The following is a 72,089-nucleotide window of genomic DNA, read 5'->3' as shown; positions in this document are numbered from 1 at the left end:
ACCTAGAAAACACAGAACTTCGTTGCTATTCAGCCCAAAATCCGAAGTTCTTCCACTCTCAACCTGACGAAACCACAAACCCACTCGAATCTAATTAATCCAAGTCAGCTTAACTTGCAACTTGGTTAATAGACTACCATAATCGAACAGACTAAGTCGAGCGAACATCGCTCCCAAATCAGTCATCGGTCTATGACTTAGAGCATCGACCACCACATTGACCTTACTAAGATGATTCTCTATCGTGCAGTCATTATCTTTGAGCAGCTTAATCCATCGCCGCTGTCTAAGATTCAACTTATTCTAAGTAAGGAGGTACTTGAGACTCTTGTGATTACTGTAAATGATACACCTCTCGCCATAAAGATAATGCCTCTAGATTTTCAATGCAAAGACCACAGTAGCCAACTCGAGATCATGCGTCGGATAGTTCCCTTTATGTGTCTTAAGCTGACCAGATTCAAGTTGTATTAGAACAAAAGCCTAAGTCAGAACAGACTTAAGCTTCTCGAAGCTTGATTACTACGTATCAGTCCAGACAAACGGAACACTCTTATGCAAAATCTTGGTCAAAGTAGTTGCAATAATAGAAAACCCCTCGAAAAACTGCCAATAATATTCTGCCAAACCCAAAAAACTACGGATCTTAAATACGTTCTTAAGCTGGTTCCAACCAAGTACAACCTCAATCTTTTTTAGATCAATATGGATCCCCTCAGTAGAAACCACATGCCCCAGAAAAGTCACCTTACGCAACCAAAACTCACACTTGTTCAACTAAGCGGAAAACTGTTTCTCACGTAAAATCTGAAGCACTACTCTAAAATGCTCATCATCTTCATCCTTAGTCTTAGAGTATACCAGAATATCATCGATAAAAACCAAGACGAGTTGACCTTAATAAGGCTAAAAGACTCGGTTCATCAATCCATGAATGCCGCCGGAGCACTGGTCAGACCAAAAGGCATTACTACAAACTCGTAATGTCCATAATGAGTCCTAAATGCAGTCTTATGAACATCAGCATCCTTAACCCTCAACAAGTGATACCCAAAACGAAGATCTATTTTAGAGAACTCTGAAGCCCCCCGGAACTAATCAAACAAGTCATCGATCCTCGGAAGTGATACTTATTCGTCACAGTCAACTTATTCAACTGCCGATAATCGATGCACATTCTTATGGACCAATCCTTTTTCTTAAAAAATAGAACTGGTGCCCCCCATAGAGACAAAATGGGACCGATGAAACCACGATCCAAAAGTTCTTGAAGTTGAGCTTTAAGCTCAATAAGTTCCTTCGGTGCCATACAGTATGGAGCAATAGACACCGGAGTTGTACCCGGAATGAGCTCAATTCCAAAATCAACCTCTCGATTCAGAGGTAAACTCGGTAACTACTTAGGGAAGATATCTGGAAAATTCCTCACCATTCTGATATCTCCAATAGAAGAGTCCCTAGAATTAAAAACAATGACGTAAGCCAAGTACGCCTCACACATTTTTCGAACCAGTTTTTCAGCCATAAGAGCGAATATCACATTGGACAAATAATCTCGATGCTTACCAACCCCAACCACCTCCGTAATGCATTTTACTAAGTAAATATGCATTTTACTGATCCTTATTTACTAAGAGTTTCTTAGCATTCGTGTGAGGTAATAGGGACATGTTAGGTTTGAAACAATTTAATCACACAAATCTAACAACTATGCAGATAACAGAGCTTGGTTAGAGTTGTTATCCAACCTGCAATTTAATCGGGTTAGGATCTAAATTGAGCATGCACATTTCAATTATGTGCCCACTAGTCGTCGTTTGGTTAGGATTGCTCAGCTAATTTAGATGCATTTCAATCATGTATGAACAAAATATAGACTTGACTTTAATTGAAAACATGATCGATTGAGGCACAAACATTATAAGCATGACTAAAATAAATATTATTTAATCAAAGCAATCATTCTAGATTAAATAAGATTATGCTAACATTGTTGTAACAAGAACAAAGAACAAATAGCAAACATTTTCAGATTAAATCAAAGAAAAGAAAGGTTAAACCCAAATCAAAGTGGTTGTCACTCAAAACTTTGACCGATGAGGCTCATTCGTTCCTTTGCTTTGCTCCTTTGTTAATGGCTCTCCAAGGTGGCTGACCAAGGGCTCTTTAAAAGGTTTAATTGCTAAAATCTCTTTGAAGAAATGATGCTAGGCGTGGGGAATGGAAAATTGTAAAGAAAATTGAGTGAAAAAAGAGAATGATGAGGGATGAGGGATGATTAGGAATGGTGAAATGAAGTCTTATTTATAGGTGAAGAGAGGAGAGTAGTTTGCTAAAAATAGATAGGTTTAGTCTCTTTAAGCTTCTTCAATGAGTGGCCGGCCATGATTAGTGGATTTTGAGTTGAATTTTTCTTGATTTTTAAGTAATTTAAATGCCACAACAACTTAGGACTAAGACTCGGTCAAATGTAAATCTTCGGGAAAATCTCTAGTTTCTTCAACATTGCAAGGACCTTGTGTAATTAAACCAAAAGTGGTTTATGTGGACAGCCATGTGTAGCTGAAATTGGGTTGACTTGGTCTTCAATTTGGACGGTTTTTGTAATCCAACAAAGCTATCAGACCTGTCTAAAATAAATCAATAAATTAAAGGACCAAAGAATAAAATAATTAATTAATTAAAACCCAAATTATTAATGAAATATTTTAAAATGAATTATTAAATATAATTTTATATTTTATTATTTAATTTAATCATGCATGGCCCATTTTATGTCTTAAAAATATAATATGTTCAAATAAATATAAAATAAGCCATTTTATGCGTGAAAACTATATAATAAAGCATAAAATCACATTTTAATAATTTTTATGTCCTAATTTCATATTTTCACATATTTCATTAAGTTATTAAACAATTACTTAGTTTTAACAACGAATTTAAGTAAAAAGGTGATAAATTGCATAGGAAAAATCCTATATATTTTTTAGTTTATAGTGCTCTCCAAAAAAATTCCAAATTTTCAGATACAGTGTTAGCTACATAAGATTGAGTGGAACCTATGTCTATCAAAGCAGTATAAAGCACATCAAATATAAGGAATGTACCAGTGATGACAGTAGGAGCATTTCTATCCTCTCGGCATCGTGTAGCATAAATTAGTGCAGACTACCTTACCTCAGCTAGAACAGTACCTCTACTCGATGTCCTCTGCCTACAACCCATACCATTACCACCCCTAGCTTGACCACGGCCTCTAAGTGGTTGCTGAACTACCCTCTAAGGCTGTGCATAACCTGGTCCCAAAGCTTGCATCTGATCAGCCCTCTGTGGACATTCTCAAATTCGATACTCTAAAGACCCACACCTTAGACAAGCCCTTATCCTCTTCCAACACTCGCCCGTGTGGCGCCTACCATAATCTCCACACAGCTGAATCCTGGTAGGAGCAACAGGGGCTCCCACTCTAACCGACCCATCAGGTCTGGCCTTTTTCTTAGGCCTCTGAACAAAACTATAGGGCTCTAAATCCCTCTTATTCTTGTCTCTCTCTTAGTCCCTATTTTGGCACTCCACGCGCTTAACATCCTCAGCGATCTTCACCTTCTCAACTAGAACTTCAAACTCTCGCTCCCTCAATGGAGCAATCAAAACCTTCAAGTTATCCCTAAAACCGTCCTTAAAGTGGACACACCTATCATACTCAGACGCCACCATGCCTTGAGCGTAACGGCTCAGCATCAGAAACTCAGCCTCATACTCGTCCACTAACCTATCGCCTTGCATGAGATTCATGAACTCACGCCTACATGCATCTACATAGCTCGCCCCCACGTACTTACTCTGAAAGGTGGTCTTAAAGAAATCCCAATTCAGATGATCAGGCTGAGTACCCTCTTCAACCGTCAACCACTGCTGGTAAGCCTCGTCACAAAGCAAAAAGACTACATACTTCAGTTTTTGCTCAGGAGTACAGTCTAGATCACTCATGATCCTCTTGGTGGCCTCCAACCCATACACGGCCACATTAGGGGCGATTCCAGTGACACTTCTAAACAACTCAGAACCATTGGACCGGAGTCATTCAGTTATTGACCCTCGGCCCCCAGCTCCTGAATGGGGTCTAGCGACCCTCTCCAAGATCATCAACATGGCTTGGGACAGTGCATCGTCTCATCCGAGCGACTCTGAGACCCAGCCTCAGTAGTAGACGAAACTGGTGTCTCACTCGTATTTAGGTTTGGTATATTGTCCAGAGAGAAAGACTCAGCTCGAACCTGCTACAGCCTCTACCACGGCCTCGAATACCACTTCCGCGAGTTCCACGAGCGCTCATTGTATATTTTTAGTTTTCTTTACATCAAAAAATTTATGCATCAGTTTCAGTATTTATTAGCAGATGTTTTATGCATAAATTATCAAAAGTTCAGAATTGTTTTCAGAGATTTCAGTCTCTAGCTAACTCAGTACAAGTTCAAAAGATACTAACTATAGAGTTTCAAAGTAGTCCTAACAAAGTTTCAAAAATACTTACAAGATCGGCGCTGGAGACTCGGTATACCACATACTTTCTCAATTGTTTAAATTATTTAAGAACCAATTCTTTTTGAAAAACAATTTTGAAGCCCAAAATTAACAGCCAAGTTCTGTAACATGACCTTGATATCACTAAATGTAACACCCCAAACCCGACCTAGATGCTATGACCTAATCTGAAGATGTCACAAAGAATGGGTTTTGAAAATGAAGTTGTTACGTTGAATCATCTCAGTCTATTATCTCAAAATATTTTATAACCATAATCAAAAACGTTAATTAATTGTTGAACTTATTTTTTAGTGGAAGTCCAACAAAACCAACATATTTTAAAAATCTGATTCGTGTCTTTAGGAAAACATCATTTTGCATAAAAACCTTCTATTTTATAAGATAATCAATCATGCAAATATTAACAAACCAATAATCAACAGTTTAAAAATCATAAAATATAGAGAATCCCAAAAATTACAAACTTTCAGAAAAAAACCAAAACCGTAAATAACACCATAAATTAACAACTTTAAGTAGTTTACGAACGAGTGGTCACCACTGAGTCTCCGTCACACCGATCCGCCTAAGTTGTTGGATTACCAGTGCAGAACAAACAACAGAGGTGAGTTTTCGTAAACTCAGTGTGTAACCCAACAAAATTAAGGATGCAACAGTCTCAAATAACAGATTCAGATTTAGACATGCAACATCCTACCCCTATCTTCTACACACCAACTCCGACTATCCCATCATACTATGTGGGGTTAAAAACACCCATCCATCCCTACACACCGCATTGTGCCATTAAGATACATATCAAAATATAAGCAGCCAAGCTGCCAGAATATAGATGATTAACGCCGAACATAATACTTCCTCCTCAAATTCAAATCCCACCCCAAATCACGTACAGAAAACCATTTACAAATTTATCAGATTAAAAATGCTCAACATGCTTTTATACAAATTACAGATATACATATAGCAGTACAGTCAGGCGTACATCAGTATCCTACCTAGATCAGTCTATCAAAATATCATAGCATTCAAAATAGAGTTTAAATAGCCCTTACCCACCCTACAGTAGGCCCACAGTTGATCGGAGCAACCTCTGCGACCCTAGGGAAATTTTTAGAATTATGGGCCCACATGCCCGTGTGGCCCACACGCCCAGATTTGGCCTTGCCCGTGTGACCCACACGGCCACACTCAAGCCACCACATGGCCGTGTGCAGCACACATCCATGCTTTCATTGACCATACGGTCGTGTCTCGCACATGGCCATCCATACAAGCGGCCACACACCTATGTGGCGTGGACAGTGCAGTTTTTTGGCTTTTGCCAAAACTCGATTTTTCGCGTTTTAGGAACATACCTTTTAGCGACTCATGAGCATTTAGAAACCTAAAAACAGAGTATCTCACACCTTTTAGTAACCAAACCACACATTTCTTCTGTTTTGCACAAATACGCAAAACCGACTTACTGCTTACAAAATGTCCATGATCTCGAATCAAGCCGTTGGAGTGCGATTCTTCGCACCACCACCTTCTCCTAATCATGGAATTCATTACTCAGCCGTCAAAGACTTGCATTACTAGACCCCAACCAAAGTAAAAGGCTGAACAAGATCACTTACTAGTCGAAGCAGGGATCAAGAACGCAATAGCGATGATTAACCGAGAAAATCCAACAGGAAACAGAAGACCACGAAGAATCAAAGAATCGAAGAAGAAGAAAGAAAAACAAGGAAGAGAAAAGGGGAAGAAGAAATGTCAAAAACGCAGAGAGAATTTTGGGAATAAAATAAAATAAAATAAAATAAAACAAATGAAATATTCCTCAACTTCCCACTAACACCTCAATCCTAAACACCTTAGAATTTAATTTCCACCAAAACTCTTCCACATAACCGAGCATAAATACTACCCACGCTTGTGTGGGGATTCAAACACAGAACCTTCAACACACCTGCTCCCTTACCACTCGAACCAGCAGGCTCATTCTGATATGAATTTGCAGGTAATTAATATAAGGCCATTGAACAAGGGTAAAGCTTGATTCCAAAAATATCAAAATTAGCAAAAGTGGGACTTGAACCCAATACCTCACACACACACCCAGAACACTTAACCACTGAAACAAATATACATTTGTGCCAAAAACTCAAAAAAATAGAATTAAGAAAGTCAGGGCGTTACAATTCTACCCCCTAATCGAAATTTCGACCTCGAAATACTTGATCAGAACAGATGAGGATACTGCTGACACATCGAGTCCTCAAATTCCCACGTGGCCTCCTTAGTACCATGATTCCATCAAGGAATATTCACTAGAGAAATGGATTTCGTCCTCAGAACCTTAACATCTCGATCCAAAATCTGAATAGGCTCCTCTTCAAAAGTCAAGTTCGGCATAACCTCGATTTCCTCAACCGAGACAACATGAGATGGATCCGACCGATACTGCTTCAACATCAAAACATGAAAGGCATCATGGATACGGTCTAACTCCGGAGCTAACTCCAACTAATAAGCGATGAATCTCACACATTTCAGAATCCAATACGACCCAATAAACCTAGGGCTCAACTTGCCCTTACGACCGATTCTCAGAACTTTCTTCCATGGAGAAACCTTAAGAAACACAAAGTCCCCCACAGAGTACTTGATATCCTGCCTCTTCAGATTTGTATAAGATTTTTGTCTATTAGATGCCGCCTTCAGACAATCCTGAATCAGTCTAACCTTATCTTCGGTCTCAAAAACCAACTTAGGACCCAAAACTCGACGCTCACCCAACTCAGTCCAACATAACAGAGTACGACACTTACGACCATACAAAGCCTCGTAAGGTGCCATATGGATTCTAGACTAGAAACTATTATTGTAGGCGAACTCAACTAGCGGCAGATAGTCCTCCTAACTACTTCAGAAATTAATAACATAACTCTAAAGCATATCCTCTATTATTTGTATCACCCTCTCAGAATGACCATCGATCTATGGATGATATGCAGTACTGAAGTCCAATCCTGAACCCAGAGCCTCGTGTCTGTTCTTTCAGAACCGAGAAGTGAAATGCAGATCTTTATTAGAAATAATCGAAATAGGAACCTCATGCAGTCTTACAATCTCAGAAATGTATGGCTTCGCTAATTTCTGTAGAGAATAGTCTATCTGAATGAAATAAAGTGAGCAGATAGTCAATCGATCCATGATGACCCAAATAGAATCTTTCTTAATGGGTCTCAAGGGCAACCCATTAACAAAGTCCATCGTCACTCGCTCCTAATTCCATGAATGGATCTTAACAGGTTGTAACAAACCCGAATACAACTGGTGCTTAGCCTTAACCTGTTGACACGTCAGACATCGAGCAACAAAATTCATGACCTCACGCTGTAAACCCGGCCACCAGTACAATTCAAGAAGATCACGGTACATCTTATTACCATCGGGATGTATAACATAAGGGCTGCTTGCCTCCTTCAGTATTGAATACCTCAAATCAGCATCATTCGGCATACAGATCTGACCTAGGAAACACAGAACTTCATTGCTATTCAACCCAAAATCCAAAATTCGGCCATTCTCAACCTGACGAAACCACAAACCTAGAGACTCATCCCCTAATTACTTAACTCGAATCTAATCAATCCAAGTCAGCTTAACTTGAAAATTGGTTAACAAACTCCCATAATCGAACAGACTAAATCGAGCGAACATCGCTCTCAAATCAGTGATCGCTCTACGACTTAGAGCATCGACCACCAAATTGGCCTTACTAGGATGATACTCTATCGTGCAGTCACTATCTTTAAGCAGGTTAATCCATCACCGCTGTCTAAGATTCAACTTCTTCTAGGTAAGGAGGTACTTGAGACTCTTGTGATCACTGTAAATGAAACACCTCTCACCATACAGATAATGCCTTCAGATTTTCAACGCAAAGGCCACAGCAGCCAACTTGAGATCATGCGTCAGATAATTCTCTTCATGTGTCTTAAGCTTACTAGATTCAAGTTGAATCAGAACAGGAGCCTAAGTCAAAATAGACTTGAGCTTCTCAAAGCTCGATTACTACGCATCAGTCTAGAAAAACGAAACACTCTTATGCAAAAGCTTAGTCAATGGAGTTGCAATCAGAGAAAACCCCTCGACAAACCGCCAATAATTTCTTGCCAAACTTAGAAAACTACGGATCTCAGATACGTTCTTAAGTTGGTTCCAACCAAGTACAGCCTCAATCTTCTTCGGATCAACATGGATCCCCTCAACAGAAACCGCATGCCCCAGAAAAGTAAGCTCACACAACCGAAACTCACATTTGCTCAATTTAGCGGAAAATTGTTTCTCACATAAAATCTGAAACACTACTCTAAAATGCGCATCTTCTTCATCCTTAGTCTTAGAGTATACCAGAATATCGTCGACAAAAACCACGACGAGTTAACCTTGATAAGGCTGAAAGACTCAGTTCATCAATCCATGAATGCCGCCAGAGCACTCGTCAGACCAAAAGGCATTACTACGAACTCGTAATGTCCATAACGAGTCCTAAATGCAGTCTTATGAACATCAGCATCCTTAACCCTAAACTAATGAAACCCAAAACGAAGATCTATTTTAGAGAACACTGAAGCCCCTCGAAGCTAATCAAACAAGTCATCGATCCTCGGAAGTGTATACTTATTCTTCACAATCAACTTATTCAACTACTGATAATCAATGCACATTATCATGGACCAATCATTCTTCTTAACAAATAGAACAGGTGCCTCCTATGGAGACACTCTGGTACGGATGAAACCACTATCCAAAAGTTCTTGAAGTTGAGCTTTAAGCTTAAAAGCTCATTCGGTGCCATACAGTATGGAGCAATAAACACCAGAGTTGTACCCAGAAGGAGCTCAATTCCAAACTCAACCTCTTGATTCAGAGGCAAACCCGGTAACTCCTCAGGGAAGATATCTGGAAAATTCCTCACCATTCTGATATCTCCAATAGAAGAGTCCCTAGAATTAGAAACATTGAGAGAAAAAAGAGAATGATGAGGGATAAAGGATGATTAGGAATGGTGAAATGAAGTCTTATTTATAGGTGAAGAGAGGAGAGTAGTTTGCTAAAAAGAGAGGTTTAGTCTCTTTAAGCTTCTTCAATGAGTGGCCAGCCATGATTAGTGGATTTTGAGTTGAATTTTTCTTGATTTTTAAGTAATTTAAATACCATAACAACTCAGGACTGAGACTCAGTTAAATGTAAATCTTCGGGCAAATCTCTAATTTCTTCAACATTGCAAGGACCTTGTGTAATTAAACCAAAAAGTAGTTTATGTGGACAGCCATGTGTGGCTGAAATTGAGTTGACTTGGTCTTCAATTTGGACTGTTTTTGTAACCAACAAAGCTATCAGACCTGTCTAAAATAAATCAATAAATTAAAGGACCAAATAATAAAATAATTAATTAATTAAAAATCAAATTATTAATGAAATATTTTAAAATGAATTATTAAATATAATTTTATATTTTATTATTTAATTTAATTATGCATGGCCCATTTTATGTCTTAAAAATATAATATGTTCAAATAAATATAAAATAATCCATTTTATGCATGAAAACTATATCATAAATCATAAAATCACATTTTAATAATTTTTATGTCCTAATTTCATATTTTCACATATTTCATTAATTTATTAAACAATTACTTAGTTTTAACAACAAATTTGAGTAAAAAAGTGATAAATTGAATAGGACAAACCCCATATATTTTTCAGTTTACAGTGCTCTCTATAAAAGTTCCCAAATTTTCAGATACAATGATAGCCACATAAGAGTGAGTGGAACCTATGTCTATCAAAGCATTATAAAGCACATCAAATATAAGTAATGTACCAGTGATGACAGTAGGAGCATTTCTATCCTCTCGGCATCGTGCATCATAAACTAGTGCAGACTGCATTGCGTCAGTCTGAACAACACCTCTACTTGATGTCCTCTGTACACAACCCATACCATTACCATCCCTAGCCTGACCACGGCCTCTAGGTGGATGCTGAACTACCCTCTGAGGCTATGTAGAACCTGGTCCCGAAGCTTGCATCTGATCAGCCTTCTGTGGACACTCTCGAATCCGATACTCTAAAGACCCACACCTTAGACAAGTGGTACGTGATATTCGCGACAGGTTTTAAATATTTATAATTAATCGTTCTTGAAAATAACTATTATCACGATGAAGGCAAGTGTACCTATCGAACAGTAGTATAGTTCTGCAAGACCGGATTGTCGAACCCAAAGGAACCACGAGTACTAGTATTTAGTTTATTTTTATTATCTAGCTTAAAAATTAAGAGGTTTGGTTATCTAAACTAATTACTAAACTAAGAATTCACAGAAGGAAAATTTGGGAAAATACTTTTAGGAAAATTTGATTGATTAAGACAATGCCTAAGAAAAAATCCACCTAGACTTCACTTATTATTTGACTCTGAATCAGACGATTTATTCATTTGACTTGATCCATAGAAAACCCTAAGTTATATTATTATCTCTCTCGAGACTAATAACGTCTAACCCTAGGTTGAATAATTGAAATCTCTTTCTAATTAACACCCTAGAATTGCATTAACTTGATCTATGGATTCCCTTATTAGGTTTCACCCTAATCTGGCAAAATCTTGTCACCATATCTCTAGGCGTGCAATCAACTCGTCTTAATTATGACAAATTTACTCTTAGACAGGGTCTATTCCTCCTTTGAATAAGAGCATTAACTCGAATCAATATCCTGGAATATTAAAACAAGAATTAAGAACACATAATTTAGAACAAATCAAATATTTATTATACAATTCAAATAATAATAACAAGATCCGTCTTAGGTTTCATTCCTCTTAGGTATTGAGGGGGTTTAGTTCATGATTATAGAAGAAAACATCTCAAAAGCATAAAGATAACAAAACATAAGAAAACCCAAAACTCCTTAAGGAACTTAAAGGGAGATCTTCAGTCTTGATGATGAATTCGGCTTCTGAGATGGATCAATCGGCTTTCCTTGAGTAATTTCTTGCTTCCTAATCTACGTCCCTCTTCCTAAGTGCCTCATCAGGTGTTTAAATAGGCTTTAGAATGCCTAAGAGCCCTCAAAATTGGCCTTTTTTTCTGAATAGGGTTATACTTGGGCTCGTCAAGGACACGCCCGTATGCGATTACTCCAGCCCGTGGTCAAAGCTGTTGAACAGGCACAGGCGTGTAGTCTACCCGTGTAAGTCGTGCTTTGATCCTGCCAAAGGGACACGGCCATGTGAGGAAGTCCAGGCCGTGTTGATTTCCCACGTGGGCCAATTTTCTCTATTTTCGGCCTATTTCTCGCTCTTTTTACTCTCATATGCTCACCTAAGTATAAAACATGAAATTAAAGGATTAGGAGCATCGAATTCACCAAATCTAAGGATAAACCATCCATTAATGTGCTAAGCATGGGATAAAAATATGTATAAATTACGGTTTATCAAATACGCCCACACTTAAGCATTTGCTTGTCCTTAAGCAAAATCCTCAACTTATAATCAAAATAAATTCTTCTCAATTTATAATCCCTATCAATAATATCTCAAAATAATCTATAAGTATTCATACATTGAAAATTCAACTAAAAGTACATCTAAGTTTCAAATATTCCAAGTTCAGTATTTTATCACGAAAACATAAGTGTCTCCCCTCATCTAAGTGATTACCTTTGATCAAAATATCACAGAGTTTAACATCCTCACTAAAGATTCACTCAAATCACTCAAGGTGTTTAAGGATATCAATTGAAGCACTCATTAGTCAATATGAAAAGTTATTACCATAGGCTTGCTTGAAAATCAAATCTCCACCACTATATATTGAGCTGAAACATCAATCAAAAAGGTCTTTTAGAGGGTTGTAATGTGGCTTTGGTTAGGGGGTGCGGTCACAAGCTGAAAGAAAATGTTAGAATTGAGATTGAATTGAAAAATTACTTAGCTAGAAAAATGACTAGTCATCTGTTGAATACAAGTGCTCTTCTTCTCGAATATGAAATTAACACTCAAGCTCAAAAATGATGAATTACTACTAATATGTATGTAAGTATTGTTTTTTTTATTTAAGAACAAGTCAAATACCTAGAGAAAAAAAACATAACTAAGTAATTTGTTCAAATTAAATCTCGACAAAAATAGGGATCAAATTAGGGGATTTCAACAATAATGGGTTATGGTTTAATATTGAGGGTAAATCAATTAATGGCTTGTTAGGCTCAAAAGGGGTTCACTAAGGGTTAATTATAGAGGTAGGCTTTTGTAGAGTGAGTGGGTTAAACCTAAGTGCCTTTATCGTCTTGACATATTAACTCAATTGGTGTGATCTTGACATGCATAATCAAGCAAGTTCTAGAATAACAAATCAATACTGACGCACTTATAATAAAAGTAAGCATGAAAGAAATAAAATATGCTCTAAAGGCTCAAGATCTCACCAAAATTATGGCTTTGTGATGTTTAAGCTTGTGAATTTCAACTCAAGATAATACCTAAACTTAGGGAAACAACCTAAAAGTTTTTAATTCTTCAAAAATCAACTTATCATGCTTGATTCCCTAATGTCTTAAAGTTTAAACAATCAATGCATAAATGCCTATGTTTTAATTCAAGACATATCAATAAAAATCATAAATTAATTAAAATTGATTCTAATAGTGATATGAGTGATTTACGTGAGAATAAGACACAATTCAGGGATTGCTAATGATGATATAAAAGCCCCCCATACTTAAGATGTGCATTACCCTCAATGTACAAAGATAGATATATTGAAACATAAAGATATATAATCATAAGTTAGGGAGAGAAGTGAAACTTCCTTAATGATGAATGAACTCTTTGAATTAGAGTTATGAAGAATAATCAGCCAAAGCAATGATGAGGGTGGAGGAGGATACTCCGGTGGTGGTAGAGGTTCATTAGTCCATAAGTCCTGCACCAAAAGAATGTTATATCTGGTACTTGCAATGGTTGTAGTCGAGTAGGACATGGCGGTTGTAGAGAACCTTTCCCAGTGGAGTTTTTGGTTCCTATGCGATGGTGAGCTTTAGAGCTCTTTATAACTATGACAGAATCAGGAACTTTTTTGGGAATATAATGAAGTATAATTACTCGTAATGAAATAGCAAAAACTATAAATTATTCAATAAAAATTATAAAAACTAAAATGAAAATAATATTAAAGGAAAATAAAATAAAAAGTACTTAATTAAGACAAATAAAGATAAAAGTAAAATTAAAAATAAATTTTTTTTAAACATTGTAATTGCTGGATGGTTCGCGAGGTGATGATGGCGATGAGATGTGGAAGTGCTGAAAAATCTAATGTAGAGTCGCATCAATGTGATCAAACCGCTGAAAACATTGTTGCTCAAATTGTGTAAGGCGCTCAGAGATGTCAGCATATGAAGCCGTCGTATGAACCGGATGATGGATGAGTGGTGGTTAAGATGGTGGGTCCTCATGACTTGGAGAGACATCATCAGTAATGTCTCTAGGTCCTCCTTCTCAGTGGACTGGACGAGACGGTACTGAAGAGGGTATCTGCCTCATCATTTCTTGATCATCCTCATACTTAGCATGCTCGAGATGCCCTGTGGGGACATCTGGCCGATGAGAGTGAGGGAGGATGATTGTGCTGCTGTGTTGAGAAGCCCAAAGTGCCGAGCCAATCGAGTTACATAGGGCCCGATAGAGATGACCCCTCTCCTGTGTCGCTCCGTCTGATGGTGGATGGCGAGGGCGATGAAGTAGGCAAGGTCGAGGACGTGCCCATTCTCCATACTCCATAAGAAATAGGTGTCATGGGTGGTGATGATGCTGGTGCTTTCTCGTCGTTCCGTCAGAGTGTGGGCCAAGATGGCGTGTAGGTATCTCAAAGATGGAGGGAGAGAAGATGCCTTGGAGCGGCTAGGATCGTAGATGGCTGAGGCAGGGACGAGGTCTCTCTAGCACTTTGAGGGAGAGTAGTGGATGTGGCGGTAGAGGGTGTCGAGTTCATTTTCGTCTATGAACTCCTCTGTGGACAGCCCTAGTGCAATCCCAAACTCGGGTGCATTGAACTGGCGCACTAGACCACCAAGGCGGAACTAGACTGTTCTAGGATCGTCAAAGTTGATCATTACGGTCTGAATATGGAACGTCGAGTAGAGTTTCAATGTGAACTCGAGATACATCGACTCAACGATCTCAAAGAAGAGCCCCCACGGGTCAGTTGTCATGAGGGCTTACACTGCGTCAACCAATTGAATCTGTTCAAGTGCGGCCCAGTCAATGCAGCCGCCCACACCTAGGGGTTGGTCTCGTAATATCTGATATAATTCCTCTTGGGGTCCCAAGGGAACCTGGAGAAACGGGTGCCTAATCTCTAAGGCAGGGCCCGAGGATGACCCTGCTCCTTTCCTCTTCTTCGAGGCGGGAATAGCGGTCTTCTTACCACGTGAGGATGACATTATACCTGCATTGAAAGTCGAAGTTCAACCAATACATCCCAAAGATAGCATAGAAAAAAAACTAATTAGGAATATTTCATGAGACTCGCGTACTAAATGAAGAGAACAAAACTAAAACAACTAAAGCAATTATATCAAGTTATTAAAATAGGACTATGAGAATAATACGACGGGAAAATCTAATGCATGAATGTATGTGGGTAAACATAAAATCCATGGAAACAAAAAAAAAGGATGAATGTAGTATGAAAAATGGAAATATTCTTTAATGACAAGCATGAGTATTATTATTCTACTATGAATGTTCACTTAAAATAGTCAAATGGATTAGAGAAAACATGAAATAGGCAAAATATTTAAAGAAAATAGAGAGAAAAGAGTAAACAAATGCAAAAGGAAGAAGCTTGAGTCGTCAGAAATAGTGTTGTAGGTGGCGCACGGGCGTGGCAGGTAGGGCGTGTGGAGTTGCAGCGGCTAGGGTTAGGGATTTTTAGGGAGGGAGATGATGAATAGTGAAGGGTTTATATAGATTTTGAGGTACAAGGCCTTGGGGCACACTCGTGTGCCTTAATTTTTGTCCGTGTGTTTCGTGATTTTTTAATTTGGGCACGTCTGACATTCGGCCCACGCCCGTGTTCTTTGGGCGTGTGGATGACACGGCCGTATCTTACTTCGTTCGCTTCTCCCACGCCCGTGTATGATAGCCCACGTCCCTGTTCTTTTTGACAGTGTCGACCATGGGTGAATAACACGGGTGTGTCGCATACTTATGTTAAATTCTCAGTTTCAACAACGGTTTCAAGGCACGGGTGTGTCTCACACCCGTATTGTTTTGGCAGTTTCACCCACGTCCATGTCGCACGACCGTGGTAACTTATCGCTCCCGTGTTGGGAAAAAAATTTTACCCTGTTTTCATACGGCCGTATCGCACGGCCATGTCCCTCTTGTGGTTTGAGCATGGCCTATGGTACACCCGTGTGCCTGGCTGTGTGGATGGGAAAACCCTGTGTTTCAAGACTCAGTTAGTAGGTTAGATGTGAAAAACTAGAATTCAAATAAATTATTACTGTTAGTACTCAGGTTGCCTCCCGAGAAACACTTGTTTATAGTCTAAGCTTGACTTACCTTTCTGGTGCATGGTCATGGTGGTGCGAGGAGTTTACACTCCTCATCCCTGCTATCAATTTTATCAAAATAAGGTTTAAGATGAGTATTGTTTACCTTAAAAGTTTTGAATTTGGAATGAATTACCTCGACTATACCATATAGGAAAATATTGAGTACCGTAAGAGGGATTACTCCGTTAGGTTCAGAAATAGCAATGCGAGGGTCTGCTGTATCTAGTAGTACTTTGTCTCCAACCTTAAGATGATTTGGCACGTCAGTGAACTGGTCCTAGTTCGGTTTCAATTTCTCGGGTGTTCTCGATTTCTGTGTCCACCATTCATCTAGCTCCTCGATTTGTAGCATTCGTTCTTCATAGATAAGTCTTTTGATGTCTCGTGTAGGTTCTTCAAACTTATTTCCTACAAAGTAGGTTGCACCACATGGTCAGTTTTAGTGGAATGATTTATACAACCACCTTCAATTTTCGATGTGTTACTCAAATTACGAGCTTGAAGGGTGATTGTTTCATTTCCCACACGAAGTGTGAGTTCACCTGTACCAACATAAATAATGGTTCTAGCAATCGCTAAAAAGGGTCGTCCTAAAATCAAAGGTGCGTTACTATCATCTTCCATGTCTAGAACAACAAAGTCTACTGGGTATATAAATTTATCGATCTTAACAAGAACATCTTCAATGGTACCTCTAGGAAATCTAATGGTTTTATCAGCCAATTGAATGCTCATCCTAGTTTGTTTGAGTTTCAAAAGACCTAGTTGTTTAAACATTTTATAAGGCATAGCATTAATGCTTGCCTCTAAGTTAGCCAATGCATTATGAACATCTAAACTACCAATTAAACAAGGAATCGTAAAATTCCCTGGATCTTTCAATTTTTTGGGTAGCTTATTCTGTAATATGGCTGAGCAAACTACATTCAACTCCACATGCGACGCCTCATCCAACTTTTGTTTATTTGCTAGAAGCTCCCTTAAAAATTTGACTGCGTTTGGCATCTGCGAGAGAGCTTCGATAAAAAGTAAGTTAATATGTAATTTCTTTAATAGTTTAAGGAATTTACCGAATTATTCATTTGTACGGTCTTTTCTTGTCGTATTGGGGTATGGCACCCTTGGTTTTTACTCTTTACTTACCGTTTTCTGGTCATTGTGGTCCACCTCACCCCTACCTTTACTTACCATAGTTTCTTGCCTCAATTCGGGTTCAGGTGCAACTAACCCTTCCTTTTCATGAGTGGTAATCACATTGAGTTGTTCCCTTAGGCTAGATTTCGTGTTACTCGAAAAACTACCTTGTGGTTGTTCAGAAATCAGTTTGGCGAGTTTGCCTATCTGAGTTTCGAGCCATTGGATTAACGCTTGTTGAATCTTAAGGGCTGTCTCAGTATTCTAGAAACGAGTTTCTAACACTGAGATGAATTTTGTTAGCATCTCCTCAAGGTTCAGCTTTTTCTCTTGTTGGTAGGGTGGTTGTTGGAAGCCTGGAGGCAATGGTATTTGATTCCCTTGGCATCCCCATGAGAAATTTGGGTGGTTCCTCCAACCTGCTTTGTAAGTATTACTATAAGGATTATTTTGAGATCGAGGATTATTACCCATGTAATTTAACTGCTCGTTCTCCATGTTTTGGCTATTGGGTGGGTATTCTAATTTGCTTGATCCACCTCCAATTGCTTCGCATTACATTACTGGGTGAACCTGTGAAGAATTAAGAAGACCATCAATTTTTTTATTCAAAAGTTCTACCTGATTAGAGAGCATGGTGACCGAATCGACATTATAAATGCCGGCCACTTTTGTTGGCTTTGTCCTTATGACTTGCCACTGATAATTATTCAGTGACATCTCTTCTATAAATTTATAAGCATCTTCAGGTGTTTTATTATTGATGGTTCCACCAGCGGCTGCGTCGATCATCTGTCGAGTCAAAGGATTCAGGCCATTATGAAACGTTCGAACCTGTAGGCAAAGCGGTAACCCATGGTAAGGGCACCTTCTCAAAAGGTCCTTGTATCTCTCCCATGTATCGTAGAGTGTTTATAAATCCATCTGCACAAAAGAAGAGATATCATTACGTAATTTGGTTATTTTAACCGACGGAAAATATTTTAATAAAAACTTTTCTGTCATTTGTTCCCAAGTAGTGATTAACTCTCGTGGTAACAAATTCAACCATTGTTTAGCCTTATTCCTCAATGAAAAGGGAAACAATCGAAGGTGAATGGAGTCATCAGAAACGCCATTGATTTTAAAAGTGTCGCAAAATTTTAAGAAATTTGTCAAGTGAGCGTTAGGATCTTCGTCCTGCAAACCATCAAACTGAACAAATTGCTGTATCATTTGAATTGTGTTAAGTTTCAGTTCAAAATTATTTGCAGCAACAGCAGACCTAACTATACTTGATTTAGTTCCTGTTAAAGAAGGTTTAGCATAATCATACATAGTGCGTGGAGCAGGATTTTGATTTACTGGATCAGCAACAATCGCAGGAGGTAGCGAATTTTCTTGGTTTTTAGCCATCTCCTCGGTTGTGGTTGAAGTATAGTCCTCTTGCTCTTCCTCTGTGTATCGTAAGCTTCATCTTATTTCTCTTCGGCTTCTACGAACTGTGCAGTCGATCTCACCATCAAAAAGTAGTGGTCCTGATAGGTTTCTTCTGGTCATAAACTAGAAAAACCTGTTAGAAGAAAATAAATGAAAAATTAGAAAAGAAAATAAAAATTTAAATTGCAATAAAAGTAAAATGGCCAAAGTAATAAAAATAGAGTGTTCCTAATATCCTAGTTTCCTGACAACGGCACCAAGAACTTGATTCGTGATATTCGCGACAGGTTTTAAATATTTATAATTAATCGTTCTTGAAACTAACTATTATCACGATGAAGGCAAGTGTACCTATCGAACAGTAGTATAGTTCTGCAAGACCAGATTGTCGAACCCAAAGGAACCACGAGTACTAGTATTTAGTTTCTTTTTATTATCTAGCTTAAAAATTAAGAGGTTTGGTTATCTAAACTAATTACTAAACTAAGAATTCACAGAAGGAAAATTTGGGAAAATACTTTTAGGAAAATTTGATTGATTAAGACAATGCCTAAGGAAAAATCCACCTAGACTTCACTTGTTATTTGACTCTGAATCAGGCGATTTATTCATTTGACTTGATCCATAGAAATCCCTAAGTTATATTATTATCTCTCTCGAGACTAATAAAGTCTAACCCTAGGTTGAATAATTGAAATCTCTTTCTAATTAACACCCTAGAATTGCATTAACTTGATCTATGGGTTCCCTTATTAGGTTTCACCCTAATCTGGCAAAATCTTATCACCCTATCTCTAGGCGTGCAATCAACTTGGCTTAATTATGGCAAATTTACTCTTAGACAGGGTCTATTCCTCCTTTGAATAAGAGCGTTAACTCGAATCAATATCCTGGAATATTAAAACAAGAATTAAAAACACCTAATTAAGAACAAGTCAAATATTTATCATACAATTCAGATAATAATAACAAGATTCATCTTAGGTTTCATTCCTCTTAGGTATTTAGGGGGTTTAGTTCATGATTATAGAAGAAAACATCTCAAAAGCATAAAGATAACAAAACGTAAGAAAACCCAAAACTCCTGAAGGAACTTGAAGGGAGATCTTCAGTCTTGATGATAAATCCGGCTTCTGAGATGGATCAATCGGCTTTCCTTGAGTAATTCCTTGCTTCCTACTCTGCTTCCCTCTTCTTAAGTGCTTCTTCAGGTGTTTAAATAGGCTTTAGAATGCCTAAGAGCCCTTAAAATTAGCCTTTTTCCGAATAGGGTTGTAATTGGGCTCGACAAGGACACGCCCGTGTGCGATTACTCAAACTCGTGGACAAAGCTGTTGAACAGGCACAGGCGCGTAGTCTACTCGTATAAGTCGTGCTTCAATCCTGCCAAAGGGACACGGTCGTGTGACACGCCCGTGTGAGGAAGCCCAGGCCATGTTGATTTCCCACGTGGGCCTATTTTCTCCGTTTTCGGCCTGTTTCTTACTCTTTTTACTCTCCTATGCTCACCTAAATATAAAACATGAAATTAAAGGATTAGGAGCATCGAATTCATCAAATCTAAGGAGAAACCATCCATTAATGCGCTAAGCATAGGATAAAAATATGTATAAATTACGGTTTATAAACAAGCCCCTATCTTCCTCCAACACTCGCCCTTGTGGCGCCTACCACAATCTCCACACAGCTGAATCCTGGTAGGAGCAGCAGGGGCTCCCACTCTAACCGGCTATCAGGTCTGGCCTTTTTCTTAGGCCCCTAAATAGAACTAGAGGGCTCTGAATCCCTCTTATTCTTGTCTCTCTCTTATTCCCTATTCTGGTGCTCCACATGCTTAACATCCTCAGCGGTCTTCATCTTCTCAACCAGAACTGCAAACTCTCACTCCATCTATGGAGCAATCAAAACCCTCAAGTTATCCCTCAAACTGTCCTTAAAGCGGACGCACCTATCATTCTCAGACGCCACCATGACTTCAGTGTAGCGGCTCAGCTTTAGAAACTCAGCCTCATACTCAGCCACAAACCTATCGCCCTGTATGAGATTCATAAACTCACGCCTACATGCATCTACATAGCTCACCCCCATGTACTTACTCTGAAAGGTGGTCTTAAAGAAATCCCAATTCAGACAATCAGGCTGAGTACCCTCTTCAATTGTCAACCACTACTGGTAGTCCTCATCACGAAGCAAAGAGACTACACACTTCATTTTTTGCTCAGGAGTACAGTCTAGATCATTCATGATTCTCTTGGTGGCCTCCAACCAATACACGGCCTCATTAGGGGCAATTCCAGTGACACTTCTAAACAACTCAGAACCATTGGACCGGAGTCATTCAGTTACCGACCCTCGACCCCCAACTCCTGAATGGGGTCCAGCGACCCTCTCCAAGATCCTCAACATGGCTTGGGACAGTGCATCGTCTCAGTCGAGCGACTCTGAGACCCAGCCTCAGTAGCAGACAAACTGGTGTCTCACTCGTATTTAGGTTTGGTATATTGTCCAGAGAGGAAGACTCAGTTCGAACCCCCTACAGCCTCTACCATGACCTCGAATACCACTTTTCGAGTTCCACGAGCACTCATTGTATATTTTTAGTTTTCTTTACATCAAAAAATTTATGCATAAATTTCAGTATTTATTAGCAGATGTTTTATGCATAAATTATCAAAAGTTCAAAATTATTTTCAGAGATTTCAGTCTCTAGCTAACTCAGTACAAGTTCAAAAGATACTAACTATAGAGTTTCAGAGCAGTCCTAACTAAGTTTCAAAAATACTTAAAAGATCGGCACCGGAGACTCGGTATACCACATACTTTCTCAATTGTTCAAATTATTTAAGAACCAATTCTTTTTGAAAAATAATTTTAAAGCCCAAAATTAACAGCCAAGTTCTGTAACATGACCTTGATACCACTAAATGTAACACCCCAAACCCGTCCTAGATGCTATGACCGAATTCGAAGATGTCACAAAGAATGGGTTTTGAAAACGAAGTTGTTACGTTGAATCATCTCAGTCTATTATCTTAAAATATTTTATAACCATAATCGAAAACGTTAATTAATTGCCGAACTTATTTTTCTGTGGAAGTCCAACAAAACCAACATATTTTAGAAATCCGATTCGTATTATTAAGAAAACATCATTTTGGGTAAAAATCATCGATTTCATAAGATAATTTAATCAAGCATGCAAATATCAACAAAACAATAATCAACAGTTTAAAAATCATAAAATCTAGAGAGTCCCAAAAATTACAAACTTTAAGAATAAAACCAAAACCGTAAATAAAACCATAAATTAACAACTTTAAGTAGTTTACAAACGAGTTGTCACCGTTGAGTCTCTGAGAACATATCAATCCGTCTAATTTTGTGGATTACCTGTATAGAAAAACAACAGAGGTGAGTTTTTGTAAACTCATTTTGTAACCCAACAGAATTAAGCATGCAAACAGACAGAGTCATGTACACAGCCAAATACAAATTCAAATTCAGACCACAGTCTCAGATAACATATTTAGATTCAGACATGCAACATCCTACCACTATCCTCTACACACCAATTCCGACCATCCCATCACACCATGTGGGGGTTAAAAACACCCACCCATTCCTACACACCACATTGTGCCATTAAGACATATATCAGAATATAAGTAACTAAGCTGCCAGAATATGGGCGATTAGCGCCGAACAAAATACTTCCTCCTCAAATTCAAATCCTACCCCAAATTAGATACAGAAAACCAGTTACAGATTTATCAGATTAAACATGCTCAACATGCTTTTTTACAAATTACAGATATACATATAGCAGTACAGTCAGGCATACATTAGTATCCTACCTAGATCAGTCTATCAAAATATCATAGCATTTAAAATAGGGTTTAAATAGCCCTTACCGAGCCTACAGTAGGCCCACAGTCGGTCGTAGCGACCTATACGACCCCAGGGAAAATTTCAGATTTATAGGCCCATATGCCCCACACGTCCAGATTTGGCCTTGCCCGTGTAACCCAAACAGCCTGGCCCAAAATCCATACGCCTGTGCAACATGCCCGTGTAGGCCCACACAGCCACACTCAGGCCACCACACGACCGTGTGCAGTGCACGGCCATGCCTTGTCGACCATACGGCTGTGTCTCACACTCGACCATCCACACAAGCGACTACACCCCCGTGTGGTGTCGACTGCAACACCCCAAACCCGGCCTAGATGTTATGGCTGGATCTGGAAAAGTCATATGAGAGTGTTTTATAAAATGTAATAACCTTCAAATCATTCTTTTTATTAACTTTTACTCAATTTGGGAAACCAAATTCTAAATGATTTGACTCAAACATCTCTTTTACGCGGAGCTTTGGAAACCCAAATAATTTGTTTTAGGTAAAATCATTTATATTTAGGAAAACCTTAGTTTTTAGGAAAATCGTGTTTTGATGAGTTACAGTTTAAATAATCACAAAACCGTATAGTGTCCCGAATTGAAACCAAACAGTCCAAGTCCAAAATTACATCAAAAACCCCAAATAAGTAATAAAAAACCGGATGTAATCGAAAAAAATAGTCTAAAAATTTACGTATGGCCATCCTCGAGTCCTCTGCTTCACCGATCCGTCAAGTCTAGGGATTACCTACACAGATTAAATTGAAAAAAAAAGGGTGAGTTTTCACAACTCAGTGGGTAATCCCCACAGAAATCATGCATACAAGCATATATCAGTTCATAGTTATAATCAGTTTGGGCCGGAGCCCCTTACAGAATTCAATGTAGGCATTAACTCACTCAGATGAAAAATTAGATATATATATATTAGGGCCTCCGCCCATCTCAGATACAGTATGCAAAACAGAACAAATTAAACTGAGACCTATCCACCAACCTCTACACACAAACTCCGTCCAACCCTACACACCATGTGGGGATAAAATCGACCCACCCATCCTTACACAACATGTTGTACCGAATGAGGCACATAGTTAGATAATTGTAGCTGTACTGTGATAAACCGTAAATTATACATATTTTTACCCCATGTTTAATGCATTTTACGGATGATTTCCCATTAGAATTGGTGAATTCGATGCTCCTAATGCTTTAATTTCATGTTTTATACTTAGGAGAGCATATGAGAGAAAAAGGAACGAGAAACGGGCCAAAAATAGAGAAAATGGGCCAAGGTACGAATCAACACGGCATGGACCTCCTCACACGGGCAGACCACACGGCCGTGTCAATTTGGCAGGCTCGAGCATGGCCTGAAGTAATCGAACACGGGCGTGTGCCACGGGCGTGTCCATGTTGAGCCCAAGTTAAGTCCAGTTCGGAAAAGGATAATTTTGAGGGGGCATTCCAAAGCCTATAAATACACCCTAGAGAAGGAAGAAAAGGGAGACGGAGAATAATGAGTAAGGAATTACTCCAAGAAAGCCGATTGATCCATCTCAGAAGCTGGATTCATCATCAAGACTGAAGATCTCTCCTCAATTTCCCTTGAGGAGTTTTAGGTTTTCTTTATGTTTTGTACTATTTATTCTTCTAAGATGTTTTCTTATTTAGTTATGAACTAAAACCCCTAAATACCTAAGGGGAATGAAACCTAAGACGAATCTTGTTATTATTTTCTGAATCGTATGATAAATATTTAACTTGTTCTTAATTATGTGTTCTTAATTCTTGTTTTAATATCCCAGGATACTGATTTAGAACAAGCTCTTATTCAGAGGAGGAATAGACCCTGTCTAAGAGTACATTTGTCATAATTAAGGGGAGTTGATTGCGAGAGTAGACATATGGTGACAAGATTTTGCAGGATTAGGGTAAAACCTAATAAGGGGATCCATAGATCAAGTTAATGAAACCCTAGAGTGTTAATTAGAGAAAAGTCTTGGTTATTCAATCTAGGGATTAGATGTTATTAGTCTTAAATAGGGATAATAACATAACTTAGGGATCACTACGGAACAAGTTGAATGAATAAATCGTCCGATTCGGAGCCAGACTAACAAGTAAAGTCTAGGTGGATTTTTCTTTAGGTATTATCTTAAGTCAATCGATTTTTCCCAAAAGCAATTCCCTAATTCTTTTCTCTGTGCGTTCTTAATTTAGATAATTAGTTAATTAAAACAAAATTTCTTTATTCTTAGGCTAGATAATAAAAAGACAGTTATTACTAGTACTTTAGGTTCCTTTGGGTTTGACAATCCGGTCTTGCTAAAACTATACTACTGTTTGATAGGTACACTTTCCTACATCGCAATAATAGTTAGTTTAAGAAGGAGTAATTATAAATATTTAAAACCTATCACGAAACCACGCGATCAAGTTTTTGGCGTCGCTGCCGGGGAACTAAGATATTAGGAACGCTCAATTTTTAATACTTTAACCATTTATTTTTCTTGCAATTTAATTTATTATTATTATTATTATTTATTTATTAACCTACTCTTTCTTTCTCTTGGCAGGTTTTTATAGTTTATGACTAGAAGAAACCTGTCGGGACCATTACTCTTTGACGAAGAAATCGATCGTACAGTTCGTAGAAACCAAAGAGAAATAAGGCGTAGCTTAAGATACATGGAGAATGAGCAAGAAGACGATACTCAACCCCTAACCAAAAAGATGGCTGAAAACCAAGGCAATCAGCTACCTCCTGCAATTGCGGTTAATCAAAATCCTGCTAACGCACTATGTATGATTATGCTAAACCTTCTTTAATAGGAACTAAATCAAGCATAGTTAGACCTGTTGTAGTTGCAAATACTTTTGAATTAAAACCTAACACTATTCAAATGATACAACAATTTGTTCAGTTTGACGGTTTGCAGGATGAGGATCCTAACGCTCATTTAGCCAACTTTTTAGAACTATGTGATACATTTAAAATTAAGGGCGTTTCTGATGATGCCATACGTCTTCGGTTGTTTCCTTTTTCATTGAGGGACAAAGCTAAACAGTGGTTAAACTCATTACCACGAGGGTCAATTACTACTTGGGAACAAATGACCGAATAATTTTTACTAAAATATTTTTCGTCGGCTAAAACGACTAAATTACGTAATGATATCTCTTCTTTTGTGCAGATGAATTTAGAAACACTCTACAATGCATGGGAGAGATAAAAGGACCTTTTGAGAAGGTGCCCTCACCATGGGTTACTCCTTTGGCTCCAAGTACAAATATTTCACAATGGTCTGAATCCTTCGACTCGGCAAATGGTTGACACAGTGGCGGGCAGAACCATCAACAATAAAACACCGGAAGATGCCTATGAGTTTATAGAGGAGATGTCACTGAATAACTATCAGTGGCAAGTCATGAGGACAAAGCCAACCAAAACAGCCGGTGTTTATAACGTCGATTCGGTCACCATGCTGTCAAATCAGGTAGAACTCTTGAATAAAAAAATTGATGGTTTTCTTAGTTCTTCACAGGTTTACCCAGTAATGCAGTGCGAAGCAAGTAGCGGTGGAACAAACCATTCGGAATACCAACCTTATGGCCACAGCATGGATAACGAGCAACTATATGGGTAATAATTCTCGACCTCAAAACAATCTATATAGTAACACTTATAATGCAGGTTGGTGGAACCACCCCAATTTCTCGTGGGGAGGTCAAGGAAATCAAAGACTACAACATCCTCCGGGCTACCAACAACCACCCTACCAACAGGAAAAGAAGACAAACCTTGAAGAGATGCTCTCAAAGTTTATATTAGTGTTAGAAACCCGTTTTTAGAACACCGAGACAGTACTAAAAAATCAACAAGCATCAATCCAAAGCCTCAAAACTCAGATAGGCCAGCTTTCCAAACTAATCTCCGATCGACCACAAGGTAGTTTTCCAAGTAATACCGAACCTAACCCAAGGGAACAACTCAACGAAATTAATATTCAAGATGAAAAAGGAGTCGTTGAGCCTGAACCAAAACCGAGGCAAAAAACTATAGTAAGCAAATGTCAAGGTGAGGTAGATCAAAATACAAACAAACCAGTGACTGTCGAATATAAACCTCGTGTGCCATACCCCAACGCGACAAGGAAAGACCGCTCAGATGAACAATTTGGTAAATTCCTTAAACTCTTAAAAAAATTACATATTAACTTACCGTTTATTGAAGCTCTATCGCAGATGCCAAACGCAATGAAATTTTTGAAGGAGCTTTTAGAAAATAAGCGGAAGTTGGACGAGGAGTCGCATGTGGAGCTGAACACAGTTTGCTCGGCCATTCTCCAAAATAAACTACCCAACAAACTAAAAGACCTAGGGAGCTTTACTATTCCTTACTTAATTGGTAGTTTAGATGTAAATCAAGCATTAGCTGATCTAGGGGCTAGCATTACCGTCATGCCTTACAAAATGTTTAAGCAACTAGGTCTCGGGAAACCCAAACAGACTAGGATGAGCATTCAATTAACAGATAAAACTATAAGATTCCCTAGAGGTATTCTTGAAGATGTGCTAGTTAAAATCGATAAATTTATATTTCCAGTTGACTTTATTGATCTAGACATAGAAGAGGATAGCAACACTCCCTTAATTCTAGGAAGGCCCTTTTTAGCAGCTGCTAAAACAATCATTGATGGTGGCATAGGTGAACTCACACTCCGGGTGGGAGACGAAACAATCACCCTTCAAGCTTGTAATTCTGGCAACACATCAGGAATTGAAGGTGGTCATTTGAACTATTCTACTAAACCTAACAATATGGTGCAACCTATTTTGCAGAAAATGAGTTTGAAGGAAGCACGTGAGTCATTCTCAAGCACTAGTAGAGGACCTGTTCATGAAGATCGAAGTTTACAAATTGAGGAACTTGATGAATGGCGGACGCACAATCCAAGAACACTCGACAAACCGAAACTACGCCAGAACAAACCCAATACCTCTCCAAATCAACTTAAGGTTGGTGATAAGGTCTTATTAGATGCCGCAGATCCCCACATTGTCACAACCACACCGAATGAAGAAATCCCTCTTACGGTACTCAGTATTTTTCCATTCGATACGGTGAAGGTGAGTCATCCCAAGTTCGGCACTTTTAAGGTATTAAAACCTTATTTTGATGAGATTGATAGCAGGAATGAGGAGTATAAACTCCTCAAACTACCATGACCATTCACTGGAGAGGTAAGTCGAGCTTAGACTATAAATAAGCGTTTCTCGGGAGGCAACCCGAGCATTAACAATATTAATTTCTTTAAATTTTGGTATTTAACTCCTAACTTATTAATAGAAATCTTGAATACAGGTGTTTCCACAGAGACATGACCAAGCACACGGGCGTGCTGAAGGCTGTGTGAAAACATGGCAAAAGATTTCCTGAACACGGGCTACAATTAAACACCACGGCCGTGCGATATGGCCATGGTCGAGCCTGCCAAAACAATACGAGCGTGCGACACGCTCGTGTCTAGTACCTGTGGACAACACTATCGCAATACCACGACATGTGTGGAGCTACACAACCGTAGGAGAAGCGAACCACATCACACACGGTCATGTAACATGATCACATAGCCACACGGCCTATGCACAAGGGCGTGCCAGAAGGCCGTGTGACAACATCCTAATTCACGACAAACATGGCCGAGCCACGGCACACACGGGCGTGTGCCCTGGCAGTGCCATTTGAAGAATTAAAATAATCCTTTTTATTTTCCTACCATTAAGTTTTTAAGATTCATTTCTTTCCCTTTTAAACACAACTTATCTTTGTGACTACTATCAGATTATTACCTTCACTCTCTTTTTATCATTCAGAATCATGCTTGACATCCAGATTTAGTTCCAATACTCGATCTCACCAATCCAAGAATAACATCCATTCTTGATACAGGAAGTTCCACTTCTTCCCCTCTCTTATTCTTATACTTTAATATATCTTTGTACATTGAGGGCAATGTACATCTTAAGTGTGGGGGGGGGGAGGAGAGAGCATTCATGTCATTATCAGAAAAATCCCTGAATGATTACCTTGTTCTCTTGAAAAGCTCTCATATCATATTTAGGATAAATTTTAATTGATTTATGATTTTGATTGATATATCTTGAATTAATACATAGGGATTAATGCATTGATTGTATAAACTTTAAGACATTAGAGAATCAAGCATGATAAGTTGATTTTTAAGAATTTAAAATTATAGGTTGTTTCCCCAAGTCTAAGTGTTACTTTGAATTGGAATTCACGAGTCTAAACATCAAAAAGCCATGATTTTTGTGAGATTTTTGAGCCTTTTGAGCATCTATTAATCCTTTCATGCTCACTTTTATTATTGCTTTAAGTGCGTCAGTATTGAACTGTTATTCTAGAACTTGCTTGATTATACATGTCGAGACCACACCATTTGATTTGATATATCAAAATGATTAAGGCATTTAGGATTAACCCACTCATGCCATGAAAAGCCTACCTCCACGATTAACCCTTAGTAAACCCATTTGAGCATAACAAGCCATTCATTGTATTAGCCTCAATATTAACCCTTAACCCATTATTGTTGAAATCCCCTAAATTAATTTGATTCCTATTTTTGTTGAGATTTGAGTTGAAAAAATTACTTAGCTATGTCTTGTTTGTAATAAGTTAGTCTATGATTATTTAACTTATTCTTAAAAAAAAAAACCTATGTATACATATCTGTAATTTCATATTCTGATAAGAAGCTCTGTTGTACGTAAATGAAAATTAACTCTTTTTCTAGTTAGGCAATTTTTCAATTAAATTTCGATTCTAACCCTTTCTTTTAGCTTATGACCACACCCCCTAACCAAGCCTCACTACAACCCTCTAAAGGCCTTTTGATTGATGTATCATCTTAAATTATAGTGGTGGAGATTTGATTTTCATGCAAGCCTATGGTAATGACTTTTCATTATTGACTATTGAGTGCTTCATTTATTGTCATTAAACACCTCGAGTGATTTGAGTGAATCTTTAGTGAGGATGTGAAACTCTGTGATATTCTGAATCAAAGGTAATTACTTAGATGCGGAGAGACACCTATGTTTGCATGATTACATACTCAATTTAGAATGTTTGAAACTTTTATGTTCTTTTACTTGAATTCTCAATGTATGATTACTTATGGATTATTCTGAGATATTATCGATAGAAATTATAAGTTGAGAAGAATTTATTTTGATTATGAGTTGAGAATTTTGCTTGAGGATAAGAAAATGCTTAAATGTGGGGGGTATTTGATAAACCGTAAATTATACATATTTTTACCCCATGTTTAATGCATTTTATGGATGACTTCCCATTAGAATTGGTGAATTCGATGCTCCTAATGCTTTAATTTCATGTTTTATACTTAGGAGAGCATAGGAGAGCGAAAGGAACGAGAAATGGAGTTGATTGCGTGCCTAGACATATGGTGACAAGATTTTGCCGGATTAGGGTGAATCCTAATAAGGGGATCCATAGATCGAGTTAATGCAACCCTAGAGTGTTAATTAGAGAAAAGTCTCAGTTATTCAATCTATGGATTAGACATTATTAGTCTTAAATAGAGATAATAACATAACTTAGGGATCACTGCGGAACAAGTTGAATGAATAAATCGTCCGATTCGGAGCCAAAAAAACAAGTAAAGTCTAGGTGGATTTTTCCTTAGGTATTGTCTTAAGTCAATCGATTTTTTCTAAAAGTAATTCCCCAATTCTTTTATTTGTGCGTTCTTAGTTTAGATAATTAGTTAATTTTGACAAAATCTCTTTATTCTTAGGCTAGATAATAAAAAGACAGTCATTACTAGTCAATTAACAGATCATAAATACAAATCGGTGCACATGATAAGACACATATATACATAGTTAAATCATGTAGTCAGAAGTCAAGTAACTCTCACCGACCCTACAGTAGGTCCCAGTCGACTTGGGCGACCCAAGCAATCTTTCAGAGTATTTTAGAAAATTGGGCTCACACGACCATGTGGCCTACCCGTGTGTCCTACACAACCCAAATTAACCTTGGTTGTGTGGATCACATGGCCTGGCCCAGAATTCCATGCGCTCATGTGACCCACACGGCCCAATAGGTCGAGCCCGTGTACCACACACGGCCTCACCAACTATCACACGGCCGTGCCATGCACCCGTGTCCTGCATGCACGACCTGGCTAGTCGATCACATGCCCGTGTGCTTCCACATGGCCTACCACATGGCCTACCATACTACCATGTGGCGTTAACAGAAAGGTTTTCGGCTTTCACCAAAACCTCGTTTCTTACATTTTTAGGTACACACCTGTGTCGTTTACGCTGCTAAAACAACTACAAGCACTCCCAAACCTACACACAACATTGGAACACACAATTTTAGTCTTTACACTCGAATAAATTAAAACCCAGAATCAACCTCAACCTTAAAACAAGCACTTACCACCTACTCCAGTACTCTAAACGACTGACTACAACTCCGCAAGCTCAGAGACATAAGCTTTTCGATTCGTTGCTACCAAATACCCATATATTACCAAATCGAAATAAAAGATAACCGATTTAACGATTCTAAAAACCAAACAGAAAAGCACCTATTAAACTTAACAGAAATTGCGGAATGCGGAAAGTCAAATAGCAAATAAAAAACAGTAAAAAATGTCAGCAGACAGGAGCAGAGAAGGAAAAGATGAAAAAAAGAAACGACTGAGTGGTTTAGGAAATTTCGGCAGAGGGAGAAATAAGGGGAAATTTTTAAAAAGAAAATAAAAGAAAACAAAATCATGGATATCCCCACAACCCTAATTTCACTCTCCCTCTAACCCACTTCTCAGAATTCCTGTTTGGTCGAAACTCCTTCGGTTAACCGAGCAAAAATAAATTACATCGCTCACACAGAGACTCGAACACAAGACCTCCATCACACCAACACCCACTTAGCCACCAGACCAGCAGACCCATTCTGATATGAAATTACAAGTATTTTAATATAAGCCTACTACCTAAAAGTTAAGGCTTAATTTAAGGAAAAGACAACATTTACCCAAGTTGTGGCTTGAACTTAGAACCTCTTACACACACCCAGAACACTTAACCACTGAAGTAAATACACATTTGTGTCATAAATTCACAAAAAAAATATAACTTTTGAGGCGTTACAACTCTACCCCCTAAAAGAAAATTTCGGCCTCGAAATTTACCTGATCAAAACAGGTGAGGATACTGCTGAAGCATCGCATCCTCAGGCTCCCACATAGACTCCTCAATGCTATGATTCTGTTACAGCACCTTCACTAATGGAATGGCTTTCCTCCTCAGAACTTTAACATCGCGATCTAGAATCTGAACCGGCTCCTCTTCAAAGGTCGGATCTGGCCGAACCTTAATTTCCTCAACAGACACAATGTGTATGGGATTAGAGCGGTAGTGCCTCTACATAGAGACGTGGAGTACGTCGTGAATCTGATCTAACTCCAGAGGTAGCTCCAACTGATAGCCGACTGGCCCTACTCGTTTCAAAATACGGTACGGCCTAATAAATCTAGGGCTTAGCTTGCCCTTGCGACCGAACCTCAGAATCTTCTTCCATGGTGAAACATTTAAAAACACAAAATCCCCCACATAATACTCAATCTCACGTCTTTTCATATCCGCATAAGACTTCTACCTGTCAAAACCTGCTTTCAGACGATCCCTGGTTAAACCAACCTTATCCTCTGTCTCGGAGACTAATTCAGGACCCAGAACACGTCGCTCGCCCAACTCAGTCCAATATAAGGGAGTACGACACTTACGACCATACAGTACCTCGTAAGGTGCCATCTGGATGCTAGACTAGAAGTTGTTATTATAGGCGAACTCTACTAATGGCAAGTACTCCTTCCAATTACCTCGAAAATCAATAGCACAGCTTCTCAACATATCCTCTAGTATCTGAATCACCCTCTCTGACTGACCATCTGTTTGAGGATGGAAAGCAGTACTGAACTATAACATCGAACCCAAAGCCTCATGCAACTTCTTTTAGAACCGAGACATGAAACAAGGATCCCTATCAGAGATGACTGAGATAGGTACCCCGTGCAACCTCACTATTTCAGAAATATAAAGTTTGGCCAATTTTGCAAAGAAAATTTCGTCCTGACTGGAATGAAGTGAGCAGACTTGGTCAATTGATCCACGATGACCCAGACTGAATCCTTCTTAGTGGGTGTTAGAGGTAACCCACTAACGTAGTCCATCGTTACTCACTCTCATTTCCATAACAATAACTTAACAGGCTGCAGCAAACCCGAAAGTAACTAATGCCCAGCTTTAACCTGCTGACAAGTCAAGTAGCGAGCAACGAAGTCAGTAATCTCACTCTTCAACCTTAGCCACCAATATAAATCTCGCAGATCTCGATACATTTTGTTCCCACTGGGATGCATAACCTAAGGGCTACTATGTGCTTCCTTCAAAATTGACTGTCTCAAGTCCTCATCATTCGGTACACAAATTCGATCGCGAAAACACAATACCCCATCCTTATTAATCCCAAAATCAGTAGTAACTCAAGAGACTTGTCCCTCATCTATTTATCTCTCATCTGATCAATCCATGTCAGTTTCACTAGAAGTTCGGCTAACAGACTTCCATCATCGAAAAGACTCAGTGGAGCAAACATCGCTCTCAGGTCTGTCATAGCCCTACGGCTTAACGCATTGGCCATTACATTGGCCTTACTAGGATGGTACTCGATAGTGCAGTCGTAATCCTTAAGCAGTTCAACCCATCAATGCTGCCTAAGGTTTAACTTCTTCTAAGTGATGAGATAATTGAGGCTCTTGTGATCAGTGTAGATGATACACTTCTCACCATACAAGTAATGCCTCCAGATTTTCAGTGCAAATACCACTGCGGCCAAATCCAAGCCTTGCGTCGGATAGTTCACCTTATGAGTCTTGAGCTGACGAAATGCATAAGCAACTACCTTACTGTCTTGTATCAGAATATAACCCAGACCCACATGAGACGCATTACTGTATACCATAAAATCTCTACCGGGCTCACGCTGTATCAGAACAGGAGCCTCAGTTAAGACAATTTTAAGCTTATCAAAGCTCTCCTATTGTACCTCAGTCCAAACGAAAGGAACTCCCTTATGCAGAAACTTAGTCAACAGAGTTGCGATCAAGGAGAACCCCTTTATGAATCGTCAATAATATCCTGCTAGCCCCAAAAAATTATAGATTTTAGACACATTCTTCGGCTGTTTCTAACTCAACACAGCCACAATATTATGAGGATCAATAAGAATCCCCTCAGCTGAAACCACATGTCCCAATAAGGTCACTTCTCGGAGCCAGAATTCACACTTACTGAGCTTCGTAAATAACTGTTTCTCACGGAGAGACTGTAGAACCACTCTGAGATGCTCATCGTGTTCATCTTTTATCATAGAATACACGAAAATTTCACCGATAAACACCACCACAAACTGATCCAGGTAAGGCTGAAATACTCGGTTCATTAAATCCATAAATATCGCCAGTGCATTAGTCAAACAAAAGGGCATAACTAAGAACTCATAATGTCCATATCGAGTCCTAAATGTCATCTTATGCACATCGACCTCCTTAACTCTCAATTGATGATAGCCCGAACGTAGATTGATCTTAGAAAACACAGAGGCCCTTCTGAACTGATCAAATAAGTCATCTATCCTTAGAGGTGGGTACTTCTTCTTGATCGTTAGCTTGTTCAACTTACGATAGTCGATACACATCCTCATTGTCCCATCTTTATTTTTCACGAAAAGAATAGGTGCTCCCCATGGAGACACACTCGGATGAATAAACCCGCGATCCAACAACTCCTGAATCTGAGTCTTAAGTTCCACCAGCTCTTTCAGTGCCATTCGATAAGGGGCGATAAACACTGGAGCTATACCAGGAATCAACTCAATCCCAAGCTCTACCTCACGGCTCGGAGGCAACCCCGATAACTCCTCAAGAAAGACATCTGAAAAATCTCTTACAGTTCTGATATCCTTATCAAAAGAGTCCCTCGAATCAGAAATACTGACGTAGGCCAAGAATGCCTCACGTCCTTTTCGAACCAACTTTTTCGCTACCAAAGCTAAGATCACATTAGTCAGGTAGTCTCGTCATTCCCCAATTACAATTACCTCGTTGTCCTCATCAGTCCTCAACACAACCCTTTTTTTTTGCACAATCCAGACTTACTCGGTGCTTTACCAACCAATCCATCCCCAATATCAAATCGAACTCCCCAAACGAAAGCTCCATTAGATCAGCCTGAAATACTATCCCTTGGATCTCTAATGGAACGTTTCTAAATAGTTTACTTACTTGGATGGGTTCTCCTAACGAACTCACAATAGTTACCTCGCTAGAAGTACTCTCAACCGGAACGCTTAAGGTTTCAGACACAGTACTAGCTACGTATGAGTGTATAGAGCCTATGTCATCAGTGCCAAATAAGGTACATTAAAGATTAAAAACATACCCATAATGACGTCCGAAGCATCTTTGTCCTCACGACTACGAGCAGCGTAGACTAAAGTAGGCTGCCTCACCTCAGTCGATCCAGTACCTCTACCCGGTGCTCTCTTTCCTCGGCCCATACTGTTACTACCTCTGGCTTAACCTTAGCCCCTAGATGGCTGCTGAACTACGCTTGGTGACTGTGCAGTCTTAGTAACTAGAGCTTGCATCTGATCAGTTCTCAATGGACAATCTCTAACACGATGCTCTGTGGACCTATATCTCAGACATGCCCTAGTAGTCCTCCAACACTTGCCTAGATGGCGTCTACCACAATCTCCATAAAGTAAGATCCAAGTAGGTGCAACAGTAGGCCCAACTCTCACTGGCCCATTAGATCTGGCCTCTTTCTTAGGTCTCATCCCATAACTCGAAGGCTCTGCATCCCTCTTGTTCTTACCCCTCTCGCGATCTCTATTCTAGCGCTCCGCGCACTTAACATCCTCAGTAATCTTGGCCTTCTCGACCAGAGCTGTAAACTCACGCTCCCTCTGTGGAGCTATTTCCACCCTTAGATTATCTCTCAGGCCGTCCTCAAAACGGACACATCTCTCATATTCAGTCGCCACCATGCATCGTGCATAACGGTTCAGTCTTAGAAATTCGGCCTCATACTCAGCCATTGAATGGTCTCTCTGGGTGAGATTAAGGAATTCACGCTTCCTGGCATCAATGTAGTTGGCCCCTACATACTTACCCTGGAACGTAGTCTTAAAATAATCCCAGGTCAAACAGTCGGGCTGAGTGCCCTCCTTAACCGTGAGCCACCACTGGTATGCCTCATCACATAATAGAGAAACAACCCCCCTAAGCTTCTGCTTGGTGGTAAAATCCAGGTCGTCCATAATTCTCTTCGTGGCCTCCATTCAATATTCAGCCATGTTAAGGGCAATTCCAGCGACACCCTGATTAACTCAGCCCCATTAGACTGGAGTCGTTCTGTAACCGACCCTCGGCCCCTAGAACTAGTATTGGGCTCAGCGACCCTCTTCAAAATCCTGAACACAGCCTGGGACAATACATCGTTCTCGGCCATGCGATCACGAGACCTAGTCTCAGTAACAGGTGACACTGACGTCTCACTTATGTCCAAATTCGGTATATTATCTATGGAAGAAGACTCAACTCAAGCCCCCTCTACGGCCTCTACCTCGGCCTCTAATACCACGTTTGAGAATACCTCGTGCGCTCATTGTCTAACCAAATTTATCTGTATTACAAATTTTATGGATTAGTTAACAGTTTCGATATTTTATTAACAAATATTTTATGCAATACAATATTAAAAGTTTAGAGTCTGTTACCATGAATCGTAGTCTTACTACTGGTTTCAGTTTACACTTTCTAGAATGTTTTCAGTATGGTATACTACCTAAAGTAGTTTCAGAATATTCTAATCATATTTTTAGACAATTCTAAATAGAGTTTCAGAAAACTTACAGGAGCGGGGCCAGAGACTCGGTGTGCCACAAACTTATTCCAAGAAAATATTTCAAATTATTTACAAATCATTTCTTTAAAACCAATCTTTAAAACTAAATCCACAGTCGAGTTTTACAACTTGGCTCTTGATAAACCGTAAATTATATATATTTTTACCCTATGTTTAATGCATTTTATGGATGATTTCTCATTAGAATTGGTGAATTCGATGCTCCTAATGCTTTGATTTCATATTTTATACTTAGGAGAGCATAAGAGAGCAAAAGGAACGAGAAACGGGCCAAAAACAGTGAAAATAGGCCAAAGTACAAAATCAACACAGCCTGGACCTCTTCACACGGGCAGACCACACGGCCGTGTCGATCTGGCAGAATTGAAGCACGATTCACACGGGTATAGCACACGCCCGTGCCATTTTAACAGGTTCGAACACGGCCTGGAGTAATCGTACATGAGCGTATCCTTACCGAGCCCAAGTTGAGTCTAATTCGAAAAAGGCCACTTTTGAGGGCTTATTGGGATTCCAAAGCCTATAAATACACCTGAGAAGAGGAGAAAATAGAAGAAGGAGAAGAGGGGTTAAGGAATTACTCCAAGAAAGCCGATTGATACATCTCAGAAGCCGGATTCATCATCAAGACTGAATATCTCTCCTCAATTTTGCTTTAGGAGTTTTGGGTTTTCTTTATGTTTTGTATTCTTTATTCTTCTGAGATGTTTCCTTATTTAGTTATGAACTAAAACCCCTAAATACCTAAAGGGAATGAAACCTAAGATGAATCCTGTTATTATTTTCTGAATCGTACGATAAATATTTAACTTGTTCTTAATTATGTGTTCTTAATTCTTGTTTTGATATCCCAAGATACTGATTCAAGACATGCTCTTATTTAGAGGAGGAATAGACCCTATCTAAGAGTACATTTGTCATAATTAAGCGGAGTTGATTGCGCACCTAGAAATAGGGTGACAAGATTTTGCCGGATTAGGGTGAAACCTAATAAGGGGATCCATAGATCGAGTTAATGCAACCCTAGAGTGGTAATTATAAAAAAGTCTCGGTTATTCAATTTAGGGATTAGACGTTATTAGTCTTGAATAGGGATAATAACATAACTTAGGGATCTCTACGGAACAAGTTGAATGAATAAATCGTCCGGTTCGGAGCCAGAATAACAAGTAAAGTCTAGGCGGATTTTTCCTTAGGTATTGTCTTAAGTCAATCGATTTTCCCCAAAAGCGATTCCCTACTTCTTTTCTCTGTGTGTTCTTAGTTTAGATAATTAGTCAATTAAAACAAAACCTCTTTATTCTTAGGCTAGATAATAAAAAGATAGTCATTACTAGTACTTTTAGTTCCTTTGGGTTTGACAATCCAGTCTTGCTAAAACTATACTACTGTTCGATAGGTACACTTGCCTACATCGCGATAATAGTTAGTTCAAGAACGAGTAATTATAAATATTTAAAACCTATCACGAAACCTCGCGATCAGTTCTGATACTTGATAAACCGTAATTTATACATATTTCAATCCCATGCTTAGCACATTTTATGGATGGTTTTTACTTAGATTTGGTGAATTCGATGTCCTAATGTTTTAATTTCATGTTTTATACTTAGGTGAGCATAAGAGAGTGAAAGGAACAAGAAACGGGCCAAAAATAGAGAAAATGGGCCAACGTACGAAATCAACACGGGTTGAACTTCCTCACATGCGCAGACCATACGGTCGTGTCCCTTTGGCAAGGTCAAAGAATGATTTACACTGGTAAATCACACGCCCGTGCCCATTTTACAGCCTTGACCATGACCTTAAGCAATTGCACACAGCGCGTGTCCCTGTCGAGCCCAAGTTTAGTCCAATTCAGAAAAGGCCAATTTTGAGGGCTCTGAGGCATTCCAAAGCCTATAAATACACCCTAGAAGAGGAGAAGAGGGAGGACGAAGAGGAGGAAGTAAGGAATTGCTCAAGAAAAGCCAATCGATCCATCTCAGAAGCCGGATTCACCATCAAGACTAAAGATCTCCCTTCAAATTCCCTCAGGAGTTTTGGGTTTTCTTATGTTTTGTTATTGTTATTCTTTTGAGATAATTTCTTTCATTAGTATGAACTAAAACCCCTAAATACCTAAGGGGGATGAAACCTAAGACGGATCTTGTTATTATTATCTGAATTGTATGATAAATATTTGACTTGTTCTTAATTATGTGTTCTTAATTTTTGTTTTGATATTCCAGGATATTGATTCAAGTTAAGCTCTTATTCAGAGGAGGAATAGATCCCGTCTAAGAGTAACTTTGTCATAATTAAGCGGAGTTGGTTGCGCGCTTAGAGATAGGGTGACAAGATTTTGTCGAATTAGGGTGAAACCTAATAAGGGGATTCATAGATCGAGTTAATGCAATCCTAGGGTATTAATTAGAAAGAGATTTCAATTATTCAAACTAGGGTTAGACGTTGTTAGTCTCGAGGGAGATAATAATATAACTTAGGGATCTCTACGGAACAAGTTGAATGAATAAATCGTCCGATTCAGAGTCAAATAACAAGTGAAGTCTAGGTGGATTTTTCTTAGTTATTGTCTTAATCAATCGAGTTTTCTAAAAAGTATTTTCCCCAAATTTCTTTTCTGTGATTTCTTAGTTTAATTAATTAGCTAGATAAACAAAACCCTTTTATTTTTTAGGCTTGATGATAAAAAGAAAGTTGATACTAGTACTTTTAGTTCCTTTGGGTTCGATAATTCGGTCTTGCTAAAGCTATACTACTGTTCGATAGGTATACTTGTCTTCATCGTGATAATAGTTAGTTTCAAGAACATTCACTATAAATATTTAAAACCTATCACGAATATCACGTATCAAGTTTTTGGTGCCGCTGTCGGGAAACTAAGATATTAGGAACACTCAATTTTTATTACTTTAGATATTTAATTTTACTGCAATTTAAATTTTATTCTAATTTTTATCACTAATTCTTCTTTTTCCCTTTTTCTGGAAGGTTCTTATAGTTTATGACTAGAAGAAACCCGTCAGGACCATTACTTTTTGACAGTGAGATCAATCGCACAGTTCGCAGAAACTAAAGAGAAATAAGGCGAAGCTTAAGATACACAACGGACGAGCAAGAAGACGATATTCAAAACACAACCGAGGAGATGGCTGAAAATTAGGAAAACCTGATACCTCCTACAATTGTTGTTAATCCAGTAAATCAAAATCCTGCTCCACTCACTATGTATGATTATGCTAAACCTACTTTAACAAGAACTGAATCGAGTATAGTTAGACCTGCTATTGCCGCAAATAATTTTGAACTGAAACACAATTCAAATGATACAACAGTTTGTTCAATTTGATGGTTTGCAGGATGAAGATCTAAATGTTCATTTGGCAAATTTCCTAGAATTCTACGATACATTTAAAATCAATGGCATTTCTGATGACCCCATTCGCCTTCGGTTATTCTCTTTTTCATTGAGAAAAAAAGCTAAACAGTGGCTGAATTCGTTACCGCGGGGGTCAATCACTACTTGGGAACAAATGACCGAAAAGTTTTTATTAAAATAATTTTCGCCAGCTAAAACAGCGAAATTACGTAATGATATCTCTTCTTTTGTGCAGATGGATTTAGAAACACTCTCCGATGCATGGGAGAGATACAAGGACCTTTTGAGAAGGTACCCTCACCGTGGGTTACCACTCTGGCTACAGGTTTAAACTTTTCATAATGGCCTGAATCCTTCGACTCGACAAATGGTTGACATAGCTGCTGGCGGAATCATCAATAATAAAACACCTGAATATACCTATGAATTTATAGAGGAGTTGTCACTGAATAACTATCAGTGGCAAGTCATGAGGACAAAGCCAACGAAAACAGCCGGTGTTTATAACGTCAATTCGGTCACCATGCTCTCTAATCAGGTAGAACTTTTGAATAAGAAAATTGATGGTTTTCTTAATTCTTCACAAGTCCACCCAATAATGCAGTGAGAAGCAAATGGAGGTGGATCGAGTAATTCAGAATCCCACTTGATGGCCACAACATGGAGAACGAGCAGTTAAATTACATGGGTAATAATCTTCGATCTCAAAACAATCCTTATAGCAATACGTATAATGCAGGTTGGAGGAATCACCCGAATTTTTCATGGAGAGGCCAAGGAAATCAGAAACCACCACCCCCTCCAGGCTTTCAGCAACCACCATATTAGCAGGAGAAAAAGTCGAACCTTGAGGAGATGCTAACCAAATTCATCTCGGTGTCAGAGACTCATTTTTAGAATACCAAGACGGCATTCAAAAATCAACAAGCATCAATCCAGAGGCTCGACACTCAGATTGGACAGCTCGCCAAGTTGATTTCAGAACGACCACAAGGTAGCTTGCCAAGCAACACTGAATCTAACCCAAGGGAGCAACTCAACGCAATTGCCATTCAAGATGATGAAAGGTTAGTGGTAAAAACAACGCCACAACCGGTGGTAAGTGATAAACCGTAAATTATACATATTTTTGCCCCATGTTTAATGCATTTTATGGACAATTTCTCATTAGAATTGGTGAATTTGATGTTTCTAATGCTTTAATTTCATGTTTTATACATAGAAGAGCATAGGAGAGCGAAAGGAACGAGAAACGGGCCAAAAATGGAGAAAATAGGCCAAAGTACGAAATCAACACGGCCTGGACCTCCTCACACGGGCAGACCACACGGCCATGTCAATTTGGCAGGCTCAAACACGGCCTAAAGTAATCGAACACGGGCGTGAGCCACGGGCGTGTCCATGTCGAGCCCAAGTTGAGTCTAATTCGGAAAAGGCCAATTTTAAGGGTTTTTAGGCATTCCGAAGCCTATAAATACACCCTAGATGAGAAGGAAAAAGGGGCGGAGAATAGAGGGTAAGGAATTACTCCAAGGAAGCTAATTGATCCATCTTAGGAGCCAGATTCATCATCAAGACTGAAGATTTCTCCTCAATTTCCCTTCAGGAGTTTTGGGTTTTCCTTATGCTTTGTATTCTTTATTATTCTAAGATGTTTTCTTATTTAGTTATGAACTAAAACCCCTAAATACCTAAGGGGAATGAAACCTAAGACGAATCTTGTTATTATTTTCTGAATCGTATGATAAATATTTAACTTGTTCTTAATTATGTGTTTTTAATTCTTGTTTTAATATCCCAGGATACTGATTCAAAACAAGCTCTTATTCAGAAGAGGAATAGACCCTGTCTAAGAGTACATTTGTCATAATTAAGCGGAGTTGATTGCGCGCCTAGACATAGGGTGACAAGATTTTACCGAATTAGGGTGAAACCTAATAAGGGGATCCATAGATCGAGTTAATGCAACCTTAGAGTGTTAATTAGAGAAAAGTCTCAGTTATTCAATCTAGGGATTAGATGTTATTAGTCTTCAATAGGGATAATAACATAACTTAGGGATCTCTACGGAACAAGTTGAATGAATAAATCATTCGATTCGGAGCCAGAATAACAAGTAAGGTCTAGGTGGATTTTTCCTTAGGTATTGTCTTAATTCAATCGATTTTCCCCAAAAGCGATTCCCTACTTCTTTTCTCTGTGTGTTCTTAGTTTAGATAATTAGTCAATTAAAACAAAACCTCTTTATTCTTAGGCTAAATAATAAAAAGATATTCATTACTAGTACTTTTAGTTCCTTTGGGTTTGACAATCCGGTCTTGCTAAAACTATACTACTGTTCGATAGGTACACTTGCCTGCATTGCGATAATAGTTAGTTCAAGAACGATAATTATAAATATTTAAAACCTATCACGAAATCTCGCAATCAAGTTTTTGGCTCCATTGTCGGGGAACTAAGATATTAGGAACAATCAATTTTTATTACTTTAACCATTTATTTTTCTTACAATTTAATTTAATTTTATTATTATTATTATTATTATTTATTAACCTACTATTTCTTTCTCTTGGCAGGTTTTTATAATTTATGACTAGAAGAAACCCGTCGGGACCATTACTTTTTGATGAAAAAATAGATCGTACAGTTCATAGAAACCAAAGAGAAATAAGGCGCAGCTTAAGATACACGGAGAACGAGTAAGAAGACGATACTCAACCCCCAACCAAAGAGATGGCTGAAAACCAAGGCAATCAGCTACCTCCTGCAATTGCGGTTAATCAAAATCCTGCTCCACACACTATGTATGATTATGCTAAACCTTTTTTAACAGGAACTGAATCAAGCATAGTTAGACCTGCTGTAGCTGCAAATACTTTTGAATTAAAACCTAACACTATTCAAATGACACAGCAATTTGTTTAGTTTGATGGTTTACAGGATGAGGATCCCAACGCTCATTTAGCCAACTTTTTAGAACTATGCGATACATTTAAAATTAATGGTGTTTCTGATGATGCCATACGCCTTCGGTTGTTTCCCTTTTTATTAAGGAACAAAGCTAAACAGTGGTTGAACTCGTTACCGCAGGGGTCAATTACTACTTGGGAACAAATGACCGAAAAATTTTTACTAAAATATTTTTTGCCGGCTAAAATGACTAAATTACATAATGATATCTCTTCTTTTGTGTAGATGGATTTAGAAACACTCTACGATGCATGAGAGATATACAAGGACCTTCTGAGAAGGTGCCCTCACCATGGGTTACCGCTTTGGCTCCAAGTACAAACATTTCACAATGGTCTGAATCCTTTGACTCAGCAAATGGTTGATGCAGCGGCGGGTGAAACCATTAACAATAAAACACCGAAAGATGCCTATGAGTTTATAGAGGAGATGTCACTGAATAACTATCAGTAGCAAGTCATGAGGATAAAGCCAACGAAAACAGCCGGCGTTTATAACATCGATTCGGTCACTATGCTCTCTAATCAAGTAGAACTCTTGAATAAAAAGATTGGTAGTTTTCTTAGTTCTTCATAGTTTCACCCAGTAATGCAGTGGGAAGCAAGTAGCGGTGGAACAAACCATTTGGAATACCAACCTTACGGCCACAGCATGGATAACGAGCAATTAAACTACATGGGTAATAATCCTCGACCTTAAAACAATCCATATAGTAACACTTATAATGCAGGTTGGAGGAACCACCCCAATTTCTCATGGGGCGATCAAGGAAATCAAAGACCACAACATCCTCCAGACTACCAACAACCACCCTACCAATAGGAAAAGAAGACAAACCTTGAAGAGATGCTCTCAAAGTTTATATCAGTGTCAGAAACCCATTTTCAGAACACCGAGACAGCACTTAAAATTCAACAAGCATCGATCCAAAGCCTCGAAACTCAGATAGGCCAGCTTTTCAAACTAATCTCCCAACGATCACAAGGTAGTTTGCCAAGTAATACAGAACTTAACCCAAGGGAGCAACTCAACGCAATTAATATTCAAGATGACGAATGAGTCGTTGAGCCTAAACCAGAACCGAGGCAAGAAACTGTGGTAAGCAAGGGTCAAGGTGAGGTAGATCAAAATACAAACAAACCAGTGACTGTCGAATATAAACCTCATGTGCCATACCCCAACGCGACAAGGAAAGACCGCTCAGATGAACAATTTGGTAAATTCCTTAAACTCTTAAAAGAATTACATATTAACTTACCGTTTATTGAAGCTCTATCGTAGATGCCAAATGCAATGAAATTTTTAAAGGAGCTTTTAGCAAATAAGCGGAAGTTGGACGAGGCATCGCATATGGAGCTGAACGCAGTTTGCTCGTCCATTCTACAAAATAAACTACCCAACAAACTAAAAGGCCCAGGGAGCTTTACTATTCCTTGCTTAATTGGTAGTTTAGATGTTAATCATGCATTAGCTAATCTAGGGGCTAGTATCAACGTCATGCCTTACAAAATGTTTAAGCAACTGGGTCTCCGGAAACCCAAACAGACTAGGATGAGCATTCAATTAGCAGATAAAACTATAAGATTCCCTAGAGGCATTATTGAAGATGTGCTAGTTAAAATCGATAAATTTTTATTTCCTGTTGACTTTATTGTTCTAGACATAGAAGAGGATAGCAACACTTCCTTAATTCTAGGAAGGACGTTTTTAGCAACTGCTAAAACCATCATTGATGTTGGCACAGGTGAACTCACACTCCGAGTGGGAGACGAAACAATCACCCTTCAAGCTCGCAATTTTGGCAACACATCAGGAATTGAAGGTGATCATTTAAACTATTCTACTAAAACTAACAATATGGTGCAACCTATTTTGCAAAAAATGAGTCTGAAGGAAGCACACAATTTTTTCTCAAGCACCAGTAGAGGACCTGTTCATAAAGATCGAAGATTATAAATTGAGGAACTCGAGGAATGGCGGACGCACAAACCAAGAACACCTGACAAACCGAAACTACGCTAAAATGAGCCCGATACCTCTCCAAATCAACTTAAGGTTGGTGATAAGGTCTTATTAGATGCCGCAGATCCCCACATTGTCACTACCACACCGAATGAGGAAATCCCTCTTACGGTACTCAACATTTTTCCATTCAGTACGGTGGAGGTGAGTCATCCCAAGTTCGGCACTTTTAAGGTAAACAACACCCGATTAAAACCTTATTTTGATGAGATTGATAGCAGGAATAAGGAGTATAAACTCCTCAAACCACCATGACCATTCACTGGAGAGGTAAGTCGAGCTTAGACTCTAAATAAGCGCTTCTCGGGAGGCAACTCGAGCACTAACAATATTACTTTCTTTAAATTTTGGTATTTAACTCCTAACTTATTAATAGAAATCTTGAATACAGGTGTTTCCACAAAGACACGGCCAAGCACACGGGCGTGCTGAAGGCCGTGTGAAAATAGGGTAAAAGATTTCCCCAACACGGGCTACAATTAAACGCCACGACCGTGCGATATGGCCGTGGTCGAGCCTACCAAAACAATACGGGCGTGCGATATGCCCGTGTGGAAGAACCATGGGAAAACCTGCCAAAACAACGCGTGAAACACTTGTGGTCGAACCTGTTAAATTAACAAGGACGTGAGGCTTGCACACAAGGGTGTGGGATAAGCGAACGAAGTTAGACATGGCCGTGCGACACGGCCGTGTGAATCCACACGCCTGAGGAACACGGGCGTGTACTAAATGTCAGACGTGCCCAAATTTGAAATTCGCGAATCACACGGGCTGAAATTGGGGAACATGGGCATGTGCCTTGGCCATGTGGCCCAAAATCTATAAATTCCCCGCACTATTCACTTTCTTCCCCATTCAAAAACCCTAACCCTAGCCGCTACAACTCCACACGGCCTCCCTGTCATGCCCGTGCGCCGCTTCCCACTTCATTTTTGACACTCAATCTCTTTCCCTTAGCATTTGTTTACTCCTTTCACTTCTATTTTACTTATTTCTAATGCTTATTATCAACATAAACTTCATATCTTTTGAACTATTTTTCATTTTTCGATCATTTAATTTGCATTCTTAGGTTAGTTATAATACATTTTGTGTTAAATCAAGTTAGTAGGAATACATTATACCAATGACATTACTATGTTTATTCTCATGCTATTACCATGCCAATGTATATCATAAAATTTGCATTCCTAAGTTAGTTATCATACATTCCGTGTTAAATTGAGATTAGGAAAACTTCATACCCATTACATTTCTATTCTCATTCTCATTATTATTGTGGTTGAGTTTGCTTCATATTAATAGTTCCAAATTCATGCCTTTTATTCGCATTCATTTATCTATTATTATTATTCTTTATATTACAGGCTTTTGATATCATCTTCACGAGGAAAGAAAATCGCCGTAGTTGCCTCAAAGAAGAGGAAGGGAGCGTCCTCTTCCGCGGGTCCTACCGTAAAAATTCGTCACCCTCTCCTACAGTTCCCCGAGGGCCTCAAGAAGAACTATTCCAAATACTTTGGGCCCGACCTTTAATTGCAGGTCGCTGCTTCGATTGGGTTGCTGTAGAACAGGTTCAGTTGGTTGATTCGATTCGAGCCTTCCTAACCATCGACCCTTGAGAGCTATTCTTTGGGATTATCGAACCGACATACCTTGATCTCACGATGGAACTATGCTCAACGTTCCATCTTCAGACCGTAATGACGTACTATGATGATCTCGGCACAGTTCTATTTCGCCTAGGCAGATTAATTCGCCAGCTAAGCGTCCCAGAGTTTAGTGCTGCACTAGGCTTATATACGGAGGAGTTCAAGGAGGAGAATGAACAACATGCTCTCAATCATCACATACATTTCTTTTCCTCGAAGTGCTGGCATACTTTGGCCCCTAGCACGGCCTCCTACAATCCTAGCCGCTCCAAGGCATCAGTTTTCCCACCATCCCTGAGGTACTTACACATCATTTTAGCTCACACGATTACAAGGAGGCGAGAGAGCACTGACGTCGTCAACACCCACGACATCTACTTCTTATGGTACATGTCACAAGGGCAAGTCATCGACCTTTCCTATTTCATCGCCCTTGCGATTCAGCACCAGACGGAGCGGCATTGGAAGGGGGTCATCTCCATTGGCCCCTACGTGACTCGACTGACGCAACACTTCGAGCTCCTCAACACCGCGGCCCAAGAATCATCCCTCACCCTCATCGTCCAGATGTCTTCACAAGGCATCTTGAGCATGCTTAACATGAGGACGATCGAGAGGCACCGAGGAACCTACCCTCCCCAATATCGTCTCGCCCAATCTACCGAGGAGGAGGCCTATAAGGACATTCCTGATGATGTCCCCCCGCAGCACGAAGACCCACCGACTCAGCGACCACCACCCTCTCGTCCAGTTCATGCAGCGGCTTCATACACTGACATCTCTGAGCGCCTCACTCGATTCGAGCAACAGTGTTTTCAACGATTTGACAACATTGATGCTACTCTATAGCAAATTTGTCAGCACATCCACATATCATCGCCAGTCCCACCTCGCGAACCATCCAGTGATGAAGATGTTTAAAAACATTTATTTATTATTTTATGTTTTTAATTTTTATTAAAACTACTTTTTATTTTTTTATTTTTTATTTTTTAGTAGATTTTAGAATTTTATTTTTAATTATCAATTTTGGTTTTTCTTTATGAGTAATTATTCTTCCTAATATCCCCTAAAAAGTTCCTGATTTTATCATAGTTATATAGAGCTCTTAAGCTCATCATCGCATAGGAACTAAAACTCCACCGGGAAAGGTTCTCCACGACTGCCATGTCCTGCTCTCCCACGACCATAGCTACCACTAGAGATAATATCCTTTTGGCGCAGGACTTATGGACTAATGAACCTCTACGACCGCTGGAGTATCCTCCTCTACTCTCGAACCGATCACTCTTCAAAACTCTAGTTCGAGGAATTCATCATACAGGAAGTTTCACTTCTCTCCCTATCTTATTTTTATATTCTATAATACCTATCTTTGTACATTGAGGGCAATGTACATCTTAAGTGTGGAGAGGGCATTCATTTCCTTATCAGAAAAATCCCTGAATGACTGTCTTGTTCTCTTAAAAAGCTCTCATATCATATTTAGGATAAATTTTAATTGATTTATGATTTTGATTGATATATCTTGAATTAAAACATAGGCATTTATGCATTGATTGTTTAAACTTTAATACATTAGAGAATCAAGCATGATGAGTTGATTTTTAAGAATTCAATATCTTAGGTTATTTCCCCAAAGTTTAGGTATTACTTTGAATTGGAATTCACAAGTTTTTAACATCAAAAAGCCATAATTTTTGTGAGATTTTTGAGCCTTTTGAGCATCTATTAATTCTTTCATACTCACTTTTATGATTGCTTTGAGTGCGTCAGTATTGAACTGTTATTCTAGAACTTGCTTGATTATGCATGTCGAGACCACATCATTTGATTTGATATGTCAAAATGATTAAGGCACTTAGGATTAACCCACTCATGCCATGAAAAGCTTACCTTCACGATTAACCCCTAGTAAACCCCCTTGAACCTAACAAGTCATTTCTTGTATTACCCTTAATATTAACCTTTAACCCATTATTATTTAAATCCCCTAAATTAATCCCTATTTTTGTCGATATTAGAGTTGAATGGATTGCTTAGCCATGTTTTATTCTTAATAGTTAGTCTATATTATTTAACTTGTTCTTAAAAAAAAGCACTATGTATGCATATCTGTAATTCCATATTCTGAGAAGAAGCTCTGTTGTACGCAAGTGAAGATTAACTCTTTTTCTAATTAGGTAATTTTTTTTTCAATTCAATCTCAATTCTAACCCTTTCTTTCAGCTTGTGACCAAACCTCCTAACCAGGCCTCATTACAACCCTCTAAAGATTTTTTGATTGATGTATCATCTTAAATTATAGTGGTGGAGATTTGATTTTTATGCAAGCCTATGGTAATGACTTTTCATTATTGACTATTGAGTGCTTCATTTATTGTCCTTAAACACCTCGAGTGATTTGAGTGAATCTTTAGTGAGGATGTAAAACTCCGTGATATTCTGAATCAAAGGTAATTACTTAGATGATGGGAGACACCTATGTTTGCATGAATAAAATGTTCAACTTGGAATGTTTGGAACTTTTATGATCTTTTAGTTAAATTCTCAATGTATGATTACTTATGGATTAATGTGAGATATTATCGATAGAAATTATAAGTTGAGAAGAATTTATTTTGATTATAAGTTGAGAATTTTGCTTGAGGATAAGCAAATGCTTAAGTGTGGGGTTATTTGATAAACCGTAAATTATACATATTTTTACCCCATGTTTAATGCATTTTATGGATGATTTCTCATTAGAATTGGTGAATTCGATGCTACTAATGCTTTAATTTCATGTTTTATACTTAGGAGAGCATAGGAGAGCGAAAGGAACGAGAAACGAGCCAAAAAAGGAGAAAATGGGCCAAAGTACGAAATCAACACGGCCTGGACCTCCTCACACGGGTAGACCACACGGCCGTGTCAATTTGGCAGGCTCGAACACAGCCTGAAGTGATCGAACACGGGCGTGTCCCTGCCGAACCCAAGTTGAGTCCAATTCAAAAAAGGTCAATTTTGAGGGGTTTCAGGCATTCCAAAGCCTATAAATACACCCTAGAGGAGGAGGAAAAAGGGGCCGGAGAATAGGGGGTAAGGAATTACTCAAAGGAAGCCGATTGATCCATTTCAGGAGCCAAATTCATCATCAAGACTGAAGATTTCTCATCAATTTCCCTTCAGGAGTTTTGAGTTTTCCTTATGTTTTGTATTCTTTATTATTCTGAGATGTTTTTTTATTTAGTTATGAACTAAAACCCCTAAATACCTAAGGGGAATGAAACCTAAGACGAATCTTGTTATTATTTTTTGAATCGTATGATAAATATTTAACTTGTTCTTAATTCTTGTTTTAATATCCCAGGATACTGATTCAAGACAAGCTCTTATTCAGAGGAGGAATAGACATAGGGTGATTGCGCGCCTAGACATAGGGTGACAAGATTTTTTTCGGATTAGGGTGAAACCTAATAAGGGGATCCATAGATCGAGTTAATGCAACCCTAGAGTGTTAATTAGACAAAACTCTCTGTTATTCAATCTAGGGATTAGACGTTATTAGTCTTGAATAGGGATAATAACGTAACTTAGGGATCTCTACGGAATAAGTTGAATGAATAAATCGTCCGATTCGGAGACAGAATAACAAGTAAGGTCTAGGTGGATTTTTCCTTAGGTATTGTCTTAAGTCAATCGATTTTCCCCAAAAGCAATTCCCTACTTCTTTTCTCTGTGCGTTCTTAGTTTAGATAATTAGTCAATTAAAACAAAACCTCTTTATTCTTAGGCTAGATAATAAAAAGACAGTCATTACTAGTACTTTTAGTTCCTTTGGGTTTGACAATTCGGTCTTGCTAAAACTATACTACTGTTCGATAGGTACACTTTCCTACATCGTGATAATAGTTAGTTTAAGAATGATTAATTATAAATATTTAAAACCTATCACGAAATCTCGCGATCAGTAAGCGAAGGTAAGAATTAGGTAGGCCAAAACGAACAAAAATCAGTAAGTACAGAATATAAACCTTGTCTGCCATACCCCAATGCGACAAGGAAAGACCGCTCAGACGAATAGTTTGGTAAATTCCTTAAACTTTTAAAGAAACTACATATTAACCTACCGTTTATTAAAGCACTTTCGCAGATGCTGAACGCAGTGAAATTTTTAAAGGAGCTTCTAGCAAATAAACGAAAGTTAGATGAAAGGTCGCATGTGGAGCTGAACGCAGTTTGCTCAGCCATTCTTTAGAATAAGCTACCCAAAAACTAAAAAATCCAGGAAGTTTTATGATTCCTTGTTTATTGGTAGTTTAGATGTTAATAATGTGTTGGCTGATCTAGGGGCTAGTATCAATGTTATGTCTTACAATTTGTTTAAGAAACTAGGTCTAGGGAAACCCAAACAAACGAGGGTGAGCATTCAATTAGCAGATAAAACTGTCAGATTTCCTAGGGGTATCATTGAAGACGTACTCGTTAAAATTGACAAATTTATATTCTGAGTTGATTTTGTTGTTTTAGACATGGAAGAGGACAGTAATATTCCTTTAATTTTAGGAAGGCCCTTTTTAGCAACTGCTAGAACAATTATTGACGTTGGCACAGGTGAACTCACACTTCGTGTAGGAGACGAAACAATCAACCTTCAAGCTCGCAACCCGAACAACACATCGAAAATTGAAGGTGATTGTAAAAATTGTTCTACTAAGACTGATCATACAGTGCAACTTATTTTGCAGGAAATAAGTTTGAAGGACACACATGAGCCATGTTCAATCCACAAGAAAGAATCTACCCATGAAAAATGAAGGTTAGGAATCGAGGAGTTAGATGAATGGCTGACATTTAAACCGATAAAACACGATAAACCAAAACTACGCCAGAACGAGCTCAATGCCTCACCAAATCAACTTCAAGTTGGAGACAAAGTACTACTAGATGCAGTAGACCCTCGAATCGCCACTTTTGAACCGAATGAAGAAACTCCTATTACGGTAACTAGCATTTTTCTATACGGTATAGTCGAGGTAAATCACCCCAAATTTGGCACGTTCAAGGTAAATAGTACTCGTCTTAAACCTTATGTTGATAAAATTTATAGCAGGGATGAGGAGTGTAAACTCCTCGATCCACCATGATCACACACCAAAGAGGCAAGCCGAGCTTAGACTATAAATAAGCACTTCTCGGGAGGAAACCCGAGCAGTAACAATATTAATTTCTTTAAATTTTAGTTTTAACATCTAACATACTAACCGACTCATGGAACGCAGGCTTTCTAAAGCACACACGGCCAGGCACACGGGTGTGCCTTAGGCCATGTGAAAACAGGACAAAATTTCCCCCAACACGGGATGCGATAAGTTGCCATGGCCGTGCGGCATGGCCGTGGGCGAAACTGCCAAAATAACACGGGCGTGTCACAAGCCTGTGTTTTGAAAACGTGGGCAAACTTGTCAATTTAACACGGGCGTGTGCCTACATACATGGGCGTGAGAGAAGCAAACGAAGATTGACACAGTCGTGCAACATGGCCAAGAGCACCGTTGTGCCCAATTTCTAAAACCATGAAACGCACGGGATGAAACGAAGACACACGGGCGTGCCTCATGGCCGTATGCCTCAATTTCCCTATAAACACCTATTATCTATCTCAGTTTTATCTTTATATTTTGAAATTACTTTTTATTTCCTGTTTATGCTATTTTAGCTTGAGATTTTACAATTTTCAATTTCAGCTATTTCATTACGAGTAATTATGCTTCCTTAGAGTTCCTGATTCTATCAAAGTTATAAAGAGCTCCAAAGCTCACTATTACTCAGGAACTTGAAACTCCACTAAGAAAGGTTCTCCATGACTGTCATGCCCTGCTCGACCACGACCATAGCTAACTTGAGAAATAATATTCTTTTGGCGCAGCATTTGTGGAACCTAACCACTACCACCACCGGAGTATCCTCCTTCACCCTCATCATTGCTTTGGCTGATTATTCTCCATAACCCCAATTCAAGGAGTTCATTCATCATTCAGGAAGTTTCACTTCTCTCCCTATCTTATGATTATCAATCTATCTTTTTCAATATATCTATCTCTGTACATTTAAGGCAATGTACATCTTAAGTGTAGGGAGGTCTTTCATATCGTCATTAGAAATCTCTGAATTGTGTCTTTTTTTCATGTGATCTTCTCATGCCATGATTAGAATGAATTTTGATTAATTTATAATTTCTATTAATATGTCTTAAATTAAAACTTAGGCATTCATGCATTGATTGTTTAAACTTTAAGATATTAAAGAATCAAGCATGATAAGTTGACTTTTGAATTTAAAATTTTAAAGGTTGTTTCTCCCAAGTTTAGGTATTATCTTGAGTTGAAATTCACAGGTTTAAACATCAAAAAGCGGTAATTTTTGTGAGATTTTGAGCCTTTAGAGCATCTATTATTTCTTTCATGCTCACTTTTATTGTTGCTTTGAGTGCGTCAGTATTGAATTGTTATTCTAGAACTTGCTTGACTATGCATGTCAAGACCACACCATTTGATTTGATATGTCAAAATGATAAAGGCACTTAGGTTTAACCCATTCACTCCTCAAAAGTCTACCTTCATAATTAACCCTTAGTAAACCCCTTTGAGGCTAACAAGCCATTAATTGATTTACCCTCAATATTAACCCATAAACTATTATTATTAAAATCCCCTAATTTGATCCCTATTTTTGTCGAAATTTGATTTGAACTAATTGCTTAGCTATGCTTTGCTCTTCTATGTATTTGACTTGTTCTTAAAAAAAAGACATTCATACTTACATATTAGTAGTAATTCGGTAGTGTTGAGCCGTAGTATCTAAATTCCATCTTCTGAGAAGAAGCTCATTTGTACTCAATTGATGTTTAATTATTTTTTCTAGTTAGGCAATTTTTCAAATCAATCTTGACTCTAACCTTTTCTTTTAGCTTGTGACCACACTCCCTAACCAAAGCCACGTTACAACCCTTTAAAGACCTTTTGATTGATGTTCATTTCAATATATAGTGGTGGAGATTTGATTTTCATGCAAGCCTATGGTAATGACTTTTTATTATTGACTATTGAGTGCTTCATTTATTGTCCTTAAACACCTTGAGTGATTTGAGTGAATCTTTAGTGAGGATGTGAAACTCTGTGATATTTTGAATCAAAGGTAATTACTTAGATGAGGGGAGACACCTATATTTTCTTGATAAAATGCTCAACTTGGAATGTTTGAAATTTTGATGTTTTTTCAGTTGAATTTTCAATGTATGATTATCTATGGATTATTTTGAGATATTATCCATAGAAATTATAAGTTGAGAAGAATTTATTTTTGATTATGAGTTGAGGATTTTGCTTGAGGACAAGCACATGCTTAAGTGTGGGGGTATTTGATAAACCGTAATTTATACATATTTCTATCCCATGCTTAGCACATTTTATAGATGGTTTTTCCTTAAATTTGGTGAATTCGATGATCCTAATGCCTTAATTTCATGTTTTATACTTAGGTGAGCATATGAGAATGAAAGGAACGAGAAACGGGCCAAAAACGGAGAAAATGGGCCAACGTACGAAATCAACACGGCCTGGACTTCCTCACATGGACAGACCATACGGCCGTGTCCCTTTGGCAAGGTTAAAGTACAATTTACACGGGTAAATTACACGCCCATGCCCATTTAACAGCCTTGACCATGGCCTTAAGCAATCGCACACGGGCGTGTCACACGGCGCGTGTCCCTATCGAGCCGAAGTTTAGTCCAATTTTCGGAAAAGGCCAATTTCAAGGGCTCTTAAGTATTCTAAAGCCTATAAATACACCCTAGAAGAGGAGAAGAGGGAGGACGGAGAGGAGGAAGCAAGGAATTGCTCAAGGAAAGCCGATCGATCCATCTCAGAAGCCGGATTCACCATCAAGACTAAAGATCTCCCTTCAAACTCCCTCAGGAGTTTTGGGTTTTCTTATGTTTTGTTATTTTTATTCTTTTGAGATGTTTTCTTTCATTAGTATGAACTAAAACCCCTAAATACCTAAGGGGGATGAAACCTAAGACGGATCTTGTTATTATTATTTGAATTGTATGATAAATATTTGACTTGTTCTTAATTATGTGTTCTTAATTCTTATTTTGATATTCCAGGATATTGATTCAAGTTAAGGTCTTATTTAGAAGAGGAATAGACCTTGTCTAAGAGTAAATTTTTCATAATTAAGCGGAGTTGGTTGCGCGCCTAGAAATAGGGTGACAAGATTTTGCCAGATTTGGGTGAAACCTAATAAGGGGATCCATAAATCGAGTTAATGCAACCCTAGGACATTAATTAGAAAGAGATTTCAATTATTCAAACTAGGGTTAGACGTTGTTAGTCTCGAGAAAGATAATAATATAACTTAGGGATCTCTACGGAACAAGTTGAATGAATAAATCATCCGATTCAGAGTCAAATAACAAGTGAAGTCTAGGTGGACTTTTCTTTAGGTATTGTCTTAATCAATCGAGTTTTCCAAAAAGTATTTTCCCCAAATTTCTTTTCTGTGATTTCTTAGTTTAATTAATTAGTTAGATAAACAAAACCCTTTTATTTTTTAGGCTAGATAATAAAAAGAAAGTTGATACTAGTACTTTTAGTTCCTTTGGGTTCGATAATCGGTCTTGCTAAAACTATACTACTGTTCGATAGGTAAACTTGCCTTCATCGTGATAATAGTTAGTTTCAAGAACGATTCACTATAAATATTTAAAACCTGTCACGAATATCACCTATCAATACCACTAGATGTAACCCCCCAAACCTGGCCTGGACGTTATGGCCAGATCTAAAGAAGTCACATGAAAGTGTTTTAGAAAATGTAATGACATTCAAATTGTTCATTTTATTAACTTTTACTCAGTTCGAGAAACCAAATCCTAATTGATTTGATTCAAACATCTCTTTTACGTGAAAGCTTTTGAAACCCAAATAACTAGTTTTAGGTAAAATTGTTTATATTTACGAAAACCTTAATTTTTAGGAAAATCGTGTTTTGATGAGTTGCATTTTAAATAATCATAATACCGTATAAAGTCCCGAATTAAAACCAAACTGTCCAAGTCCAAAATTACATCAAAAACCCCAAATACGTAATAAAAACTAGATATAATCGAAAAAAATAGTCTAAAAATTTACGTGTGGCCACCATCGAATCCCCCGCTTCACTGATCCATCAAGTCTGGGGATTACCTATACAGATTAAATAGAATAAAAAAGGGTGAGTTTTCGCAACTCAGTATGTAATCCCTACAGAAATCATGCATACAGGCATATATTATCTCATAATCATAATCAGTCTAGGCTGGAGCCCTTACAGAATTCAGTGTATGCCTTAGCCCACCTAGATGCAGAATCAGATATATATAGATTAGGGCCTTGGCTCATCTTAGATACAGTATGCAAAATAGAACAGATTAAATAGAGTCCTACCCATCAGCCTCTACACACCAACTCCGTCTAACCTTACACACCATTTAGGGACAAAATCGACCCACCCATCCCTACACACTATGTTGTACCAAATGCGACACATAATTAGATAATTACAGCTGTGCTGCCAGATATCAGGTTTAGAAGTCTTTCAGAATACTTCCTCAATAAACATTAACCCAACCCCGATGCAATGCAGCATACAATACATGACATGAAAATATGCAATTAACAGATCATATATACAAATCAGTGTACATGCTAAGGCACATATATACATAGTCAGATCACGTAGTTAGGGGTCAAGTAACTCTTACCGACCCTACAGTAGGTCCCAGTCGACTTGGGCGACCTGAGCAACCTTTTAGAGTATTTCAAAAATTTGGACTCACACGACCATGTGGCCTGCCCGTGTGGGCCAACACACCCGTGTGGCCCACACGGCCCAAATGGCCTTGGCCGTGTGGATTACATGGCCTGGCCCTAAATTCCACATGCCCGTGTGGCCCACACAGCCCAATAGTTCGAGCCCGTATGTCACACACGGCCTCACCGACCATCACACGGCCGTGTCATGCACCCGTGTCCTATGCGCACGGCCTAGCTCATCGATCACATGCCCGTGTGCTTCCACACGGTCATATGGCGTCAACAGAAAGGTTTTCGACTTTCGCTAAAACCTTGTTTCTTGCATTTCCGGGTACACACTTGTGTCATTTACATTGCTAAAATAGCTACGAGCACTCCCGAACTTACACACAACATTGCAACACTCAATTTTAGTCTTTACACCCGAATAAACTGAAACTCGAAATCAACCACAACTATAAAACAAGCACTTACCACCTACTCCAGTACTCTAAACGACTAACTACAACTCCGCAAGCGTAGAGACTTAAGCTTCTGGATTCGTTGCTGCCAAATACCCATATATTACCAAATTGAAATAAAAGATAACCTATTTAACGATTCTAAAACCCAAACAGAAAAGCACCTACTAAACTTACCAGAAACGACAAAATGTGGAAAGTCGAATAGCAAATAACAAAAAAGCAAAAAACGCCAGCAGGCAGGAGCAGAGAAGGAAAAGATGAAGAAAAAGAAACGATTGAGTGGTTTAGGAAATTTCGACAGAGGGAGAAAGGAGGGAAATTTTCAAAAAGAAAAGAAAATAAAACAAAATCATGGATATCCCCAGAACCCTAATTTCACTCTCCCTCTAACCCACTTCTCAGAATTCTTATTTGACCGAAACTCCTTCGATCAACCGAGCAAAATTAAATTCCATCGCTCACACAAGACCTCCATCATACCAACACTCCACTTAACCACCAGACCAACAGGCCCATTCTGATATGAAATTATAAGTATTTTAATATGAGCTTGCTGCCTAAAAGTTAAGGCTTAATTCAAGGAAAAGCCAAAATTTACCCAAGTTGTGGCTTGAACTTGGAACCTCTCACACACACCCAGAACACTTAAACACTGAAGTAAATACACATTTATCTCTTAAATTTATAGAAACAAAAAATATAACATTTGGGGCGTTACATCAACAGTGCAGTTTTTCAGCTTTCGTCGAAACTCAATTTTTTGCATTTTGGGAACACACCTGGTATCAATGTGATGCGAAACCACTCTCGAGCCTTCAAAACCCTAAAAATAGAGTATGTTACACGTTTTAGCAACCAAACTACACATTTATTATGTTTTACACAAATAAGCAAAACCGACTTACTGCTTACAAAACGTCCACAATCTCGAATCAAGACGTTGGAGTGCGATTACCCGCTCCACCACCTTCTCCTAATCATGGAATTCATCACTTAGCTATTAAATACTGACATTACTAGACCCCAACCAAAAGTAAAAGGCTGAACAAGATCACTTACCAGTCAAACCAGGGATCAAGAACGCAATAGCGATGATTAACCGAGAAAATCCAACAGGAAACAGAGAACCACAGAGAATCGAAGAAGAAGAAGAAAGAAAAGCAAGGAAGAGAAAATGGAAAGAATAAACGTTAGAAACGCAGAGAGAATTTTGGGAAAAATAAAATAAAGTAAAATAAAACAAATTAGATATTCCTCAACTTCCTACTAACACTTCAATTCCAACCACCTCAGAATTTAATTTCCACCAAAACTCTACCACAAAATTGAGCAAAAATACTACCCACGTTTGTGCGAGGATTTGAACATAGAACCATCAACACACCAGCTCCCTTACCACTCGAACCAGCAGGCTCATTCTGATATGAATTTACCGGTAATTAATATAAGCCCACTGAACAAGGGTAAAGCTTAATTCCAAAAATAACAAAATTAGGAAATGTGAGACTTGAACCCAAGAACTCACACACATACATACGCAGAACACTTAACCACTGAAGTAGATACACATTTGTGCCAAAAACTCACAAAAATAGAAATAAGAAAGTTAGGGCGTTACACTTAGAGTCAGTTGCTCTTACTTTCGAAAGAGATATTAACATAATTTAAGGATTTCTATGGATCAAGATACTAAGTAAATAAATTGTGTAATATAAATTGATAGTAACAGATGAAATCTAGGTAAATTATTTCTTGGGTATAGTCTAGCTTCTTGGTTGTTAATTGTTTATTTTCATGATTCGTTATTTATTGTGTTCATTAGTTAATTATAGCTTTTAATCATTCACTAGAATTTATCAATTAAATAATAGAAAGACGGTAATTACTAGTATTCTTATTCTTCGTGGGAACGATATCTTTGATCACTGTAGCTATACTATTAATTGATGGGTGCACTTGCTTTAGACAAATTTTTAACACAACGCATTAGGTGTATTGAATAGATTGGTTTCGGTATATACCAGTTCTTGTAACATCCCTTATCTTACCCGATCGACGGAATCGGGTTACAGGATGCTACAACACATATCGAAACATTCATAAACAATTTCCAACTTCATATCATTTCATGTATATACAATTTAATAATTACAAATGAATATGAGACTAAATCAAACTTTTAGCTACAATAGATCATATACGAGCATGAATGTGGACCAATCTATAAAATTTCAAAACTTTGAACTATGTATCGATACTGAGGAAATAAGTATCAATATTTTTGTAACAAGTACCGATGTTAAAAATATTATCGATACCATTTTTATAGTATATTAGTTTTAGGTATCGATACCACTTAACAAGGTATCGATGTTTTAGAAAAAAATTATCGATACTTATTGTGAGTATCGATACCAAATTTAACATTCTGTCAAATTTGTGAGTTTTGGTTCAAAATCATTTTATCGATACCTTTTTGTAAGTATAGATTTTGAGAGAAAATTATCAATACCTTAATCCCTAGTATCGATACTCTTTTCTAGATGGTTAAAAACCATAAGTTTGAAAACACAATTCGTACTCAAATTAAATTCTACCATAATGACATATATTGGTACTAAACCATAAAACATGAATATCAATTCAAAGGATTTCTATTACCATTTCTTAACAAACCATTAATATGACAATTCATCCATATCATGTTGAATTTTATCTATTTCTAAGCTTAACATATTATCTATTCAACATTGATAAGCCGTAATTTATACATATTTTTACCCCATGCTTAACGCATTTTATGGATGATTTTTCCTTAGAATTGGTGAATTCGATGCTCCTAATGCCTTAATTTCATGTTTTATACTTAGGTAAGCATAGGAGAGCGAAAAGAACGAGAAACGGCCCAAAAACGGAGAAAATGGGCCAAAGTACGAAATCAACACAGCCTGGACTTCCTCACACAGGCAAACCACATGGCCATGTCAATTTGACAGAACCGAAGCACGACTCACATGGACGTGTCACACGGGCGTGTCTGTACTGAGCCCAAGCTAAGTCCAATTCGAAAAAAGCTAATTTTGAGGGCTTTTAGGCATTCTAAAGCCTATAAATACAACCTAAAGGAAGAGGAAATGGAGGAGACACAGAGAGGGAGGAATGAATTACTCGAAGAAAGCCGATTGTTCCATCTCAGAAGCTGGAATCATCATCAAGAGTGAAGATCTCCCCTCAATTTCCCTTCATGAGTTTTGGGTTTTCTTTGTGTTTTGTATTCGTTATTCTTTTGAGATGCTTTTCTTTTTAGTTATGAACTAAATCCCCTAAATACCTAAGGCGAATGAAACCTAAGACGAATCTTGTTATTATTTTCTTAATTGTATGATAAATATTTAACTTGTTCTTAATTATGTGTTCTTAATTCTTGATTTGATATCCCAGGATACTGATTCAAGATAAGCTCTTATTCATAGGAGGAATAGACCCTGTCTAATAGTACATTTGTCATAATTAAGCGGAGCTGACTGCGAGCCTAGAGATAGGGTGACAAGATTTTGCCGGATTAGAGTGAAACCTAATAAGGGGATCCATAGATCGAGTTAATGCAACCCTAGGGTATTAATTAGAGAAAAGTCTTAATTATTCAATCTAGGGATTAGACGTTATTAGTCTTGAATAGGGATAATAACATAACTTAGGGATCTCTACGGAACAAGTTAAATGAATAAATCGTCCGATTCGGAGCCAGAATAACAAGTAAAGTCTAGGTGGATTTTTCCTTAGGTATTGTCTTAATTCAATCATTTTCCAAAAGTAATCCCCCAATTCTACTTTCTGTGAATTCTTAGTTTTGATAATTAGTTACTTAAAACAAAACCCCATTATTTTTAGGCTAGATAATAAAAAGACAGTTATTACTAGTACTTTTAGTTCCTTTGGGTTCGACAATCCAGTTCTGCTAAAACTATACTACTATTCAATAGGTACACCTGCCTACATCGTGATAATAGTTAGTCTCAAGAATGATTCATTATAAGTATTTAAAACCTGTCACACGAATATCGCGATTAAACATCTATATAACCATTAAATTACCTCATTATATGCTTCCTAACACAACTCATAACATACCGTATATACAATCAATTCCTAGTCTTCTAACCAATATGCCTCAAAGGCACCTTTTCACAACAAGATGATACACATTCAACATATTCCATCAATTATCCTATTCACTTTCAAACATATAATACCTTTCCATTCTATCAATTTCATTACCAATATACATTCATTCCAAATATATTCATCTCAACCTTTTTGAAACATACTAAATCCCAAAATCACATCTAGCACACATGCTCATCAAGAGTTCATCATCCAAGCATGTTTATACAAGTCTAAAGCATACATTTACACATTTATAAACCTTGAAAATAAAACAAGGGTCACATTATTTCTTCCCAAGACAACACTACATTTAGTCTATATACATGCCACATAACAAAAAATATCATTCTAATTAACTACCTAGTCAGATGTTGGATAACGTGAGCTTTAAGGAGATTCAATGGTTGTGTTCCGCAAAATGTCAACTATAAGAAACAAGAAACAAAACAAGTAAGCTTTATGAAAGTTTATCAAGTTCATATAAAGCATGCACATTAACTTACCTTATCAAGAGAATGAATAGCAAACAAAAGCATGAATATGCTATCAGGAGCACCGTACTGCCAACAGGAGCACGAATGTGCTATTAGGAGTACGAAAGTACTATCAAGAGCACTTAATCAGGATTTAGGACATTCATCCTATCACAACACTTCCAATACTAAGTCATGTATCAAATTCATTTCAATATCATGAAATACTCTAGACATAGTTTAATTACCCCATACATATCTAAATACCTTTCATTTAAGTCCAAACTCAACTTCTATATAAATGTTATTTCATTCAAGATTCATTAAGTATATATATAAGTATTTATAACACAATTAATCAAAATTTATAATGACTAAAAATTGTATGAACTTACTTAATACAATTGGTTAACGAATTAAAATGTAAGGACTATTCTGCAGTTTTCCCTTTTTCTCGATTATCAATAACTTGATCTGATCTTTGATCTATATGATAGTTAAATTCAAATTATCAATTCCAATTACATTATAACACTCCAATATATGCATATGACATTTTAATTTCATTTTACACTATTTTTTTTGAATTTTTACATTTTATTCAATTAAGTCTTTAAAATCGATATTATCATATCCTTCACACAAGGACTTCATTTTTCATTCTGGTTTCAAGTATATCCTTCTAAAACCCTATAAAATCTAAATTTACATAAATTTCATGTCAATTTCATCAATTTCTCATTTTAGTCCTTAAATGTAAAACTAACAACAATCACTTAACAAATATTCTTGAAATAATTCCAATCCTACAAAGCTATCATTTGCCATTCAAAAAGCTTAAAAACATTAATGGTAACTTTTAAAATCTTTAATAGTTTTAAAAATGGAGGTACGATTTAGCTAAATTGAGTTACAACAATCTCAAAAACATAAAATTTACTAAAAACAGGATTGAAAAAGCTCACCATACAAGAAACTTAAGCTTGGTAAAATGTAAGTCTCCAAAAATGGCTTCCTTAGTATTTTTAGTTTCAGTTTGAGAAAGAAAGAAATGAAAATGGATGATAATGAACTTATTTGTTTTACTTTAATTATAATTTTTAGTTTATAATTTTTTAACGTAAATTACAATTTTACCAAGCCACAATCGTCCATTTATCTTCAAAAGTGGATAATTACCACCTAAATGCTTGCAATAATTATCATCTACCCTTTTAGGGAATATAATTCAATAGAATTCAACTTTTACGATTTAGTCTTTTTTCCTTAATTAACTATTTAAACACCAAAATTTTTAGACCAAACCTTAATTCACCTATATAATAGCTTCGTAAATATTTAGTGGAAATATTTAAGAGCTCGACTTTCAAAAATGAAGTCCCGATACATTATTTTCCAAAACCATTGACTTTCAATACTAACCACTTGTATTGTGTCTAACTGAAACAATTTTATCGAATCAGGATTCACTATATTATTATATTTAACTTGAAAATATTAAATAGTTATATTTATGAACTCAATTGTTGGAATTGTGGTCCTGAAACCACTATTTTCAGCACTCCTAAAAAATAGGCTGTTACAGTTCTAGAAGAAAAATGGTGCACCCACAGGTGCAATACTAACTACCTTGGTTTAGCTTTATTTTCTATTGATGCAAGACAAGTTGGGAGATTTTTTATCCAAATGTCTTTGAGACTTTATATTGGATGGATGATTCCTCTTCAAAGGCCTTCTAGACTTGAAGAATGAGTTTTATCTCTTTTTTGTTGGTGTAATCAAATTATAAGAGCTTTTATCCAATGGTCTTCAAGACTTAATATTAGATAGTTGCTTCCGCTTAAAGGGCCTTTTAGACTTCATCTTGAAAATGGATTTAGCATTTTTTTTCGACTGAATAAGATCAAAGAATAATTTCCTTTAAAACTGAAGCAACATTTTTAAGAAATTCTTTAATTTCCTTAGAGATTTTTTTTAGATTTTTTAGAAAGCTTTTGTCTTCAAAATCTTCTCTTCAGGCTTCGATGTATGAACTTCCAAACTCCTAAAGTTTTTAAGTTATGTTGAGTGGTTTGGAGGTAATCTCCTTCTAGTTAAGTAAATAGGCTTCTTGTGGAATATATTTTCTTCATTTGTGTGATCTACAAAGATTAAAATCTTTTATTTATTATTTATCTCATATTAATTTAAATTAATTAGAAATAAAATAATCCTTAAAGAATATAATGGATTTCTAAAATAACTCTAAAATGATTTAAATAAGAGATAAATAATAATGATACATGATGAACTTTGATTTGTCCAAAACTCTTCTTCAATTTCCCGTCAAGACTTGGTCACTTAAATTGTTTTTGTTGATAGGAAGTGGGCAAGTATTGAAACTTTAGTTACTTCTGTTGCCAAATTTTTTTCCATCTTTAAAGGATGCCATCAAGAATGTTTTTTCTTTGGACTAAACTTAGCAATGAAACTAGGTTGTGTATACACTATTTTTTTTTCTTGAAGGACTAAATAATGATGTAGTTCAATTTTTTTTTTTTGGATGAGTGGTTTAATCTTGTGCTTAAGAGTGATAAAAAGTTTAAGATCATATTTAGGAGTCTCATTTTTGGACGAGCATTTTAAGTTCATGCTTTTAGGAGCATTATATTTTGGATGAACAATTTAAGCTTACATTTAGAAGCATTATTGTTTGTTGGATGTATAATTTAAGCTTGTGCTTAAGAGCATCATCATTTTTTTCAAGTAAATAATTTAATCTTTTATGTAAAAGCAATGTGTTAGCTTAAGCTCATGCCTAGGAATATTATTTTTTTTATTGTCTTCTTTGACCTATGATTGGAGTTCAACCATCATTATTCTAATATTAAAGGAGAATCATCATTGTAATTGTGCCTGGAGCTAGTGCAATAGGATCAAAATAGTCAAAATTTATAGTTCTATCCATCATACTAGATTTGAGAAACCATAATGATTGATGTTATTCCTTATTCAAACTCGTTTTTTTTTCTTCACAAAGTTTCATGATCTTGTATTTCAAAATAAAACACTTTTTTAAAGGATACCTGACCCAACTATAATACTTGCAATAGTTGGGATCATCTACTCTGTCAAGTTCTTCAAATCGTTTAATTCTTTTTTGTAATTGAATCAACTTAGTTTTCAAAAGCTCTTCAAGCATGGGAAAGGTACTTATTTTCTTATTTTTCATTCAGTGTAACTTTTTCTTTACCTTTGACTTGAGTACAAACAGGTTTAGACATTTTACAATTATGGATTGATCAATACCTTTATTACTAGCTAAAATTTTGCACCCTTATGAATTTCTTACTAACGAGGTTATAGATTTGTGGTAGTTGACATTTTTGGTTCCATGATATGAGCTTGGATGGCTAATTCTTTAAAATACTTTCACTTGATGCCTTGTAGAATATAGGACAAGCCCGATTCATGCCTTGTATGCAAATGTAAATGTTAAAAGTCTCTGACAAAATGTTCTTACAACTCAAACTTAAGTTCATCTAATAGTGGATGTAATCGATGATTGGCCCATCCTTTCATTAGCGTGAGTTTGCGATTTTAATTGTGTTGACTTTGTGGTAAGTGTTATAGAATCGATTGAGAAATTCTCGCTCAAATTATTCTTAGATATTAATCATCTAAGGCACAAGATCAGATTACTTATCAAAGACATTTCATTTTAATGATTAAACAAATTACTTTACCATGAAATCTCCATCATTTTGGTGTTGTTGCAAGTTCCCACAAAGTGCGCAACATATAGACGTGGATTTCCATCAACTTATTGGTATTTTAAAGGTTGATAATTTTCAAGCATCCACAATCGATCAAAATCCTTTGAGCATATGGCTTTGCAAATGTGTATAAATGTGGAGAAACACTTTTGACTTGATCCTTGATTAGATTCCTTAATAAGCTCTTTGAGCTAACATGAAGAAATGTTTTGAAGTCCTTTTTTAATAGTCTTGGTAGAAATTTGACCAATTTTTTAAAAAGTTCGTTAATGAGTTTCACTTGCATGTGATTGGTTGCTTCTACTTAAGCTTTTGATTTGTGCCTCGTGAAAACAAGTTGATAATCCTTTCTTTTAATGCTTGATGCAACGAATTCCACAACTTCTATACAATGAAAGAATTGCTAGTTGTCATCACAACCATAATGTCCAACTTTGATAATGAGCATCTGTGAACTTTGATGAGTTTGGTTTTTGAAGAAAATAAATTAATGACAAAGATTATCTCATTAGGTGTGCAAAAAATGTGTATACAAAAAATTTTAGGCAAAAAAAGACTGGAAAAATTGGAACAAATAAAAGAATTTTTTTTTATAGAATTTGACTTAGAACCTCTTGATAAATCTTTTGACTCTTCTTTTCAATGAAGTTTCGATCTAAGCTTTGTCTAGACTCGATTTTGAATGGATGTGGTCACTAAGGCTCATCAAAACTTGATCTTGAAAACAAATTTGGGAAGTTGCTTACTTGAGAATTGATCCAAGTGTTTTCAAGACTTGATCTTGGACTAATGAAGTTTGTTTCAAAGGTTATCAAAACTTGATCTTGAATAACAAGTTTTATTATTATTATTTTATTTTTTTGTGTTGATTCAATGGGATTGAGAAAGCTTTATCCAAGGGTATTTGAGACTTGATCTTAGATGGAGAATTTTACTTTAAGGGCCTTTTAGAGTCTAATATTGAAAAACATATTTAGCCTACTTTCTGTTGATACATCTGGATTGTGGTGAGCATTTTCCAATGATCATTAAAACTTGATCTTGGTTGAAAGATTCTACTTAAAGAACGAATTTAGCTCTCTCTTTTTGGCCGATTGAACAAGATTAAAAAGTATTTTTCTTCAGAATTGATGTGGCATTTTTTAAGTTTTTTTTTCTTTCAAATTTTTTTACTTCTTTAGAGATTCCTTCCTTGAGATTTTGGAGAAAGTTATTAGTCTTAAAAATTTTCTCAGCAGATTTAAAATTTTGAATTTCTAAACTTATGAACTTGAATGTCTTGGAAGGTAATCCCTTTTATAGTGTCAAATAGTCAAATAAAATAGATTTCTTATAAAATATAACATTCTAATTTACTAATTTACAAAGGTTAAACTATCATTAAAAAATCATGATTAAAATTTTATATTTTTTATTTATCTTATATTAATTTAAATTGATTAAAAAAACAACCATTAAAATATACAATATTTTTATAAAAGTATTTAATTCATTAATTTATCTCTTAATAATTGATTGCTGATGGTATGAAGCATAGAAAGGTTAGAGGATGATAGATATATTGCCTGCAAAACTGAAACTCAGTGGTAATTCATTAAATTAAAAGGAGGATTCAGTTAAGTTGGATTTAATTAAAATAATTAAATCAAAATTACCAAATGAAGCTGAGCATGAATGAAGAATAAGTTTGTTGGACCATATACTAATTAAGCTAAATTGGCCCAACGAGACAAATACTTGCAACATGGACCCATATGCAAAAGTGTCTTGGATGATTTTTAATATTTATAAAATTCTATACAGAAAGCCCACTTAACTTATTAAATTTGGTTTTCAGGGACTCAATAGTAATGATCCAAATTTCATTCTATGAAAGCTGAGTTTGAAGATAAAAGCAAATAAGAAAATGAGATCCCTTTTTCTGGGTTTAAAAAGTTTTAGTTAGGCATTTAAGACAAATAATGTAGTAGAAGAAAAAATGGACTAAATCAAAAGGGTTTGAATAAAAAATAGCTTTACTTATTGAGTTTTCCACATGTTTGGTTGGTGAGAAAAGGAGCATGGTTGATGAGAAAAAATAAGTACAAATTTTAAAAATTAATATGAAATTATTTTTAAGATTTTTAAAATTATTTGATAATTGTTAGAATTAAAATTAAAATGACAAATTTTGTAAACACTGAGTTCTAAATTTGTTGAATTTTTCAGATTTAAGATCAAATTGATAAAATGTGTAAACATTTTGTGGCTAAATTTATTATTAGGTCAATAGAAAAACCCATGTTAGACTTCTGTTACTAAGTTAATGACTATAATATTTACTTTCAAAAAGTTAAAGTATTAAATAAAAAATTAATAATTTAGTGACCAAAATAAAACCAACCGAATAGTTAAATAACTATTTTTGTATATTTATATTTATAACAAAATAAAAATTTCATCAGAAAAATGGATATAACAATTTAAAATAAAGAAATACAAATCTTAAAAGTAAAATTAAAACATAGTAGTCATTAATAACGAATCTTGGAGTGTCGGATGAGATTATCTGTTTCAGAAAAGTAAGATGGAGGGTTTCAAAGTGAGAAATATGTCAATGTTGTCTTTAATTTTTTTTTAAATTTTAAATTAACTTTCTTAAAATGATAAAATTTTGATTGAATTTTTAAAAAATTATAGATATAGACTATCAAAATGGTGAAATTGTATTTTTACTATCATAAAAATTAAAATTTAATTTAAGCCCACTTAAAAAACGTTTCTAACTTCTCATTATATAAAATTACTGGTGTTACAAGTTAACTTGACACCAATTCAATTGCGAAGTTACGAAAATACCATTATTTTAAAAGATAATTAATATTATTAAAAGGATTATAATTTTATATAATTTTGAAATAAAATAATTAAAAAATATTATTTAAGAATAAAATTCAAAACTAATAAATTTATATAAACATACCTTATCATTTCACCAAGTATATTTATAAATATATTTTTAATATAAAATATTTTCGTGTATTATAAAATTTAGAATGAATATTGTATTTCCAAAATTTCACGCTAAGCATTTTCTCAAAAAAAAAAGTTATGTTGAAAGACCACAATATTATTCAAAAGGGTTCATGGTACAAAGAAATAACTTTAGCTAATAAATATTTTATTTTATATTTCAAAATAATTATAATTATTAATGTTCTAAGGTTTAAATTAAAAATACTATTAGAATTTTTTCAAAATATTTATAATGTTTTAATAGCAAGAAGTGATAAATTATGTCTTTTAATTATTAAAAATTATACCACTTAATTGTTAATAAAGAATTGTGATTGAATCTCAAGTTATGACTTATTAGTCAGATGTTCAATTAGCCTAACTTAGATTCTAATCATTGTTATATTAAAAAAAAAAGAGTTGTATTTCACTAATTTAGCCAAGCCTTATGGTTTAAAAAATCAATTTATCACCCCAAAAAAAAACCCTAAATTTTTTTCAAATCGTTTGCTTCTTTTGGTTTTTGTTTAGCGGCGGTGTTAGCCTCTGAGCTAGCTATTGTCCCCTTTTTTCTTCTATCCATCAACCCTCTTTTTCTTTCTTCTTCTCATTCACCCCATACATTTTCTTTTTTTTCAATTTACGGATCTATTTTGTGAGTATATTTTTTGTCTTCACAAGTTGTAATGGACAGATGATAGTACCTATCATCATTGAAACACCACCGACCATCGACAATTTATTTTAGAAAGTGACTAGCTCTTCGTTGACTTCTTAATCTATTTCTGTTGAGAGTTTCAGAATAATAAATGATTTCATGAGTCGGTTTGGACTCATGTTATCTTAAGTTTTATATTTTTTTGTTTGTTTTTCCATTATTTAATAAGTCTTCACTTTTAGAAGTTTTTGTCTACTCTTGTAGTACGCTTTTTAATCTTGCTTATGCATGTAGTCTTACTTTTGCGAGTAATTTTAGGGTTGGTTTTGTCGTCGTCCTCTTTAGTTTGGTGGATGCTCAGTTATTTTGCCGATTTATATCTGCCGCTTTGGACCATCTGGGGCTGATTTCCTTATTGTATTAAGTGATTGAAATCACTTGTGATATGTTGTACTTGAGTTGTGATAGAGCTGATTGCCAATGTGTCATAATATTTTATTGATGTTGAAGTTAAAGCTTTTGTTGTGTTGATGAAGCTTATCATTTAGTACCTATAACGGGTGTTTCTTATTCCCCCCTCTCCCGAATTGTATGGTCTTATTCATTGGATAAATTAATAAATTTCTAATAAAAAAAAAGTTGTAACTATTCATGAAGATATTTATTTGTCGAAACTATTTTTTTGGAAAACGAGAATCGACTATGCTTGAAAATGGAAATTAAAACGGGAATCGCCACCGACCTTTATTAGGTGTGATCGGATCACCTTTGTTCTAATAAAACATTTTAGTTTACTAAAACGATGTTTTTGGTCTACGAAACTCGAGAGAATGGGTTCGGGAGTCGGTTACGTGCGAGGAAGGATTAGCACCCTCGTCACGCCCAAAATTGGTACCAAATTGATTAGTTAGTGTCTTAATGTCGAAAGTTAAAAATCGAGAATGAATTTAAAATACGATTCTTTTTATTAACGTCGATTTTAAAAATGCTTGAGTTAGCTCAAAACGATTATTAAAGATTTCCTCGTCTCGAGATATAGGAGTATCACATCCCATAAGTTAGGACACAATAACATGAACTCCCGAGCGCAAGTTTATCTTTAATTTTAATTAGAATTCCGTGTATTTTAAAACTCAAAAGAATATTTGGCTATTTAGAACCAACGAGAAAATCGAAACCCCGTAAGTTAGGGCACAACTTCTCGATGTTCCAAAATGCGAAACATTGCCTTATTTTAAATTTTTATTTTTGAATAATAGCGAATACGATACTTAAATGACGTACGTTATTTGTTTGGGTCAAGATACAACGATTTATTGGATAAATATAAAGAGACTTGATTCATGGGACGATGATATGAAATAAAAGTATAGTGCGACATGGAACAATGATACATGTATAAAATATTCCACAAGCGCATGGCAATAATATGAACACGAGTAAGCAAATTAACGTACATGCAATAGCAATAATCTCACAATATGCACTCTTTAAAAACTAATCATTAATAATAAAAACAAATGAATTAAATAATACAATTAAAAATGTAATAAATAAATAGTTAAAATCAAACTAAAATAGATGAATTTTAAATGACCATGAATGAATTTAAAATAAATAATGTAAAAAAGGTTAAAATCAATAATATGCAAAACGTTTTTCTTTTTTGAAAGAAAGAATGATATATACATATGAAGAACTTTTAAAAATAGATAATATATATATATATACAAAAGTATAAAACAATGTATAAAAAATTAAAGTAAATAATAATAGCAAAACATTTCAAAATAAGTAAATAGGGTTCAAAATAAGTTATATAATCAATTTAAAATAAGTAATAAAATGATTTTTAAATAATACCTAAATAAATCTAAGCTATAATATATAAGGTATAAAAAGTTTTAAACGAATGATTTTAAAGAAAACACTTTCAAATTAATAATAAAAATTTCGAATATAATATGAAAGAAATTTAAAATAAAATAAAATAAAATAAAATGATATATATATAAAACATAAAACGTTTTTATTTTAATGGAAATAAAGTAACCTATAAAACTTAAAAGGTAATATATATGTATGTATATATATAAGCCTATAATAAATAATATAGCAAATAATAATATGTAAAACAATTTAAATAAGACAAAGAAAAAAGAACTCAAAATAAAAGAAATAAAAGATTTTAAACAGGGGGACCAAAGCAACAATCACGCAAACTTGCGGGGATAATTTTAAATGTAGAAAAATGCAAAAGGGATGATTGAAACACGCAAGACAACAGAGGGACCTGAGTAGCAAATAGCCCATTCGGGCTTTGAAAATGACCCCCCTTTTACACTGCGTCGTTTCACCTTTTAAAGAAAACAAAAGGGTTTCTTCCTTTTGTAGGCAGATTTCTGCTGCTTATTTTTTAAAAGAACTCAGCCTCCCTACCCCCTTTTCTCTTCCGTTCGGCTAGGGTCCTGAACCCCTCATCGCCGCCCTCAGTGGTTTGTCACACCACCATTACAATCAGTGGCCGACGACAAGTGAAATAGGCTACTTAGCCTCTGTTCGTGGTGCCTTTGAAGGTCCCAAATCCCTCGGTCGAGTGCCCGAAAATAAAGGGACTTCCCAACCTCCCCTTTGGGGCTCAACTCCAATGGAGAAAGAAGTCTCCGACGACCGACCATGGGGGTTTTCCGGTAAGTTTTATTTCCCTTTTATTTTCGTAAGTGAAATAAAATAAAATAAAATAACTAAGAGAAACAAAAGTAAAAACAAGATAAAAGAGACAGAAATCTTCACACACAAAAAAAAAATCACCTTCAAAACGAGTATTCTGTTTTTTTGATTAGTTTTTGCTTGTAAAATGTACGTAAAAAAAATTACAAGAGAGTAGATCCGGGCTTTTAAAGCCATTTACAATCAATTCCCTTTTAGTTTTTTTGTTTTTTGCTCTTTATTTCTCTGCGTTCGCATGCTTCTTTCTCTGCTATTGTGCTTGTTTCAAATGTCAGATGA

General features: G+C 36.7%; 1 protein-coding gene, 1 long non-coding RNA gene and 3 other non-coding genes across 5 annotated transcripts in view; 1 reads left to right on the top strand and 4 right to left on the bottom strand.

Annotated features, from left to right (window-relative positions):
• Positions 1–25,795: 25,795 nt before the first annotated feature.
• LOC121209233 (small nucleolar RNA R71) lies at positions 25,796–25,902 on the bottom strand. Its single transcript, XR_005904350.1, has one exon. It is a non-coding gene; the product is annotated as a small nucleolar RNA R71 (small nucleolar RNA).
• A 9,759-nt stretch (positions 25,903–35,661) lies between these two features.
• On the bottom strand, positions 35,662–36,108 carry LOC107895508 (uncharacterized). The gene has a single exon (XM_016820775.1). The coding sequence runs from the start codon at positions 36,106–36,108 to the stop codon at positions 35,662–35,664; it is 447 nt and encodes a 148-aa protein (XP_016676264.1).
• Positions 36,109–40,279: 4,171 nt separating this feature from the next.
• On the bottom strand, positions 40,280–40,386 carry LOC121208698 (small nucleolar RNA R71). The gene has a single exon (XR_005903829.1). It is a non-coding gene; the product is annotated as a small nucleolar RNA R71 (small nucleolar RNA).
• A 2,854-nt stretch (positions 40,387–43,240) lies between these two features.
• LOC121208707 (small nucleolar RNA R71) lies at positions 43,241–43,346 on the bottom strand. The gene has a single exon (XR_005903837.1). It is a non-coding gene; the product is annotated as a small nucleolar RNA R71 (small nucleolar RNA).
• A 27,974-nt stretch (positions 43,347–71,320) lies between these two features.
• Positions 71,321–72,089, top strand: part of LOC107896657 (uncharacterized) — a 2,041-nt gene continuing 1,272 nt past the window's right edge. The window contains exons 1-2 of the long non-coding RNA XR_001683813.2: positions 71,321–71,770; positions 72,086–72,089. The exon at positions 72,086–72,089 is cut by the window's right edge and continues 1,272 nt beyond it. This is a non-coding gene — a long non-coding RNA (uncharacterized lncRNA). The remainder of the gene's footprint in view (positions 71,771–72,085) is intronic.

The sequence above is a fragment of the Gossypium hirsutum genome, chromosome A10 (genome assembly GCF_007990345.1).
Source record: "Gossypium hirsutum isolate 1008001.06 chromosome A10, Gossypium_hirsutum_v2.1, whole genome shotgun sequence".
Classification (NCBI taxonomy): domain Eukaryota; kingdom Viridiplantae; phylum Streptophyta; class Magnoliopsida; order Malvales; family Malvaceae; genus Gossypium; species Gossypium hirsutum.
This window is presented reverse-complemented; position numbering and strand designations above follow the sequence as displayed.

Coding starts and splice junctions, on each gene's coding strand:
- LOC107895508 (XM_016820775.1), bottom strand. CDS start 36,108: ATGGAGGCCACGAAGAGAATTATGGACGACCTGGATTTTACCACCAAG.